Source organism: Lactuca virosa, chromosome 8, assembly GCF_052849685.1.
Source record: "Lactuca virosa cultivar CGN04683 chromosome 8, Lactuca_virosa_CGN04683_v6, whole genome shotgun sequence".
NCBI lineage: Eukaryota > Viridiplantae > Streptophyta > Magnoliopsida > Asterales > Asteraceae > Lactuca > Lactuca virosa.
The window spans coordinates 114,243,431-114,315,519 of record NC_136433.1 but is presented as its reverse complement, the minus strand read 5'-3'; the positions used below and the strand labels follow the sequence as shown (position 1 = coordinate 114,315,519).

The window sequence follows — 72,089 nt, the reverse complement described above, 5'->3', positions numbered from 1 at the left end:
TTCATCTCAACTTCAAACGACCTTAACGTTCTCATATGAAATCCATTTTTGACCAAATTTATATCCACGAAACTGTCTCAGAGTGAATAATCATCACAGGATACTCATTATGTGACATCATTTCTCTCGTTACTCATTATCACAATAAACTCAACATGTGATGTATTAATAACTCTACACCATTATACACAATCTCGACTCTATTATCAATACATACAAGAGATATACTCTCTTTACAATATATAGCTATTATTTCACACCTACTCAAAATATTTTACCACAAAATACTCATTATGTGTTTTATCATACTCAATATGTGGTTTATCATACTCATTCTTTCTACTCACATAATATTGTCACAAAAAGCTCATATTGTGACTCACCATACTCTATTATATTATTAGTTAAAACTCTCACTATTATTACTCGACTCTTACCTTCGTGACATTATTTAATAATAATTTAATACATGAGCACTACAACATTCTCTAGTTACATATAAACTTAAACTTGAATACACACCATGGCCTGATCCCAGCCATGTCGCGATCTTATCACCATAATTAATCATATAGCAATCTACTTTCAATTCACATCGTGGAAAACTCCATCGTGTCGTGATAGCTCAAAGTATGTTACCATATTTATTCATTCATCATAACCACGTTGTGATCTAATGCTACGCATGTCGTGGTAATCCAGTTACGTCGTGGTATCATTCTCTCCACATCGTGATTTTTAAAACTCCATTATAAGATCCTAATTTATGACCACGTCGTGGTCACTTTCCTTTCCAGTCGTGATTAGCAAAGTGCATTGCTATTTATCAATCTAACTGCATCGCGTATCTCTGATCACCGCTCCATATATCTTTAGTCACTGCTCTGCGTATCACTAGTCACTGTGCCACATATGTCGTTGTGGATCTCACAATTATGCTCCGTAATCTTTCTCCGTAATGCTCCACGACATTTTTTATAGGGAAATAATATACATATATATATTTATTTCATAATTCTCCAGTTGTCAATTAATTAACTAAATAATACTTATCATATTATATCAAATATCATTTCTACTCTTTGGTTTAAGATTATGAATCTACTATAAGAACCTTATTCAATTAAACCACATCTTTGATACCGACTTGTAACACCCGACTTTTTAACACAAGACACACCAAAAAATTTCACTTTTATTTAATAAAACACATTGGTGTGCGCTTACATTAACAATCTAGTATAAGTAGTTATCAATAGGATCAGTTCAAATAAAATTAAATACAATGATCCAAGTCGGGTATCACATATATGTACTTCTTTCCCTGCTTATATAAATTTACCTGCAAAACACACATCATAAAAAGGATAAGTTACAAAGAGCTTCGTGAGTAATCCTTATTTCAATTCACATAATACTTATAACTTAACTATTTTCTTTAATTATAGTAATAATGGACTTACAACTACTTAAGATGCCATAATATTTTCACAAGATACTCATATGTCAGTAGTCATTCTTTACATTTCTATATTTCTTCTCATTTTCTCTACTCCTCTCTCTCTCTCTCCTATACGCACAACCTATCTTTTGGTATCTTTATACTCATGCTCTATATCTCTCAATATCTCTATACCCTTACTTACTCTCTTCTCTTTTTCTGTCTCAGTAACTCATATTTATTCTCTATCTTTTTCTACAATTATATCTATTTATTTCTTCCTATGTCTCTACCACTCTCTCTACATCTTTAGATCCACTTCTCTCTTCCTTTCCCTCTCTTGCTCTCTACATCTCTAACTCTTTCTATATATATATATATATATATATATATATATATATATATATATATATATTTCTACATCCCTACATCTCTAACTCAATCTCTCTCTCCCTCTCCCTCTCTCTCTACATCTCTATCTATATCTCTCTTTCCCCCTCCCTCTCTATATTGATATCTCTACCTCTCTCTTTCCCTCTCCTTCTCCCTCTCTACATCTCCAAATCTATCTCTTTCTCTCTCTCTCTCTTTATCTCTCCTCCTCCTCTGCCTCTCTACATTTCTAAATTACAATTATTCTAACATATTAAATTGCATAACAATACTCTACTATCTATCTCGGAAGTTCTCACTCCTTAACTCATATAATAATATTCAACTACTTGTCTCAATTATAGTAAATTAACAATGCATCTTTTAATACTACATTTTATATTTCAAATATACTGTTTATGAATATTATACTTCACTGTATATCTCAATCATATCCTTCTATTTACTCAAATAATAATAAAATACAAAAGTTCTCAATTATCCTATTTAATAGCTCATATAACATCAGACAACTATAATTTCAATTATCAAAATTACTCTACTCATATAATATTAACGAATAATAATTCAGATATAATACTCAACTTTGAGTATGCACAATAATTATCATGTATCAAGATAACAATATTTAGAGAAAGATAAGGTTACTCACTTGGTTAGTTAGTAAAGACTAACTATTATTCTGGCCTCCACGTCAGTGTTGCCTTCTTATTAATCATTTGTCCAACCCATTGTTTGACAATATATCAAGTTCATTAGAACTTGTCTAATCTCGACACTATATGCGCACAAGTGATCAATTACCTGATCAGACTCGGTAACTACTTGTCGCCCAAACTAGTCACATTTGTCCATCCGAGTCCGAAGTGCGAGACAGCCGGATCCACCTGGCAGCCCTATCCGAAGCTACGCGCCGTGTAGCTGCTGAACACCCAGCGTTCGTCCGAAGCCAGCAGCCTATAAATAGCTGCGAGATTTATCGGATTTTTCACACCATTCTCCTTCTCTCTCTAAACTACTTTCTCTCTCTAAGGGGTTTACCCCCCCTAAACCCTAGGGAACCTCCCTAGCACCCGAAGGAATCCCCGAGGCTCCCGGAGTCTCGACAAAAAGGGTCTTTCGGTTCGTAAACGCTGCTCCAAGCGAAGCCCGATTTTCTTTAAAATCCGCTGTAAGTGAGCTACGCCTATGAAATTTTTAATATAGCTTTTAAATAATTATAGTAATGTTATTAGGTCCTTAAAATAATTATTTGGGCTATTATTATGAGTTATATAGAGTGTTGTTTAACGCTTATATAATAATAATAATAGCTAGACTATTAATTAGTCGCGGTTAACGTTAGACTAAACCCTAGTGGTATTGATACTAGGTTTTGTCGAGGGAAAATTATTTTGAGATAACGAAGCGCTATTCAAGTGCAGAGTCACCACCTTTCAGGTGAGTGCATAGTCCCTTTCATCTTACACATAGATATGAAATATTTATTATAAACTACGTGCTATGTGTGCATATTATCTGAATACTTGCTGTCTATGCTGATGAAAGATTTTTTATACATGTTTTAATGATTTAAACTGTATATATATTTTTATATCTACAAAAATGTTGGGGTAAAACATGGGTAGATGTAATAAGATGATGTGTGATAAAATGATGAGAGTCCTCGATGTTGTTGGTGATCTAGTCATCTAGCGGAGTATATAGTTGACGACCACAGACTCTTTTAGACAGTCCAGTGGAACGCTAGCATGCTCGCAACCTGTAGGTGTTTGTGAACGATGTGTTCACCGGTGTACTCCATCCCCCTCATGGTTGCCTTTATGAAATTTATTACTGAGGAACCCCCTTAGCAGTAGTGTCCATCCCGATAATGATTCTTAGGCTAGGTCCCTTATGATAGGTGTTTTAGGGACGTAAAGTGAGGATAACGGGAACGGGTAATCGGGTTATTATTGGTTGATGAAATTAAATAACTTATTTATTGTGGGTTGAAAACCTTATGTGCTCACCAGGCTCCCAAGCCTGACCCACTCAGTTTCATGTATTACAGGTAGTGGCGGTCGAGCATAGATGTGATGTTTTGGATGAGGGATTACGGATATAGGCCTGTAGATACGAAATAATGTAGTAAGACTTATGTTGTACTGTTTATGCTTTTGATCTGTATCGAACATGACATCCCGAGTCTTTTAATGAAATACATTTCTCTAGAAATTCTTTTGATAAATCTTTATCATATTTTGTTTTGGGACAAATTCCGCAACACTTTTATTTAAAATGTTACTCTGATTTTCAAACAAGCATAAACAAATCGGTCTTTTCTGGCCGTGAAAATGGGGATGTCACAGTTGGTATCAGAGCATTAGTTTAAGCGAACTATGATTTTGTAGGATTTCTAGACTTAAACTTAGAATGCTAAGCGATGATTGTGAGATGTGAGCACTAGCTTAGTTAGGAAAGTATGCCTAATATGCTTTATGTGCAAAATGATTGATGCCTTATATGATGTTACTTGTTCGGATCTATGGTCTGTTGCCGACCGGATCTGGAAACCTTATGTGTTCAGGATTCTAAACGTACGACTACGATATTAGAACTAGCATGTAAACGTTTCGGAGAGATAAGGATGATTTAAACGTCTATCCTGAATAAATATCTAAAATCACCTTATTCGGTGTATAGATCAAGATGGCAAGAACTCGCAGTGGAGCTGGGAATGCAAATGGGAATAGTAATCAACCCCCAGTGATTCAGCAAATACCTGTTGTAGTAGAAGTTGCACCCGAGCCAATCACCATGGTTGGAGTACAAGCCATGATTCGGGCTATGTTAGCGGAACAAAGGGAAGAAATGAGGCAGATGTTGAATAGGGACGAACCTACCATGCCCGTTGAGCAACCCGAGCTGAGTCCCGAGCAATCGGAGGAAGGGAACTATAGCCACCATGTGAGTCAAGTTGGGACCCAAGGAGAACGAAGGAATGACCCGGAGAAGGGAAACGACAAGGATGGGCGGATGTATAAGAATTTCTTGGGTGCGAAGCCACCAAGTCTTTCAGGAAGCCCAAAGCCTGTTGAGATTATGGACTGGATCTCCGAAATGGAGATGGTGTTCAAGAGCTGCAGCTGTAGCGAGAAGCAGAAGACCGTCTTCGCAGTAAGACAACTAAAAACTGGAGTCTTGAGCTGGTGGAAGCTATTGGCGGATACAATGCCGCGAGGAGAAGCCCTAAAGATGTAATGGGATAAGTTCTTGGAACAACTGAAGGCGCAGTACTGTCCGGAAATAGATCTTATTGATCTGAACAATGAGTTCCAAAACCTGAAGAAGGGGAGAATGAGCGTTGACGATTACGCTACTACATTCACGGAAAAGATGAAGTTGTTTCCATACCTAGTGCCAACCGAACTCTATAAAATTGAGAAGTTCGCAAATGGACTGCCAGCCGACTTTGGCCCGACAGTCAAGGCGGCAACCACTTTGAAATCAGCTGTTCGAGCAGTTAAGAATGTGGAGACCCAGTAAAAGGAAAGGGGTCTAGAGAGGGCCGAGGTTGGTGAGAAAAGGAAATTCGATGGATCTTCAAGGTCCAACAAGAAAAGTAAATTCTCGAAGTCCGGTTCGAAGGGAGGAGGAGCCGAAGCAAAGTGGTGTGACAAGTGCAAGAAGAAGCACTCCGGAAAATGCGACGGAGAAGTCACATGCTTTCAGTGTGGAAAGACCGCGCACTATGCCAATGAATGCACCCTCACCAAGAAAGTTTGTTATGGGTGTGGCGAGGAAGGGCACATTTCGAGGGACTGCCCGAAGAAGAAGGAGGCGGGAAGACCTGTAACACCCAAAAATTCAAACCAATTTAAACTTTTAAAAACATTTCAAAACATTAAAAATCATTACAACTTTGTTTTCAAAATGTATAATATCAGAGATTTCCCAGAAACATAGACAAAACATGAGGAGTTGTACGATCACGCCTTCGCCTTGCCGCGATCCCCTGATGTACCTGAAACAATAAGCTGAAACTGTAAGCCCGAGAGCTTAATGAGTTCCCCCAAAATACCGATACACATACAGTCCATATAAACATATCATACAAACTGAAAAACATGTAATGGGTCCCCAGCTTTACAGACTGGATTACCCCTGAGCCCACAGTACGAGTCTCCCTTTAGCCCGTAACTGAAATGCTCCCGAGCCCACAATACGAGTCTCCCTTTAGCCCGTAACTGGAATGCTCCCGAGCCCACAGTACGAGTCTCCCTTTAGCCCGTAACTGGAATGCTCCTAAGGTCTGTTGGCTACCGCACGGAGCAGTACAACCTCAACCCATCCCACATAACATATAACGTACCACGTAACCACTGAGCATGCAATAATCATATAACATCACAGGTAGTCCTACAGGTCTACCTAACTGGCATAACCACTAGCATGCAACACTAACTTATACTCAACATCTAACACTGCTAGGATAACATATCCAATGGGCCGGCCTTGGTGCCTTAGACCCCTTAGTATAGTGAGGATAACTCACCTTGCAACTGTCGTCTGAAGCTAGAAAGCTCAACTCCCAGATCACCAACACGAACTCCACCACCTATAGTTACCATAAAACCCTTTTTCATAAATCTCCAAATTACCAGAATACCCTCAGAAGTCAACTGGTCAACTCTTGGTCAAAGTCAAAGTCCACAGTCAAAGTCAAAGTACACAGTCAAAGTCAACAGTCCATGTTGACTCGACTCGTCGAGTGCAGTTCACCGACTCGTCGAGTCCTTCCTGAACTCGAGAAGTCGTGAAATCCTTGATTGGCTCGTCGAGTTCCCCTTTATCTCGTCGAGTTCATACGTGTCCAAGAATTGGGAGAAACCCTAGCCGACTCGCCGAGTCTTCGAACGACTCGCTGAGTCTTCGAACGAATTGTCGAGTTCAAGGCAATCTTCAACGGACTCGCCGAGTTTGTTCATCAACTCGACGAGTTCATGACCATCTTCATATGGCTCGCCGAGTTGACTATGCAACTCGCCGAGTCCTTGTAGACCTTCATCCATGCAGACACTTTTCAAGCCATGCCAAGGTTCCAGATTACAGATCCAAGCTTCTAAGGCATGTTTATCACGTAAAGTTGCAAACTTTACACGCATGCAAGGCCCTAAAGGCTCTAAATGACCAATCTAAGCTTCTAATGGAGCTTTAAACCATAAGAGAGTCTCATCCTTGCAAAACTTGGAAACTTTATGGACTTAGGACTCAAAAGAGGTTTAGATCTGAAGTTTCAACTTCAGATCTAGCTCCCATACCAAAATCCATTCATGAATAACTAAAGAAAGCCCTAGTTTCCACATATGAATGATTCTAGAAGAAAAAGAGGTTAAGGTTACAGCTGGTTACCTCCAAAACGTGCCCAAACTGAAGTAGACTCTGGATCCACACAGAAATCTTGATGCTAGCCTCTTGATCTACAAATTTCCTTCACAAAAGTCACTTCCCAAAGCTCAAAAACACTCTCCAAGCTCTCACTCACGGAAATTAGGGTTTCTGGGTCTCAAGAGGGTGATAGAGGACAGTGGGAGGCGCTAATGGTCCAATATATATGGTGCAAAACCCTGAAAATTAGGGTTTCCACTGCCAGCTCCTACTCGTTGAGTCTTCATGCCGACTCGACGAGTCACTCATTAATTGACGTGTCCTGGCCCGCTGCTACTCGACGAGTCAAGTGCCAACTCATCGAGTAGGCCTTAGACATGAAGTCTAAATGGGGAAAAAATTAATAATACCTGACGGTTGGGATGTTACAATTCTCCCCCACTTGACTTAGACTTCGTCCTCGAAGTCCGCTGTAGCGAATAACTCCGGTTAATGCTCCCGCATCTCTGCCTCCGACTCCCATGTCCACTCGGATCCCCTCCGATGCTCCCATTGTATATTTACCAACGGAACCTCCTTGTTGCGCAGGACTTTCACTTTCCTTTCCAAAACGGCAATCGGCCTCTCAATATAATTCAGGCGCTCATCAATCTGAATGTCATCCAGTGGCACCACCGCCTCCGGGTCCACACTGCACTTTCGCAACTGCGAAACGTGGAAAGTACTGTGGATCCGACTAAGCTCCTCCGACAGCTCTAGTCTGTAAGCCACCTTGCCAACCATGGCAATAATCCTGCACGACCCAATATATCGGGGACCCAATTTTCCCCTCTTCCTGAAGCGGATCACGCCTTTCCAGGGCGAGACCTTCAGGAGTACCATGTCACCGACCTGAAACTCTAACTCGGATCGGCGTTGGTTAGCGTAACTCTTCTGCCGACTCTGAGCGGTCTGCAGCCTCTGTCTAACCTGCTGAATCTTCTCGGTAGTCTGCAAGACCACCTCCGTCCGACCCATCACCCTGTGACCAACCTCACCCCAACAGACCGGGGTGCGACATTTCCGCTCATACAACAGCTCGAATGGCGGGGCGCCAATGCTGGAATGATAGGTGTTGTTGTAGGCGAACGCTGCAAGCGGTAGGTGGGAATCCTAGCTCCCACCGAAATCAATGACACATGCTCTCAACATGTCCTCGAGGGTCTGAATGGTCCGCTCGCTCTGACCATCAGTCTGCGGATGGAATGCTGTGCTGAAGTGCAACCATGTGCCCAACTCCTCGTGAAACTTCTGCCAGAAGCGGGAGGTAAACCTGACATCTCGATCAGAGATAATAGAAACGGGAACCCCATGGCAAGATACGATCTCGCGAACGTACACGTCAGATAATTTCTCGGCCGATGAGCTCTCCCGTATGGCCAAGAAATGGGCACTCTTGGTCAATCGATCCACGATGACCCATATAGCATCAAACCCCCTCGCCATCCTCGGCAACTTGGTAATAAAATCCATCGTGATTTGTTCCCATTTCCACATGGGAATGTCCAGGGGCTGCAGCTTGCCATGCGGCTTCTGATGCTCGGCCTTGACCATTCTACATGTCAAGCACCTCTCGACGTACCAAGCGATTTCTCGCTTCATGCACGGCCACCAATAACTCAAACTCAAATATCAGTACATCTTGGTGGCCCCCGGGTGAATAGAAAAATGAGACTTATGAGCCTCCTCCATGACCGTCTGCCTGACCCCACCAGACATCGGAACCCATACCCGACCGCATTGGGTCAATAATCCCCGACTATCCTGGACAAACCGGGCATTCTCACCCTTGATCCTCTCCAACTTCCAATTCTCCGGTCGCATGCCCTCAACCTGGGCATCCCTGATCAAACTCACAAGTGGTGAGTCTACTGTTATCCTCATACATACCGCTGGGGCAGAAGACCCAGCTGACTTGCGGCTCAGAGCATCCGCAACCACATTCGCTTTACCAGGGTGGTAAAGGATCTCGCAGTCGTAGTCCTTGACTACATCCAGCCACCTGCGCTGCCTCATGTTCAGGTTTGGCTGATCCATGATATGTATCAAGCTCTTGTGTTCCGTGTACATGGTGCAACGGACCCCGTAAAGGTAATGTCTCCATATCTTGAGGGCGAACAACACCGCCCCCAGCTCCAAGTCATGCGTAGGGTATCTTGTCTCATGCGGCTTCAATTGCCGCGACGCATAAGCTATCACTCGTCCTCTCTGCATGAGGACCGCCCCTAACCCTGTGATGGATGCATCACAGAACACCACGAAATCCTCAACTCCCTCCGGGAGTGTCAAGACTGGGGCCTCGCACAACCGCTGTCGTAGGGTCTCAAACGCACTCTGCTGCTCAGGGCCCCACCGGAAATCCACCCCCTTCTTCGTCAGACAAGTGAGGGGTACCGCAATCTTGGAGAAGTCCTGTGTGAATCTCCGGTAGTACCCTGCCAATCCCAAAAAGCTCCTGATGTCTGAGGAAGATTTCGGAACCTCCCACTGCATAACCGCCTCGATTTTGGCCGGATCGACCAAAATCCCCTCTTGGTTAACGAGATGTCCGAGGAACTGGACCTATCGTAGCCAAAACTCACACTTCAAGAACTTGGTGTACAGCCGTTCTCGTCTCAGAACTCCCAACAACAGATGCTCCTCATGCTGCTCTTGGGTCTTGGAATACACTAAGATATCATCTATAAACACTGTGACTAAGTGATCGAGCATTGGTCTGCAGACTCGATTTATCAGGTCCATGAACACTGCTGGCGCGTTGGTGAGCCCAAACGGCATCACCACGAACTCGTAATGTCCATAACGAGTTCGGAACGCGGTCTTCTCCACGTCCTCCTCTCTGACCCTGACCTGATGATACCCAGACCTCAAGTCTATCTTGGAAAACCAAGATGCACCCTGCAACTGATCGAAGAGATCGTCTATCCTCGGGAGTGGGTAACGGTTCTTAACCGTTAACTTATTCAACTCCCAGTAGTTAATGCACATCCGGTGTGAACCGTCCTTCTTTCAGACAAAAAGAATCGTGCTCCCCATGGAGAACTGCTTGGACGGATGAACTGCTTGCCTAACAGTTCCTGTAGCTGTGACGACAGCTCCTGCATCTCTGGCGGTGCCAATCGGTACGGCGCCTTAGCGATAGGGGCCGCACCTGGCACCAGGTCGATCCTGAACTCGACCTGTCTCTCCGGAGGTATCCTTGGCAACTCCTCCGGAAACACATCTGCAAATTCCATGACCACCGATACTTCGGAAACCGAAATCTGATCCCTGACCCGCGTATCTACCACATACGCTAGATAACTCGCACACCCGTGCTGAATGTACTGTCGAGCCCTGGCAGCTGAATAAAACCATGGTCCCACTTTAGTGCCCTCGCCATATACAATCAGTTCTCCCCCACTTGGGGTTCGAACTACCACTCGCTGGCCCTCGCAATCAATCATAGCACCGAACCGACTGAGCCAATCCATGCCTACAATCACGCACACCTCCCCCATGGGGATCGGAATCAAATCTATCGGAAAGGACACCCCAAAAATCTCCAAATCACACCCTCGATAAACTGAAGAAGTAGAAACCCCGTGTTCGTTGGCGATAGACACTCGCAACGGACACTCTAACTCGCCTACTGGCACACAGAACTCCCTACTAAATGACTGAGATACGAAGGACCGACTCGCCCCCGAGTCAAATAACACCAAAGCAGGCAAATAATTCACTAAAAACATACCTAATCACAGGTACAACAGATAAGTATACAACAGATATAGAAAACGAGATAAAGGATAGAAACATACCAACAACCATATCTGGTGCTGCCCTGGCCTCCTCTACGGTCAACTGGAAAGCATGACCCTGAGCCTTCGGAGGCTCTGCCCTAACTGGTCTCCCATCCATGATCCTCAAGGTAGTCGGTGCTGGAGCATGCGCCGACTTGGCGGCTAGCAACGGACAGTTGGCCTTAATGTGGCCAACCTGATCGCAGTGATAACATAACCTCATACCCTGAATCGGGACTGCCTGGCGGTAGTCCTTCGCGTAATGCCCCATCTTGCCACACCTGTGGCACCCAGTATCAGCTCGACACACACCAGAATGACCCTTGCCACACTTCCCACAAGTGCGACTCTGCTGACCCCCGGTCCTAGTATCAGCGGTCTTAGACCGCTTCAGCGCCGGCTGAGACTGTGCCCGGGCCTGTCGCTGCTCCCTCAACTGCAGCTCAATCTCTAACTCACGCCGTCTGGCGGCCTCCTGCAACTCTAGAAGAGTATCACATCGCTGGGTGGACACAAACTAACGGATATCCGTCTTGAGCATGCTCAGATAACGGGTCATCTGAGCTTGCTCTGAAGCAAACTCCGGGAAAACATCGCCCTCTCAGTGAACATACGGGTGATCTCCGTCACCGACTCCCCATCCTGTCTCAAACTCAGAAACTCCTGTACCAAACGTTCCCGCTCAACCCGCAGAATGTAACGGGCGCGGAACATGTCCCTGAACTGCTCCCAAGTAACAGCAGCTCTCTGATCATCAGTGTACGACCCAGTCGCAAGTCTCTACCAGTCCTTGGCCCCAGACCTAAGCAGGTTCAGAGCACACCTGACCTTCTGGTCAGCAGGACACGAGCAGGTGAAGAAACACCCCTCCACATCTGAAATCCATCTCATAGCCTTGATGGGATCCTGTGTCCCATCAAAAGTAGGTGGCTTCGTGTTATCGAAGTCCCTGTACTGGAAGCCCCTACCAACTCCTCCCCCTGCCGCTGATACAGCTGATGCAGCTGCTGCGACGGCTGTCTCCGCAAGGGCTGCATAGCGCTCATCAAAGTACTCTATCATGGCGGTCTTAATCGACCCAAACATCTCTGGTAACTGTGCCCGGAACGCAGCAACAACCTCATCATGCAGGATGTCTCGAATCCTGGTATCCAACTCCTCTGTACCCATCTGCACCACTGGCTCAGGTGTTGTTGGCCCCTCCTGGCCTTTGTCCCCTGATCCTGATCCCGAACCGGATCCAGCCACAAAGCATCTCGTCAACACCATTCTGAAACATACCACAATATATCAGGTAATCCATATAAATAACTGGGAGCCAACTCCCGACTAACCCTAGGGATTGTGACTCACTTGACATGCGTATGGGTCCTGTGCTTTCAGTAGTATGGGCCCCTACTACCTTCCACACCTACCCATATTTGTCTCAAGCATCACCACAATTCCTTAACTGAAATACACAACATGGCGAGCACTCAATCCTCACTCCTAGAGAAATGCCAAATATCTCCTAACTGGCCTCTCGGCCTCACACAACCCACCTATCCATGAAACTTCCACCAACCCTGCAGCACTAGTGTATGCTAGCCATACATAATGTTGGACCCTATATACTTTCGAATATCCAATCCTACCCTAAGCCCCCAATCAAACAAGAACAGAACATAAGGCCAAATCAAACATTCTCAGGCTATAAGATCTTGGTTATGTATAACCGTGATGCATACACTAAGCAACTACAGTAATTATGTCAATCTCATATAAAGAAAACCCTAGGCTAGCAGGCATCATGTAATCAGGCAATTCTATCATGCAATTCCTGAAGATCCCTAGCCTAGTACTAACATGATGTTCTAATATATCTCATAATCAAATAACTTGCATGGTATTTTGGGGTCTACTTACTGGCTCCGGCTGATCGTACATCCTGCATCCTCCTTTACTTATTTTGAAAACCTTTTTAAAGAAATTATTTTGAAAATCCTTTACTTGATTTGAGACTGGAGTTACACGCATGTTCCTCCAATTCACTCAAACCAAGGCTCTAATACCAACTTGTAACACCCAAAAATTCAAACCAATTTAAACTTTTAAAAACATTTCAAAACATTAAAAATCATTACAACTTTGTTTTCAAAATGTATAATATCAGAGTTTTCCCAGAAACATAGACAAAACATGAGGAGCTATACGATCACGCCTTCGTCTTGCCGCGATCCCCTGATGTACCTGAAACAATAAACTGACACTGTAAGCCCGAGAGCTTAATGAGTTCCCCCAAAATACTGATACACATAAAGTCCATATAAACATATCATAACAAACTGAAAAACATGTAATGGGTCCCCAGCTTTACAGATTGGATTAACCCTGAGCCCATAGTACGAGTCTCCCTTTAGCCCGTAACTGGAATGCTCCCGAGCCCACAATACGAGTCTCCCTTTAGCCCGTAACAGGAATGCTCCTGAGCCCACAGTACGAGTCTCCCTTTGTTGGGTTTTGAGCAAACTAACACTCCTAAGGTGTTCATGCAACCCTAGAAACCTTGGATCTATGTTTGTCTAAAATACATGCAAAATAATTTTCCAAGGTTCATAACCTATCTAGCATACATGGGGTACTTTTAAACATAAAAGATACTAGAAGAATTACATACCTTTGTTAGTGAGTTGATTCCTTGGGAGTTTGAGAGCCAAGCACCAATAATGTGAATGCCTCAAATGGAAATCACAAATCACCACAAACTTGGAAAACTTATGAGAGAGTATCCAATCACTCTAGAAATTCGGCCACTCTTATGCACACACACATAGTGTCTTTTCAAGCACCGTAAGCCTCTTTATATAGTGTAGATGATTAGGGTTATGAACCATGCAAACCCTAATAACCCATGTCTTTTCCTATTCCAAGGATCCATGGGTTAAAAGCTCCATGGATCATCCATGGACTCCCATTTAAGCTTAGCCCATTCCCTAATGAGTGTTAGCCCACACTATATAAGTACAATAGCCCATTATTTAATTAGTCACCTTATGATCACTAAATTAATTCATAATTAATTTAAGATCAATACTAATTAAATAATACAATTTCATATTAATATATTATAACTTATAATATATTAGTAGGCCGTAAATATACTCTTCTCATAATGTTATCCATATAAATAGTTCGGGTGAAGTGCAACCCAAATGGACCATGTCGGGTCGGGTCAAGTATATACCAAATAAGTTATGGACTTAGACACCTTATCCAACAGTCTCCCACTTGGATAAGTCTGATAACTGTATTTGCCAATATAGCTTCAGGAACCAACCGGCAATCGTAGCTCTCGAAAACTCTGTTGAACTATGAAGCGCCATTTTAGATAAGTGATCACATAATCCTCTGATCTCATGATATCAGCCGGACAAATACATGGAACAATGTCTTACTTATTTTCCAGCAGTTTGTTTCCCGATTTCCGATTTGTTTGACAAAGAACTTAATCGAACACATCAATTTAGTTCTGACCGAGCCCGATACATAGGTCAAAACAAAATCATCGAGGGGCCCAGATATCACTTCTATTTCTAGAAGGAACAGATAAACTTCGGCTCATATGCTTGTTCTACTACTTATTGAATTGCACACAAAGGCACGTTTTATAACATCAAGTTACTGATGCGTTTACGTGCAATCAATGCACAACCAACTCATAGGTAACAACTCATATCTCTAGGTTTGAAGACTTATATGATATTACCGTCTCACGATTACTCGAGATAAATTCCATGAAGTGATACAAGTGAGCGTGGGTTTATTCCAATACTCATAACTTATGAGTACTCATGAATGTTGTAGCAACCATTGCTATGGCTAAACACTTTTAGTCATCTACAATCCCAATTCATGATAGTTTTGATTCATACCTACTTCCGACATATGGCCGACTGTTGAGAGTTTGAATAAACTTATTATTCTGGAAGTCAAAACATGCAAAGCTGAAACAATAGTAAATAATTGACAATGATAGCAACACCTTACTCATGAATAAATCACAACTTTTATTCATCATCAAACGTCAATTACATTTTACAAGTTTCAGTAATAACTATCTAATCTGTAAAACTAATATCGTCCTTCAGCCCGATGCGTCTCGCATGCTGCAAATGCTTCACCCTCGTCAGTCCCTTCGTAAGGGGATCCGCAGGGTTCTCATCTGACGATACCCTCTTTCCCACGAGGAGTCTCTCTTCTATCTTGTGTCTTATGAAGTGATATTTTCTGTCAATGTGTCGGGATCTGCTATGATCTCTTGGTTCCTTGGCTAAGGCAACCGCACTATTGCTGTCACAGAAAATCTCCATAGGCTCCTTAATAGCTGGTACAACTCCAAGGTCTCCGATGAAGTTCCTCAGCCATATCGCCTCCTTTGCCGCTTCACTCGCTGCTATGTACTCTGATTCACAAGTCGAATCAGCTACAGTCTCCTGTTTGGAACTCTTCCAAGTGATTGCCCCTCCATTTAAGGTAAAGATCCAGCCCGACTGAGAGCGGAAGTTATATATATCAGTCTGAAAGCTAGCATCACTGTACCCTACTACTCTCAAGTCATCACTCCCACCAAGGGTAAGGATCCAATCCTTAGTCCTCCGCATATACTTGAGAATATTCTTTACCGCAGTCCAATGAGCCTTGCCAGGGTTCCCCTGATATCTGCTGACCATGCTCAAAGCGAAGGCCACATCAGGACGGGTATAAGTCATAACATACATGATTGAGCCAACAGCGGAAGCATAAGGTAATCGACTCATCTCAGCTATCTCATCTTCTGTACTCGGGCTCTAAGCCTTGCTCAGTTTGGCATTGCTTTGGATCGGTAATTCTCCTTTCTTGGAATTCTGCATGTTGAACCTTTTCAACACCTTATCCAAGTAGATACTCTGACTAAGTCCAATTAGTCTTTTACTCCTTTCTCTTAATATCCTCATCCCTAGGATATAGGCAGCTTCTCCAAGGTCCTTCATAGCAAAGCACTTCCCAAGCCAGGACTTAACCTCCTGCAAGGTTGGGATGTCATTTCCTATGAGTAGTATGTCATCCACACACAGTACCAAAAAGCTAACTATACTCCCACTAGCTCTGACATACACGCAGGACTCATCTTCACTTCTTGAGAAACCAAACTCTTTGACCTTCTCATCGAAACAAAGATTCCAACTTCGAGATGCTTGTTTCAATCCATAAATGGATTTCTCAAGCTTGCACACTCTATTGGGGTACTCTGCACTAACAAAACCTTCTGGCTGATTCATGTAAACATCCTCAGCCAACTTTCCGTTAAGGAAAGCGGTTTTGACATCCATTTGCCATATTTCATAATCATGAAATGCAGCAATGGCTAGCATAACCCTAATAGACTTAATCTTTGCTATTGGGGAAAAGGTTTCATCATAATCAATACCCTGAGTCTGAGAAAAACCCTTTGCGACCAGTCGAGCCTTATAAGTGTGCACTTTCCCATCCATGTCGGTCTTCTTCTTGAAGATCCATTTGCACCCGACTGTCTTACGGCCTGGTACATTGTCAACCAAGTTCCAAACTCGATTGTCATACATGGACTGTATCTCGCTGTCCATAGCCTCCTTCCATTTAGCAGACTCTGGGCCTGCCATGGCTTCCTTAACACTGTTAGGTTCATCCAGATTTACCAGTGTACTGTCACTGATAAATGTATCACCTTCCGTAGTAATATGAAATCCATAATAAAACTCAGGTGTGTTCCTAACCCTTGTAGAACGCCTCGGAAGTATAGACTCGTCAGCTGGATCAACAGGAATTTCCTCCTCAGGTTGATTGCTAGTGTCTGAGGTTCCTTCACCAATTGAGTCTTGAATTTCTTCAAGGTCAATTTTGCCTCCCACTGTCTCCTTGATTTATAAATTCTCTCTCTCGAAAGACCCCTCTCCTTGCCACAAAGACCACATTCTCATTGGGTCTGTAGAAGAGGTAACCAAAGGATTTTTGTGGGTAGCCGATGAAAATACACTTTTCACTTCGAGGTTCGAGCTTGTCATGAGTCTCGCACCTCATGAAAGCCTCGCAACCCCAAATCTTGATATGGTCCAAATTGGGAACTTTCCCAGTCCATATTTCATGAGGTGTTTTGGCAACCTTCTTTGTAGGGACTAGATTAAGGATGTGGGCGACAGTCTCTAAGGCATACCCCCAAAAAGAGATTGGTAGCGAAGCTCGACTCATCATAGAGCGAACCATGTCCAACAAAGTTCGATTACGCCTCTCAGCTACACCATTAAGTTGTGGTGTCCTGGGAGGTGTCAATTGTGAGACAATCCCACACTCCTTAAGATAGTAGAGGAACTCAGTACTAAGATACTCACCACCTCGATCGGATCGAAGCATCTTAATGTTCCTGCCCAATTGATTTTCTACTTCCTGTTTAAACTCTTTAAACCTTTCAAAAGTTTCTGCCTTATGTTTGATTAAGTAGACATAACCATATCTACTAAAATGATCAATAAAAGTCACATAATAGCGATTAGCATCCCTTGTGGCGGTTTTGAATGGTCCACATACATCAGTATGTATAAGGTCCAACAAACCCTCACCCCTTGCACAAGTACCAGTGAAGGGTGATTTTGTCATTTTTCCAAGTAGACAAGACTCACAACTATCATCCGACCTGAGGTCGAACGACTCCAAGACTCCATCCTTTTGGAGCTGGCCTATGCGTTTCTTGCTTACATGTCCAAGACGACAATGCCACAAAGATGCTTTATCCAAGCTACTAGAAGAATCAATACATAATACATTATTTACTAAATTATCTACAACCGATATAGCTTCATACACACCATCACAAGGTAATGCTTTAAAATAAAGAACATTATTAAAGAAAGCATTAATACTACCAACTTCATTATCAAAAGAAAAGGTAAAACCTTGTTTGTACAAAGCATGAAAGGAAATAATATTCCTCGCCATTTCAGACGAGTACACACATTTATTCAAATCTACTTTAACCCACTATCTATCAACAAAGTATAAACTCCAATCTTGGCAACAGGTGCAACCTTCTTGTTCCCCATGATTAAGTTTATCTTTCCGTGCTCCACATCCTCACTTCTTCTTAGGCCCTGCAAGTCACAACAGATGTGAATACCACAACCTGTGTCAAGAACCCAAGAATGAGAATATGATGAGTTATTAGACAATATAGTGTAAATACCTACATGGGATGGTTTCACTTTCCCATCCTTGACATCCTGCAAGTACTTTGGGCAGTTTCGCTTCTAGTGCCCCTTATTTTGACAGTAGAAGCATTCAGCATCCTTAGGGATGGCAGAAGGAGTGATAGAACCACCTTTGGTTCCAGATGAGGAGCCTTCAAGGGACTTTCCCTTGGTACCCTTCGAAGGGTGCTTCCTCTTCTTCCCTTTGCCTTGCCCGATAGCCAAAACAGGGGTAGTAGTAGGAGTAGGAGTAGGAACTGACTTACTCTTAAGACCACTTTCAGCAGTCTTCAGAAGTCCTTGAAGCTTACTGAGTGTGACTTCCTCCTTGTTCATGTGGTATGTCATACAAAATTGATCATAACACGAGGGCAAGGAGTGCAAAATGATATCAATTGCCAACTCCTCAGGGAAGTTCACATTCAGTTTCATTAGACGGTCCACATACCTTTTGCATTTTCTTCATGTGGCTCGTGATTGGTTCGCTATCCTTCATACGGGTAGTGATTGAGGAGATTATTTCATACCGCTCTTGACGAGCACTCTGATGGTACCTTTCCATCAAATCCTGATGCATCTCAAAAGGGTAATAGTCCTCATAGGACTTTTGGAGTTCAGCTGTCATGGTGGCCATCATGATGCATGCCACCTTGGTGGCATCTCTTTCATGTGCCTGATACTCAGCGACCTCCTCAGGAGTAGCAGTGGACTCATCAAGCTCCTTTAGCTCCTTATCGAGGACATATTCCTTGTCCTCGTAACGAGTGACCATCCTGATGTTTCGGATCCAATCCATGAAGTTGGAACAATCAAAGATGACCCTCCCACAAAGGTTCATGAGGGAATAGGAGCCAGTAGGGTTAGAGCCTGAAGCATTGTTGTTGGAAGACATCTAAAAAAAGAAGAAAACAAGTTTAGATTAGATATATCGAATCCTTAATAATACACCCAAATGTAATATTAATGCTAGGATCTAACACAATATATTATAACTTAGAAGAGGGATGCCGTAATCTAAGCTATAACATATTTGAAGGTAGGTGAATGACGATTCACCAATTTCCACCATGAAAACGAAATGAATTATTAGGTTTAATTGGTTTTGAAATTCCTAGATTCTTTTGAGATTCATTGAACTTTTCAATGACATGTTTCAATCTCGATTGTGCCCTTCAAGTTTTGTGACTGGGATGCTGAGGATCACAAAACAAGGTGTGAATAACCATGCAAATTCACTTGGTACCCTTAATATTATCACCTAATCAATGTGTCGGTTAACCACACACGCTCCACCGATCTATGATAAACATTAAGTCACCCTTCGTGATCCTTACTAGTCCAAGTTAGTGTGCCGGTTAACCACACACGCTCCACCAACGACTTGGTAAGGTACAAAGTGTGAATTTCATGGGTTAGCACCATATTCACATTTTCCTAAAGTAACTAAGATTTGGAATTTATTAAAGGTTTAGTTACTTTATAATATTCATCATACTTTTAATGAGAATTTAAAGTCATTGTCCTACCCGTTCGGCTAACGACCCTCCACCGATCAAGGAAGCGGTGGGTGAGAATGGACACCCATTAAGTTGCCATTTTATAGGCAACAACCTTATACCCCCTTATAGACCGGCTTTATGAATGAGGCCTACTAACGGTAAAACGACTTAATCTTATACATATATATAATAATTAACCATTAATGTCATAAATAGTATAAGGGTTGAATTTTAACTTTTAAAACTCTAAGGGTTTGGAATTAAAGTATATTAAAGTGTGTGTAACTTTACAAATTCCAAAACTTGAGGACAAGTTTTGAAACTATTCAAAACTTTTCATTTCATAACTTATGAATTAAAGGTTCATAAAATGAAGACTCTTCATTTTCATGTAACTTATGTGTTTTAAGTGTGCATAAATGAAAGTCACCTTTGGAAATCCATAACTTGAGGACAAATTATGGACTCCATTAAAACACATAAATGATCAAGAATTATCAATAAACAATTTAGCAAATAATTCCTATGATCTAACAATAATTCATAAGAACATGAACATCATATCAAAAATTCCAAGAACATACGAACACATATTATCATGCAATTTTGATATAAGCCATTGTAAATGGATTAGCATAAACATTACACCATCTAAAACATGTTTTATTACACCAAAACAGTTTAGGGTAATGTTTCTAGTCCATTTCCAGCAGCAAAACTCGAAAATCTGCATTCTGAGGCTCCTACTCGTCGAGTGCACGAACCTACTCGACGAGTAGGATGAATTTACTCATGGACTCGACGAGTCCCCCCATGGACTCGGCAAGTTCATGCTGCAGAATGCAGAAAACTTGAGTTTTTCAACAAGTTTGCATCAAGTATCAAACAAACAAGCCTAGGCTCTGATACCACTGTTGGGTTTTGAGCAAACTAACACTCCTAAGGTGTTCATGCAACCCTAGAAACCTTGGATCTATGTTTGTCTAAAATACATGCAAAATAATTTTCCAAGGTTCATAACCTATCTAGCATACATGGGGTACTTTTAAACATAAAAGATACTAGAAGAATTACATACCTTTGTTAGTGAGTTGATTCCTTGGGAGTTTGAGAGCCAAGCACCAATAATGTGAATGCCTCAAATGGAAATCACAAATCACCACAAACTTGGAAAACTTATGAGAGAGTATCCAATCACTCTAGAAATTCGGCCACTCTTATGCACACACACATAGTGTCTTTTCAAGCACCGTAAGCCTCTTTATATAGTGTAGATGATTAGGGTTATGAACCATGCAAACCCTAATAACCCATGTCTTTTCCTATTCCAAGGATCCATGGGTTAAAAGCTCCATGGATCATCCATGGACTCCCATTTAAGCTTAGCCCATTCCCTAATGAGTGTTAGCCCACACTATATAAGTACAATAGCCCATTATTTAATTAGTCACCTTATGATCACTAAATTAATTCATAATTAATTTAAGATCAATACTAATTAAATAATACAATTTCATATTAATATATTATAACTTATAATATATTAGTAGGCCGTAAATATACTCTTCTCATAATGTTATCCATATAAATAGTTCGGGTGAAGTGCAACCCAAATGGACCATGTCGGGTCGGGTCAAGTATATACCAAATAAGTTATGGACTTAGACACCTTATCCAACACCCTTTAGCCCGTAACTGGAATGCTCCTAAGGTCTGTTGGCTACCGCACGGAGCAGTACAACCTCAACCCATCCCACATAACATATAATGTACCACGTAACCACTGAGCATGCAATAATCATATAACATCACAGGTAGTCCTACAGGTCTACCTAACTGGCATAACCACTAGCATGCAACACTAACTTATACTCAACATCTAACACTGCTAGGATAACATATCCAATGGGCCGGCCTTGGTGCCTTAGACCCCTTAGTATAGTGAGGATAACTCACCTTGCAACTGTCGTCTGAAGCTAGAAAGCTCAACTCCCGGATCACCAACACGAACTCCACCACCTATAGTGAGGATAACTCACCTTCGAACGACTCGCCGAGTTCAAGGCAATCTTCAACGGACTCGCCAAGTTTGTTCATCAACTCGATGAGTTCATGACCATCTTCATATGACTCGCCGAGTTGACTATGCAACTCGTCGAGTCCTTGCAGACCTTCATCCATGCAGACACTTTTCAAGCCATGCCAAGGTTCCAGATTACAGATCCAAGCTTCTAAGGCATGTTTATCACGTAAAGTTGCAAACCTTACACGCATGCAAGGCCCTAAAGGCTCTAAATGACCAATATAAGCTTCTAATGGAGCTTTACACCATAGGAGAGTCTCATCCTTGCAAAAGTTGGAAACTTTATGGACATAGGACTCAAAAGTGGTTCAGATCTGAAGTTTCAACTTCAGATCTAGCTCCCATACCAAAATCCCTTCATGAATAACTAAAGAAAGCCCTAGTTTCCACATATGAATGATTCTAGAAGAAAAAGAGGTTAAGGTAACAGATGGTTACCTCCAAAACATGCCCAAACTGAAGTAGACTCTGGATCCACACAAAAATCTTGATGCTAGCCTCTTGATCTACAAATTTCCTTCACAAAAGTCACTTCCCAAAGCTCCAAAACACTCTCCAAGCTCTCACTCAAGGAAATTAGGGTTTCTGGGTCTCAAGAGGGTGATAGAGGACAGTGGGAGGCGCTAATGGTCCAATATATATGGTGCAAAACCCTGAAAATTAGGGTTTCCACTGCCAGCTCCTACTCGTCGAGTCTTCATGCCGACTCGACGAGTCACTCATTAATTGACGTGTCCTGGCCCGCTGCTACTCGACAAGTCAAGCACCAACTCGTCGAGTAGACCTTAGACATGAAGTCTAAATGGGAAAAAAAATTAATAATACCTGACGGTTGGGATGTTACAAGATCCAACATTCCACCGAAGCCGAAGGCAAGAGCCTTCCAGATGACGCTCGAGGCTGCAAAGGAGGCAGCAGACATCGCTTCAGGTACCTTTCTTGTAAATGGATTGTCTGCTAATATACTATTTGATTCGGGAGCAAACTATTCCTTTGTATCGCATAGATTTGGAGGAAATTAGCATTGCCTGTAGAAAAACTTGATAATGCCCTAATTGTGGAAGTTGTCGTGGCAAGTTCGTACCTGTTAGTGATCGTATTAAGAACATAGCCATCGACATAAACCGAAATGAATTCCACGAGGAGCTGTTACCCATAGAATTTAACGGTTTCGACATCGTTCTGGGAATGGATTGGCTTAGCGCCAACGATGCTGAAATTCAATGCCGAAAGAAGATAGTAAGGGTAAACCCACCCGGAAAAGAGTCATTTATGGTGTACGGGGACAAACGCCGAGTAAATTCTGGAATCATCTCCCTGATGAAAGCCAGAAAATGTTTGTCCAAGGGATGTGCATCATACTTGGCATTCGTAATCGATGCTAAGAAGGAAAAGAAAGAGGTGCAGAATATACCGGTTGTGTGTGATTATCCAGAAGTCTTTCCCGAAGATCTTCCCGGATTACCACCTGATAGACAAGTGGAATTTCGGATAGACTTGTTACCAGGTACAACACCGATAGAAAAGGCACCGTACCGATTAGCACCGACGGAGATGAAGGAGCTTATGACGCAACTTCAGGAGTTGTTGGACAACAGTTTCATTCGACCTAGTTCATCACCCTGGGGAGCTCTGGTGCTATTCACGAAGAAGAAAGATGGAAGCATGAGGATGTGCATAGATTATAGAGAGCTGAACAAGGCAACGGTGAAGAACAAATACCCATTGCCGAGGATTGATGACCTATTCGACCAGCTGCAAGGTTCGAGCTATTTCTCAAAGATCGATCTTAGGTCAGGATATCATCAGCTGAAGGTGAGAGAGCAGGATATCGAGAAGACTGCATTCATAACAAGATATGGACACTACGAGTTCTTGGTTATGTCGTTTGGACTAACCAACGCTCCAGCAGCATTCATGGATTTGATGAACCGGGTTTGTAAACTATTCCTCGATAAATCCGTGATAGTGTTCATCGACGACATTCTGATCTACTCGAAAAGCCAATAGGAGCATGGCAAGCATCTACGAGAAGTGTTGGAAGTCTTGAAGAAGGGGAAGTTGTATGCAAAGTTCTCCAAGTGCGATTTTTGGATCCGAGAAGTACAATTATTGGGTCATGTGGTTAACCAGGAGGGAATAATGGTTGACCCAACAAAGATCGAAGCTGTGATAAAGTGGGAACGACCAAAAAGTCCCACGAAGATTCGAAGCTTTCTAGGATTAGCCGGATACTACCGACAATTTATCCAAGGCTTTTCTTCGATAGCTGCTCCATTGACAACTTTGACCCACAAAGGAGCTACTTATACATGGAGTGAGAAGCATGAAGAAGCATTCGAGAAGCTAAAGAAGAAATTATGTGAAGCACCGATTCTTTCTCTACCCGATGGAGTTGAAGACTTCGCGGTCTATAGTGACGCATCTGGAGTCGGGTTGGGTTGTGTTCTGACCCAAAGAGAAAAGATGATAGCATATGCATCTCGACAATTGAAGGAGCACGAAAAGAACTACCTCACTCATGATTTGGAGTTGGCAGCGATAGTATTTGCCTTAAAGATATGGAGGCATTACCTCTGTGGCACGAAGTGCAAGCTTTTCACTTATCATAAGAGTCTCCAGTATCTCTTTAATCAGAAAGAATTGAACATGAGGCAACGACGCTGGCTATAATTACTCAAGGACTACGACTGTGAGATACTTTACCACCCCGGTAAAGCAAATGTTGTTGCTGATGCTCTCAGTCGGAAAGTCAATCTTGAAAGGAAAAGGCCAAGAGAGTTGAGAATTGAAGTTGTCTCGACAATTGTGGAAAGTATCAAGAAAGCTCAAGAAGAAGCTTCAGAAAATAATGACCGAAAGGAAGAACGTTTGGGAAAGACGTTGGTATTCGATACAAACCGTCAAGGACTGAAGGTATTCCAAGATCGGATTTGGGTACCTAAGACAGGAGGAGTAAGAGAACTTCTGATGGAAGAAGCGCACAAGACCATGTACTCAATTCATCCCGGCAGTACAAAAATGTATAGGGACCTAACACCCTACTACTGGTGGCCGACGATGAAGCTCGATGTTGCAAAGTATGTGGCCGAGTGTGTAACTTGTGCAAGAGTCAAGGCACAACATCAGAAACCATACGGGAGTTTAGAACCCTTACCTGTACCCATGGGTAAATGGGAAGACATCACCATGGATTTTGTAACTAAACTACCCAGGACGAAGAACGGTCACGACATGATTTGGGTGGTCGTAGATCGTTTCACAAAGAGTGCACACTTCATAGCTGCCAACGAAAGGTGGTTTATGGATAAGCTTGCAAATGCTTACGTGAAGGAAATTGTGAGACTTCACGGTGTTCCTCTAACGATTGTATCGGATCGTGATAGTCGTTTCACGTCAAGGTTTTGGAGAAGTCTACAAGAGGAATTGGGTACGAAGTTGTGTTTGAGTACAGCTTACCATCAGCAGACTAATGGTCAGAGCGAAAGAACGATTCAGACACTGGAAGTTATGCTGAGAGCATGTACCCTCAAGTTCCAAGGGAACTGGGACGAGCACTTACCTCTAGTAGAATTTTCCTACAACAACAGTTTCCACTCGAGCATCAAGATGGCACCTTATCAAGCTTTGTACGGACAGATGTGTCGTACGCCATCTTGTTGGCCTGAGGCTGGAGAAAAGCAGTTTATGGGCCCCGAGATAGTCCATGAGACTGTTGAGAAGCTGAAGGTGACCAGGGAAAGGATGTTAGCAGCTCAAGATCGTCAGAAGAGTTATGCGGATAAGAAGAGACGACCGATGACCTTCGAAGTTGGGGATTCGGTTTTGCTTAAAGTCTCACCGTGGAAGGGACTTATAAGATTCGGAAAACGAGGAAAGTTGAGTCCAAGATTTATTGGACTGTTCAAAGTTCTTTAGAAGATTGGGAACCAAGCTTACAAGCTAGAATTGCCCGAAGAACTCAATGGTATTCATAACACCTTCCATGTGTGTTATCTGAGGAAATTCACGGGAGAAGTTCCCGACATAATTCCGATCTCAGAGTTAAGAATGGATGAAAACAAGAGGCTAATCGAAGAGCCCGAGGCAATTGTTGACCGTAAGACTAAGAAGTTACGACGCAAGATGGTCGACCTAGTGCTAGTCCGATGGAAACATTCGAATGGGCCAAATCTCACTTGGGAAACAGAAAGTGACATGATGAGTCGATACCCACATCTGTTTGCTGATGCATGATTCCGGGACGGAATCATCCTAAGGGGGAGAATTGTAACGCCCGGGTTTCGGGGCTAAGCATTTTTAGACGATGTAATAGTCTAGGTCAACTATTATAACTCTTTTTAAAGTAATAAAGATGAAATATTTGAATTCCTATGTGAATTATGTGTATTTGTGTGCTTATAATTTAATTATAAATGTATAATTAATAAAGGATAAAAATAAGCGACAAAATTAAAGTGTGAGATAAACCCGATATCTTTACATAAAGTTGTAGTGGTCGAAACAAGGATTTCGGGGATATAAAGAACACCGAAATCCGAGTTATAACGAAGAAGTTATGACCCGTCGAAGTTTCGGGACGGAACCAACACGATACCGGGAAGCGTAAATAGTGAATTTATGATAGAGCGAGTTTTAGCCTCAGTGATCTAAACGAAATTCGTAGAATACGTTAAACCGAGAGCGTCCATAAAAAGAACGCCCAAATCTGACTTCGTATGAGGAAGTTATGATTTTTCGAAGTTTCGACTTAGCAGTGTACAGCCCGAAGTTCGAATATTAGATCGAGCGGTTTTAGCCGACACAACCTAAACGAGAATCGAAGATCTTGTTAATAGTAGCATAACGATAAAAAGACAGACGAAAACGGACGTCAGATGAAGAAGTTATGAGATTTTAACGGACCAATCCTGTCCCGGCCTGTTAATAATTTAACTTTTAAAATAAAGTCAAAATTAGCCGACGGAGTCTAAACGAAAGTTGTAGCGTACGTTCCCACCTACGCGTGGATATAAAGAACGTCGAAAACGGAGCTCGTATGCGAAAGTTATGATTTTTAGAAGTTAAGTGTGCAATTTGCGAAACTGTGATGACGTGGCACGATCCTAGCTTTCCCTTGCTCCCCACGACCTCGCACCAGATGAAGACACGTCACCTTCGCTCTACGCCCCGCGTCCGAGGCCGGGTACGCCTAGCGTACCTCGGTTCTTATCCATCCGAGTCCGAAGTGTGAGACAGCTGGATCCACCTGGCAGCCCTATCCGAAGCTACGCGCCGCGTAGCTGCTGAACGCCCAGCGTTCGTCCGAAGGCAGCAGCCTATAAATAGCTGCGAGATTTCTCGGATTTTTCACACCATTCTCCTTCTCTCTCTAAACTAGTTTCTCTCTCTAAGGGTTTTAACCCCCCTAAACCCTAGGGAACCTCCCTAGCACCCGAAGGAAGCCCCGAGGCTCCCGGAGTGCCGAGAAAAAGGGTCTTTCGGTTCGGAAACGCTGCTCCAAGCGAAGCCCGGTTTTCTTTAAAATCCGCTGTAAGTGAGCTACGCCTATGAAATTTTTAATATAGCTTTTAAATAATTATAGTAATGTTATTAGGTCCTTAAAATAATTATTTGGGCTATTATTATGAGTTATATAGAGTGTTGTTTAACGCTTATATAATAATAATAATAATAGCTAGACTATTAATTAGTCGCGGTTAACGTTAGAGTAAACCCTAGTGGTATTGATACTAGGTTTTGTCGAGGGAAAATTATTTTGAGATAACGAAGCGCTATTCAAGTGCAGAGTCACCACCTTTCAGGTGAGTGCATAGTCTCTTTCATCTTACACATAGATATGAAGTATTTATTATAAACTACGTGCTATGTGTGCATATTATCTGAATACTTGTTGTCTATGCTGATGAAATATTTTTTATACATGTTTTAAATGATTTAAACTGTATATGTATTTTATATCTACAAAAATATTGGGGTAAAACATGGGTAGATGTAATAAGACGATGTGTGATAAAATGATGAGAGGCCTCGATGTTGTTTGTGATCCAGTCATCTAGCAGAGTATAGATGATGACCACGGACTCTTCTAGACAGTCCAGTGGAACGCTAGCAGGCTCGCAACCTGTAGGTGTTTATGAACGATGTGTTTACCGGTGTACTCCATCCCCCTCATGGTTGCCTTTAGGACATTTATTGCTGAGGAACCCCCTTAGCAGTAGTGTCCATCCCGATAATGATCCTTAGGCTAGGTCCCTTATGATAGGTGTTTTAGGGACGTAAAGTGAGGATAACGAGAACGGGTAATCGGGTTATTGTTGGTTGATGAAATTAAATAACTTATTTATTGTGGGTTGAAAACCTTATGTGCTCACCAACCCACTCAGTTTCATGTATTACAGGTAGTGGCGGTCGAGCATAGATGTGATGTTTTGGATGAGGGATTACGGATATAGGCCTGTAGATACGAAATAATGTAGTAAGGCTTATGTTGTACTGTTTATGCTTTTGATCTGTATCGAACATGACATCCCGAGTCTTTTAATGAAATACATTTATTTGGAAATGCTTTTGATAAATCTTTATCATATTTTGTTTTGGGACAAATTCCGCAACACTTTTATTTAAAATGTTACTCTGATTTTCAAACAACAATAAACAAAATCGGTCTTTTCTGGCCGTGAAAATGGGGATGTCACAGTCAAGGCCGAGCATCAGAGGCCGCATGGCAAGCTGCAGCCTCTGGAGGTTCCCATGTGGAGATGGGATCAAATATCGATGAACTTCATCGTGGATCGATTGACCAAGAGTTCCCACTTTCTGGCAATTCGGGAGAGCTCGTCTGCCGATAAGTTGGCCGATATGTATATTCACGAGATCGTTGCTCTCTATGGGGTTCCATTCTCTATTGTTTCAGACTGTGATGTTCGGTTCACCTCCCGATTTTGGTAGAAGTTTCATGAGGAAATGGGCACGAGGCTGCATTTCAGCACAACTTATCATCCGCAGAGCGACGGCCAGAGTGAGCGGACCATTCAGACTCTCGAGGATATGTTGTGAGCATGCGTTATTGATTTTGGTGGGAGATGGGACTCCTACCTACCTCTTGTAGAGTTCTCCTACAATAACAGTTTCCATTCTAGCATTGGTGCTCTGCCTTTTGAGCTATTGTATGAGCGGAGATGTCGTACCCAGTCTATTGGGGGGAGGCTGGTCACAGGGTCATGGGGCGGACCGAGGTGGTCCTTCAGACTACATAGATGATCCAGCAGATCTGTCACAACTAGCATTTTTAGCTAGGAAATTCTATCATCATGAAAACACCAACTATTGTAAGACTTGTAATTTAAGTGGATATCATACTTTATGCTCAATCAAAATTATTCATTTGAATCAAAACTCCTGAGTGAAGTTCAAAACCTAATACAATACATCTTATATACTTAACTATAGGTTGGAAACTCTAAAAATTCCGGTCCAAGTTTATTACGAACTAGAATCCTCTTATTGGGCCTAATGGGCCAGTAGACATTCTATTTGATGATTTTGGACCAATGAAACCCAATTGGGCTCTAGTTGGGCCCATATTCATCAAACCATAGCAATTGGGCCATGTTGGGCCTAAAAATAACTCACTTATTCTTATGGACCTTTATGGGTCGTGAACTATTCTAATGAACCATGATGGGCCGTGAACCCATCTTCTCATGATAATTGGGCTGTAAACCCCACCCTTTCACCACCTTTGGGCCGTGAACCCTCAAGAAGGGCCCAATAGGCCGAAAAACTTCTAGTTGGACTATACAAACTCGATTGGAAATTAAGTTCAAGCCCAACATCTAATTTCTTCCTTCCTCTCCTAAACTCTCGGCCATGATAAAAAAAAAGAATTGCAAATGATAAATGTTTGCCACCTCCATATTACATGGAGGATATCCATGCATTTACATCCCATATATCCAAGACATGCATTGTTATCCAACATGTTTCAAGAAACTAGCCTCTCTCTTCTCTCTCCCCCCTCCCATCAGCCGAAACCCCCCTCATTATACCTCATCTATTTTTTATTTTAAACACAACATTCTCTCATATTTTCCTCTCAAACTCAAGGAAATCCTCTCATACTTCCCTTCCAAAAATCGTGAGTGTGTGTGTGTGGGTGTTCAAGAGTTCCACACCAAAGATCCCAACTTGGTAAGTTATTGTTTAACTCGATGGTTTAACTTCAAGTTTATACTAAAAATCTCTCCTTAAACCACCCTAATTTCATGATCATGCTCTTAAAACTCCTTAGAATTCGAAGATCCCCTCTCAAGGAAACATCTAGGGCCGAAATCTTCTTCAAACTCTTCATCAAACCGAGAACAACAACCCAAAGTGAGTTTATACCCCCTACTTTCGGTTTTCACTATGTTTTGGGGGAGAATACAAGTTTTTTTGTGTAGATCTATGTGTTTATGCATGTATATGTGTGTTTTGATGTTATATGTTGTGTTTATGTTATAAAAACATGCTAAATCTTTACCAAACTCGAAATTTCTACTATATTTGGTGATGTTTGTAAACTAAACCATCTTATGTGACATACTATGTGGTGGAAAGGATTAAAAATGCTAAAAATGTGTGAAAACTAACCAAAATCGTGTAAAGGGTCATTTTTGATAAAATAACCAAAAAGTGAGGTTCTTATGTAACTCAAGGTTTTGAGAGGACCAAAAGAGTCATTTTTAAATCAAAATGGATCTTTATGATATTCATGGTCTTACAGGGGCCAAAAGTGCAAATTTTCACAAATGGGATTCTATATGGGCCTTCATGGTTCTAATGGGCTAAATATGTCAATTTTCACAAAATGGGCCTTATTTGGGCTTCTCACGGCTTTGGGCCAAAATTTTAACTTTTTGGACTTTGTGGGCTTAAATGTCATTTTCAACAAAGTTGTCCCAAAAATGTAAAATTTTGATAAGAAGGACTAAAGATGTGAAATTATTTAAATTTGGGCCAAAAAGATGAAATTATCTATAATGGCCGAAAATGCACATTTTTATAAAAATCAAGCAAAAAATGATATTTTGACAAAAGTGAGTTAAAAATGTTATTATTACAAAAAGTGGGTCTTTTATGCCATTTTGGTAAATAATTGAATTAAAACAGGCAATAATATAACAAATGGTCCAATTTTGCTTTTCTCATGTTATTGGGCCTTAGTGGCCCATCTAAATGCTTGATAGGTCCCGAATACTCTTTACATGTTTATTGGGCCTCGTTGACCCATTTACATGCTCGACGGACCTTGGATACTCTTTGCGTGCTATTTGGGCCTGTAAATACCTTACATGTGAAATGGGCATTAGTTGTCATTTTACATATATTTTGGGCCCATGTTATATAATCTAATTCCTTATGAGCCTAGAAATGGTTTACATGTTTAGTGGGCCTTAGTCGTTCACTTACATGTTCATTTGGGCCTGGAATGTGTTTTATATATTTCTCTTGGCGTAAATTCGACTAAGGATCTAGTGAGACGTGTCGGTTGACACCTATTGAGTGTACGATCGTAGCCTGTAGTTATAACCATAGTCTCTTGGAGGGAGAGCGGAGGTTTGTGTATAGATCTATACGGGGATGACACCCCACACCTGAGCTGTTCGCTACAGCTAGACTAAACTAGTCTAGGGTGACAAAAACCTTATACTATTCCGTCGGCAATAGATGCTATCTAACTAAGATTTTCAGTCTTAAGCTAATCAGTATTGGTAAGACGGGTACGTAGACGCACAAGAGAGGTTATAATGGATCAACCCTCATCAAGAACTCTCACCAAATCACAAGTCTTCCTATTACGTTACGCCAGAATGCACAACCACGTCCATAAAACGCCAAGACATACAAAATTGTCATTATTTAGTATGGTTATAATGACTCACTTAGAGTAATTAACATTATGAAATTTACGGGAGACCATTCTCTTTACTCTTTGGATTACTCGGGAACATACTCGCGCCGGTACTCAACCTCGGGGGTTGATATACCAACATTCTCTTTTACATACAACATCGGGTTGTCTGGGGGCATTCTCTTACATTCTCTTTACATTCTCTTCATTCTCTTTTGGCATTCTAGTAAACAGTAACACACATGCATTAATACAAGATCGGACACAAACATACTAAACTATTTTAAGAAAATATAGGATTTTCTTGTGATTACAAAGTTATACAAATCATTTTCTCAAACATGCTTATGAACTCACCAACATTTTTATGTTGACCTTTTTAAATTAACTTGTATTCTCAGGAAACCGTTGAGTAGGTTGGGCTGAAAGAATCCATGGATATTTTGTTTCATCATACATTAACTAAATTTTGAGCATGTAATATTTAAAACGCAATATTCGATGTAAACAATGTATGTTGTTATATTACATGTGTGATGATGATAATGTTATGTTTCAATTATATACTATGTGATGATACTACAATGTTGAAAGTCACACCAAGCCCCCGAACGTTTCCGCCGTCTGGTTTGGGGGTGTGACAAGATCAAACATAAATTACAGTCTGCTTAGAGTCAGCAGAAGAGTTATGCCGACCGGAGCCGATCTGAGTTGGAGTTTCAGGTCGGTGACATGGTGTTGCTGAAGGTCTCACCTTGGAAAGCTGTGATTCGATTCAGGAAGAGGGGGAAGTTAGGTCCCCAGTTTATTGGGTCGTTCCGGGTTATTGCCAAGGTTGGCAAGGTTGCTTATAGATTGGATCTTCCGGAGGAGCTCGGTCAGATTCATAGCACTTTCCGCGTTTCACAGTTGCAGAAGTATGTATTGGACGAGGATGCAGTGGTATCATTGGATGATATTCAGGTTGATGAGCGCCTGAACTATGTCGAGAGGTCGGTAACTATTCTGGAGAGGAAGGTGAAGATTTTGCGTAACAAGAAAATACCTTTGGTTAAGGTACGATGGTAGCACCGGAGGGGCTCTGAGTGGACTTGGGAGTTGGAGGCTGAGATGCAGGAGCATTATCTGAATTTGTTCTCCACAGCAGGCTTTGAGGACGAAGCATAGTCCAAGTGGGGGAGAGTTGTAACATCCCGATTTCCATGTATGAGATTTATTATTCAAAAGACAAGTTTCCCTTCGAACTCGACGAGTTGATGGCCTCAACTCGACGTGTTGAAAGGCTTTTGGGTCGCGCCTCTTTTTGGACCAACTCGATGAGTTGTAGAGAAAAACTAGACGAGTTGGCGGCTGATTATGAAACCCTAAATTTTAGGGTTTTGCACCCTATTTAATTCCCTTAAGTCCCTAGGGTTGATCCTTTATCAGCCTCCAAACCCTTTTTGCGGCCCTAGTAAACCCTAATCACCCTTCCCTCTCATTTTGTGTTTTAGTGTGGTTCTTTTTGTTGGATTAGTGTCTAAGTCCATAACTATTTTGGTATGTACTTGACCCGATTGTGAGCATGGTCCTTTTGGGTTGCCTTCACACGGGTGACTAGACAGGATGACAGTTGAGGAGAGAGGTTGATTAGGGCATAAATATGATTTATTTATTATATTATATGAATAATATATTAATTTGGAATCATATTATTAATTAGTATTTAATCAGAAATTAATTAGGAATTAATTTTGGGATTAAAGGAATTAATTAAAAGTACAAGGGCTGTTTTGTAATTATTTGATAGTTGAGACTTTGGGCTATTGGATCACCTTTATTAAGGCTTGAACGAAAATCCTAGAAGGATCTAAGAGTTTTCGTCCAAGGGCTTAAGGAAAGGAGTCCATGGACTTGCTTAGGCCCTAAGCTAAGGGATTAGGGTTTCCACCTTGAAACCCTAGCTAGCCTCCAGTATAAATAGCACCCTAAGGCACTAGAATTCGTCCAACCCTTGGGAAACCCTAAAAGGGACGAATTTTAGGGCAAGATACCCTTCTCTCCCCTCTCCCATATTCATCCTTTCACCTAGTGTGTTTGTGAGCCATTAGAGGTACTACACTTGTGGTACTTGCTTACAAGAGCTAAGGAAATTCAAGGAACTAGTTGTTATTGCTATATAACAACAAAAGGTATGTATTCTATTCTCCTATGTGGATTTCGAAAATTAGAGGAGCATTCCAGGTTTCTTTTTGTGTTCATAAAGTTGTATGTCTAATAGTGAAAACATAGATCCAATTAGGGTTGCATGCACACATAGGATTGTTTGTATAAAACATATCACTTTTTGGGCAAAAGGAGAAGAAGTTGGAAGAAGGAAGCAAGGATCTTGCAAGCTAAACTCTCATCTTCAGTTTGTCACTCTTTTGGACCTTTGTAAGTGTTCAAGATCCGGTTTTTATCTATCTATGTAGCTAGATCTTGAGTTTTGTCCCTTTTTCTCCTTATTCTTGGATGTTGCAATGGATGGACTTCATAAAGGTTGCAACTTTATGAATCTCTAGGTCAAGGTGACCTTATAGTAGGTTAGATCTGGTCTTTAGACAAGCTTTGATGCCATGCATGGAGTTTAGGTCATATTTTCCCTTTTAGACCCATTTTGGGTTCAAGACATGCATTGGACATGCATGTCTATAAAGCACAAACCTTTGGGACGTTTTTTAGGCTAGAATCTCTTTTGGAAAAGTTGGGTTCCAGATCTCAAGGATTTTGTACTTAATGGTTAAGCCTTTATCCTTTTAGACACATTCAGAGTTTAGATTTGAGCATTAGAGTCCCTGAAATCAAAGAATCAGATGTATGTGTTGAGCTGGGGAAAACTCGGCGAGTTGTCCAACCAACTCGACGAGTTGGCTAGGGTTTTCCCGATCTTTCTGAGTACTGTGGAAACTTGACGAGTTCAGAGGTGCACTCGACGAGTTGGGTCAACATGGACAGTTGACCTTGACCATTGACTTTGACTTTGACCATGGTTGACCAAGTTGGACTTTTGAGGGAATTATGGGTATTTTGGGATTTTGATGGGATTGGTCATGATGGTTGTAGGATTTGAGTCGGGAGCTGAGATTCGGAGTCAGATCTTATCAGTTCTGCACTACTTGTGAGGTGAGTTTTCTTCACTGTACTTACGGGTCGAAGGCACCAAGGCCGACCCTTTGGATTGTTATCCTGATTACCGTGTGATTGAGTATTGTAGTGACCTGTTAGATCTGAATCCTGGTAGATAGGATGACGCTATGCTTATTGATCTGTATGATCTGTGCTTGTCTGTTGACTGATTATATGTTTATGAGTTATGTATATGTCGACATGTGTGTGGTTGGGTTGAGGCGGTCCTGCTTTGTGCTGAAGGCCAACAGACCCATGGCGGCCCAGATAGACCGAAGGCCCGCGAGGTGGACCAGTCAGTCTGAAGGCCCGAAGAACGGTTCAGACAGGCTGAAGGCCCGGTGTGGCGGTCCAGACATGCTGAAGGTTCTGTATGCATGCTGTTGTGTGATAGTTATGATTATGTATTGTGGTGGTATTTTGGGGAAGACTCATTAAAATTTGGGCTTACAATTTTGAATTATGTTTCAGGTACCTCAGATGATCGTGGGAAGGTGAAGGCTTGATTGTGCACCTCCTCGTGTTTTGTGTTATGATTTATGGAAAAACTCTGATGTGAAACTTATTTTAAAAACAAATTGTAATAAATGATGGTTTTGTGGTTATTTAAAAAGTTTAAAATTTTCAAGAATTTTCCGAATGTTACAAAATATTTTTTATGGGTGCACCTAGTATGAAAATCTGAGCGTTACAAGGATTGAAATCCTAAGATCCCACGAAAATGACATAATAAAACATTTTTCCGTATATCATGATTAAATAGCTAAAAAGATAACTGGCCATGTACTAGTTAATGTCATTGTTTAAAAGCTTTAAAAGGTATTAATAGGCATTAGTTATCATACAATAGACTTTCACGTTGTTTGCTCTAAATATTTAACATATTATTTGCTTTAACTATAAATAATAAATGAGTAAAATACTCATTTAAAAAAGAAGTGATTTGTACATATTATTTGCTTGAACTATAAAGGGGACGACTGACAAGAAACGTCTGGTCCATCTCAATGATTAAAAAAAGCAAACGAAATCAGTCGGATCCTTAGCAGCAAAGTAGTTCTTAAAGTACAGGAAGAACAAATCCAAACAATTGCCACATACATGCTTATCTTTTTGTAAACTGAAAACAAAAAAGGGAATACGACTGTAGTTTATAATTGAACTATTGAAGGGAAAAGTTGATTACAAATAAAAAGAAATACCAATAAATAGAAAAAACTATTTAAGGGTATACTAGCTAAAAGGCTAAATAAAATCCCAAATACAATAAATCCAAATACTTTATTATGCTAATAATAATAATAATAATAATAATAATAATAATAATAATAATCAAAGTAATAATAACAATAGTAATATAGATATTATGAAATATTTTTTAAAAAACTGAATTATTTACATAAAAGAAGTTTAGCCTAATAATAAGTTGGGTGGATTGGGTGTTGGAGGTCTAGTTTTCGAATTCCGCTGCCTTTGTTATTCTCCCTAGTCAGACGTTTTTAATTAAGCAAAAGATCTCAGTGCCTAGTAGCGCAAGGTCGTTCCAAACATATTGTGGACCCGAGACGATAGGGAAAAAAACTCTTAAAATACACAAATTTCATAAGGTTTTATAACAACTCATAATTGAAAGAAATTATATATATATATATATATATATATATATATATATATATATATATATAATCCATAAAAAATTTGGGTTTTTTAAAAGATGGGTTCTAGACGTTCGCCCCTAGCGCTAATCTTCTGGGACGGACCTGAGTCAGTGCCATGTCAACCGAATGGGCAAATAAGTAAGGGTGAGCAAAAAGCGAACATAAAACCAATGATGCAATTTTAAATTTAAAAAAAAACAAATTATAGGCTGTTCAATTTTAATCAGTATAATCGCACCAAAAAAACAAAATAACCATAATATTTATTTATTATATAAGTCTAAATTGAATTTATACTTTATATAACATTTATTTAATAAAAATGTAATTTTTTCAAAAACCCTTTTCACATAAGCAGGATACATAGGATTAGAGACACAACGCAAAAATCAAAATCCTTTATTTCACTTGATCTTTGTGGCTGCGTGCCATAGCCTCCGTCCGACGTCTACCGTCGTTCCTCTCCTCCCAGAAGCACCGTCGACCTACATTTAACTCCAACGACCTCCATGCTCCGATTTCGTCTCAAGGTATACCACTGCAATCACTGACCATTCTTCTACTGTTTTCGATATAATTCCTCTTTCGTTCTTTTCCAATGTATACACATGTTATGCTGATTTCTTTTCATGCACTTTCCCAACAAAAATTCGGTTGTTTGTGTAGTTTAATTTTGCATTACATAGTCTGTTTTAGTAGTTTGATTTTGTACCGAGTCTTACAGAGGCAGTTGGAGGGGAGCATAATCTTGAAAATCATTTCATTCTTGTTAATTATCAAGTATGTATACAGAGTGTTTAAGTTTTTTACTATTGCTCGATTGTTTATGACTTTGTGTATGTGAATTTTGAGTACCGAGTAGTATTGTTTGGCTGTTTGCAACAAAATTCTGCTTAACTTTCATATTTTAAATGAAAGTGAACAAAATTTTTTGTTTTATTTTATTTTTTTATTAAAAACCTCACCTGATCATTTTTTTGTTAAAAACCGAAACCACACCAAAATATCTGCAAAATGCACCGAATATAAACTGTAAATTTGGGTTTTTAAATATAAATAACCGGAACTTACGGTTTGCGGTTCGGTTTGGTCTAAAAACCACACCGTGCTCACTTCTACCTATCAGTGTTGAGTGTTGAGTGTTCACCTATGTATAGACATACATCTGATGAGTAACTAAGTAACTTGGTAAAAAAGGATAAAAATGCAAAAACTCAAACTTTGATGAACCCAAAAACTCCATAGGTAAAACAGAACATTTTATAAAAACTTAAAGGGCTTTTATGGCGTTAGCATATGGTTTTAATCCTTTTTGAATAATAATACTTGAAATAACGCTTTTCTGCGGCTTTATTATTATTATTTTTTTCGTTAGGGCTCTTGCGTTTTGAGCTCCAAAACCCCAAAAGAAAATTTTGGCTTCCTCCCTTCGGCGCATCGCTTCATACAAGCTTTTTCTTCCTCACAACATCAACCTTCCAACAATGACGAGCGACGCAGATATGAGTAGCTGGACGGATCTTCTACATTCATCTTCGAAGCTCGTCGAGCAAGCTGCTCCTTCTGCTCAGTTTCCTCCTCTCCAGGTTCGATTTTTGTGGCGCAAGTTATTTCTCATTTCTTACAGTGCATATTTTTTTTCCCTCTGCGTGCCTATTTTTGTTTTTGTATCTGCAGAGAAATTTGGATCAATTAGAAGCATTGTCAAAGAAGCTCAAGTCGAAAACGCTCAGAACCGAGGCTCCCTCTCAATCGATTGCAGCTACAAGGTAGATTCTGGTGATTGCGTTAAATTCGTGTGTACATTTTTCTATATTTATACTGCTACATACTTTGTTACTATGGGTTTTAATTTCTATATCCGTGGACGTAGATTAGAGTGTTTTTAACGAGGATAATTTGAATAGAAAGACTAACTCGAAAAGGAATACAAGTTTCACCCAAACTCAGACAAGAGTGCATCCGTAGCTGTTTTAGATTTGAAAGATCGTAATTTATCTGTGATTTCTCCATGCTATTCAATTGTTTGTGTCATTTAGATTTGAAAAATCATAATTTATATGCATCTTCTCTATGCAATAGAAAACTCTGAAGCTATAATATCGATCTTATGTTTATTGGTCCTGATTTCTAGGCTGATCCTGGATTTGTCTGTTCTTATTAGTGCACTGAAGTTTACTATTGCTACATGATGTTCAGAATACAAGCATCTTATAAGCAGTGCCTAAAATATGTAGCTTGTTAAATATTGTGCAGGCTACTTGCACGTGAGGGGATAAATGCTGAGCAACTGGCACGGGATCTTAAGTCATTTGAATTGAAGGTATCGGCTATTTCTTTGATTCATGTCAGGCTAAATTAGTCTGATTGATCATGTATGATACAATCATATGCTTAGTGTGTTTCACAAGGTAAGTAAGTACACAATAACAGTCACTCTGCAATAAGTGCATGTGGAATGTTGTGCATAAGATCTTCCTTTAATCGATGTTGTAACACTAAGAAGCATTGTGGTGGCCCCTTGTACATGATAAGCAATGAATCTTATCTTAGAAAGTAGACATGTCTAAATGTCTTATGATGTAGTTCAGTAGTCACTACTGCTCTATTTCAGCATTGTCTCTCCACTGTGTTCATGATGAATGATATCAAGTTAAAAATGTTCTAGACCTCAAGGGTGGTGAATTTTGTTTCTTGCTTAAAATTAACATTTAGTTCAAATTACACTTTCCCACATTCATTTCGGATTTTCCAGTCTGAGCATTGTATTAGATTTTCTATATTCTTTAGTTTTTAAATGCTTGATTGTGACTTTTGAGATTTTGAGATCTCCATCTGGTTGTGATATTCATATCAATCACTTATTTTTCCTGAGTTAGATCTTGTTACTTTCTTTGTAGACAACTTTTGAGGATGTTTTCCCTGCCGAGGCTACAAGCGTTGAGGAATACTTGCAGCAGGTACTTACTGCAACTTATTGCTATTGAATTACATATTTTTTCTTAAAGAATTGACCTATACAATCTTGGTCCTTTTTTGTATAACGTTATGAGGAATATTAGCTGTTGCATGAGTGTCTATGCTGATTATTTGTTGTTGCATATGAGTATCTGTTTGTGCACTTGTGTCTTCTTTTAACTGTTTTGCAAGAGGGCAATAGTCAACAGAGAATAAAATAATCCATGCCTTTATTTTCTCATGTGTGCATTTGTATGTTAAAGTTTTCTCAACATGATTATGTTGTGCTACTGTCTTAGAGTTTTTTCATGCTGATTTTTTCTTTCATGATTGTTAGTTATGTATAAATTATTATGTCAGAATGTTCTATGTGAATGTTGTTATGCTATCAGTATTCAGTAACCTTTTTTTTTTTGGCTCACGTGGTTATATATATATATTCATGATCTTTATGTTACATTTTCATAATCTCAGGTTCGTGAAATGGCAATGGTTTCTGCTGTTCAGGAAGCTCAGAAAGATAATCTCAGAAACTTTAGTGACTACATGATGACAGTGTTAGAGGTTAGTTGCTACACAAAGTCAAAGTTACACTTCACTTCTGTATTTTGATATCTAGTAAATTACCCTTTTACCCCTTGTTTAATACTAAATGGCTTCTTTTTCTATCTGTCAGGATGACTGGCAAAAGGAAAAAAGGGACTTTCTTCACAGCCTGAGCCGCATCTCCAGTTTACCAAGGACCAATGTAACTGATTCAAGCATTGGGGCTAACCGATCAGGGCCAATATTATCTCTAACTTCTAGTCCTCACATTTCATCTGGTCCTTCTAACATGGAGGTTTTGGCAATAGCTGATAAAAAGGCTGCTGCATATGCTGAGGTTGTGAGAAATCTCAATGATGCAAGACAGCGTAGTTTAGAATATAAAGTAAGTCCATCAACACAACTTATCATACTTTTATTACTTGATTTATTTATTAATATGTGTATTTTGTTCCATTTGTCAGCCAGCTACTGCTTTTAAGAATGCATATGACAATCTTGGCCTGGATTCTTCTGGTGGTAAATCAGTTACCATGAACAAGATCTGGCATCTAATTCAGGTACACATGCCTACTATGTAATCTTGTTCATATGAGTTGTAATTGCAATAATCTTTTTTACAGAGAATGTAATGCAATCATCATCTTATATAATTCACAGACTTTGACTGGTGAGAATTCAAGTGTCCAAAGAAATCTTTCAAAGAAAATGTCACTAATAATTGGTGCAAGGCGCCACCTGGAGTGGGGGCATGATAAATATATCATGGAAATGATACACAGTCATCCAGCACAGGTAATAAAAGATACTATTTATGTTTGTTTTCTTGCTGTCATCCACTATGCAGTTATGTTTTTATCACAAAGTGTGATCTTATGGTTTTCTGTTTATCTTACTGTAGGCTGCTCTTGGTGGAGTGGTTGGAAATTTGCCAAAGATCCATGCTTTTCTTAGGGTTTGTGATCACTTCTTACTTTAAATTACCATATTACCCTCTCATGTTTGCACCTTACAAACTTATTTCTTTCTTCTTCCAGATCCGGTTGAGAGACTACGGGGTTCTTGATTTTGATGCAGGCGATGCTCGTAGACAGCCTCCTGTTGATACCACATGGCAGCAGGTATTCAACTCTTGATTTCTATTCCAGTCATGTGTATCATCCTTTACTTAAATTTTTTTTTTTTTTTTTTTTTTTTTTGTAAATGTAACTACAACTTAGTTCTATTCTTTCTTAAACAGATCTATTTCTGCTTGAGAACTGGGTACTACGATGATGCACAAAAGGTTGCTTCAAGCTCCCGTGTTTCTCACCATTTTGCATCACAGGTATTGATCTCATGGTGTATCTTTGTTTTGAATGAAAATGAACTTTGCTGTCCTGAATATGGAAAATGACCATTTTACCCTTCTATCTAGAAGTGATTCTGAATGATAACTGACTGAATATTTGATAGATATAAGTGGAAGTTGTATATAACTATGATAAAAAGTTAGTAAAAAATGTTCACATTAAGTTTTACATTCACATTAATAGTTTTCAGTTTAGTGAAAAATAACCAAAATCATCCACAATGGAATATGCTCAAATTCAAAGGATTAGTGTTCTAATAATCGTATTTAGAGAGCTTACAACCAAATATGAATAATAGAAATTTACTTGTGTTACATGTTATTTTCGATCGAATTTATCATTTTGATATGAATGAGATCAAATGTGTAGTTGGAATCTTTCTGATATTATTACAGTAGATGAATAACTGTTTTTTCCTTTCGTTTTTCATCTTTATTTCATACTACATAATGTTGTCAACAATAATTTTAAATCCATAGAGCTTGTTTTCATTAATTATTTTTCAATAACAAGATAGATAATAATTTTAAAAGAAATGCAGAAAGAAGAGATTTTCGTTTTAGGTTATGAACGTAAAAAATGAGATCTTAAGAGGTAAAGAATAAAGACACCCTCCTCTTACTTAACCCATTAAGCCCATCGGTTTGTATCAAGTCAAAAGAAACACCACTATATACCCGTCCAGATTAAATTCTGTCCCTATTAAATTCATTAAGTCAAAAAGAAACAGCACCTTAAGTCCTTACTCATCTCATTCTTTTTTAACAAAACAGCTTACAGAATGGATCTCAAACGGAGGCATGGTATCAGTGGAAACCGCTTCCATTGCTGCAGAAGAATGTGAAAAAATGTTGCGTATGGGCGATCGAGCAGGCCGAGGAACATTTGACAAAAAAAAACTACTTCTCTACGCGCTCATATCCGGGTCCCGCAGACAAATCGATCGCCTACTGAGAGAACACCCCACACTTTTCAACACCATAGAAGATTTCCTCTGGTTCAAACTCTGTGCTGTTCGAGACTCCCCCACCAATTCAAACGAAGGCTTATCACCTTACACCTTACACGATCTACAAGCCTACTTAAACAAATTCGAACCATCTTACTACACAAAAAACGGGAAAGACCCGTTGGTGTATCCGTATGTCTTGCTTCTAAGCATACAGTTGCTTCCAGCTGTTTTATATCTGTCTAAAGATATCGGAGACGATGGGTACAACATCGATGCTACTCATATAGCAATTGTGTTAGCAGACCACGGTGTTCTCGCTGATGTCACTGGGACGACAGGTCATAAGTTAGGTGTGATGGATGGTTTTGCTGAGTCAGCGAGTATAATTAGACAATATGGTTCGTTGTATCTACGGCATAACAATCTTTCGATGGCGTTGGAGTATTACGCGCAGGCTGCTGCTGCTGTTGGTGGTGGGAAGATGTCTTGGTCTGGGAGAGGGAATGTGGATCAACAAAGGCAACGTAGTTTGATGATGCAGCAGTTGTTGATGGAGTTGCTGTTGCGTGATGGTGGGATACTTTTGTTGCTTGGGGCAAGAGGGGCGGGAGAAGAAGGTGAGTTAAGGAGGTTTTTGGTTGATGGGAAAGAGAGGTACCAGTTTTTGTTTGAAGCTGCTCGCAGGTGTCTGGAAGCTGGGCTTAATGACAAGGTAGACTTTCATTCTCTTCTCTTATATACTCTTTTTTTTCACAAGTTGCGTATTGTATGATATAGTAACCAAGTTTTACTAGTTTATTTATTTTTGCCAATCATTTATCTCGATTTCAGTCTATAGAAATTCAAAAGAGAATTGGGGCGTTTTCAGCAGCACTGGATACCATAAACAAAAGTCTGTCTGAAGCTATTTGTTCTTTATCACGTGGTAGACTCGATGGAGAGAGCCGAACAGCTGGACTTGTTCATTCTGGAAATGAGCTGCTGGAGACATTTAAATACTTTCCGAATGTCAGGTGAGAAATCATTTAAACAATTCCCATTTCAAAATTTCTAATTAATCAAAAATCCTCAATCCCAATTTATCCACTTACTACCATTTATATCGTTGTGCATGCAGTCTACAAGAAAGAGAACTTGTTTTAGAGCAAGAAACTGTGTTAAGACAACTTGAGAACATTTTGGCTATTCATAAATTGGCAAGGCAAGAACAACATCTAGATGCTTTAAGGGAGATTTCCAAGCTTCCATTTCTTCCATTTGATCCTAGGGCATCTGATACAGCAGCAACAGATACTTTCCAAAATTTGTCCCCTCATGTTCAAGCTTGTATTCCAGACCTTCTTAAGGTCTCCCTTCAGTCTATAGACAATGTCAGAGACTCGGATGGCTCACTTCGTGCCTTGAGGATCAAGGTATGTTGTTATACTGACATCTTGTAATGATATGGGCAAATACGTAAATTTGCAAAGTATGCTTTTCCATAAACATAAAATTTGCATTTTTTTTTAATGTTCACACAAAATACAAATATTGCAATTTTTGGGATGGAGGGAGTATTCTTTATTTTTCTCCACTTACGTTTTTAATTCATCCACTTAAAAAAAGGTGTTTTGACTTTTATACCCCTCATTTTAAGTGGATGGATCAAAAGCGTAAGTAGAATAGGAAGAAATTAAATGATATTACAATGCTGTAAATTGTAATACTTACAAAAAAAATGAAAGTAGGATATGCTATAGCACATTAATATATGAAAGCGCATTGCTATTTTTTACATTATGGATCAAGGTCAGTAATTATTTGGGTTGTGCAGATTGCAAATTTCCTTGCGAATAATTTGAATCGAAACTGGCCACGGGACTTATATGAGAGAGTAGCTAGAAGTTTGTGAAACATCAAGAGAGAGTTGTGTGTTTCATGCTGTTTTGGTGAGTAGTGACTTGTTTTAGAGAGTTTTATATGCAATTGTATGACTATAATGGTGCGTATGAGGATGTTATCTTAGCTCGGTTTTTATATTTGCAAATGCCAATTTCAAGAGCTATTTTAGGCATAATGGAATGGTATATATAATTTTCCATCATTTGCTTGTAAAGTGTATGTTGATTTTAATTATGTTTTATCTTTAGGGAGGCGAATGAAAAATTGTTGGAAAGGAGAGACGAAATGGGTCAAAAATCGTTCAAACTTTAATTTTACTACATAGATATTTGGCTTTCTTAAATAATCATAATTTACCAGAAAATATATACCAAATCTAATAGTATAAGGTTTTACATTCTTTGATCTGTTACCTTATTGGTCCATTTAATTAATTTTATTGTTAAATGTTTAAACATGATTTGGTTCAAAAAAACATTGAATGCATGCATTACGTTTTTGGAAGTGATTAAAGTTTGTTGTATTTGTCACTATGTGAAGTTTGAGTGAAACTCGTGTTATATGACCTAAGCAAAATTTGGGTGTCTTATCAAGTATCATCGGACATGTTTCAGAAAAGTCGGAATACATTTTGAAAAAGTGATGATACGTACGAAATTTAATCTGTTACATTTTTTAGAATAAGGCTACGATAGGCAGTCCGTTTTAATATAACAGGATTAATTTAGATAGTTTTTGCATCTCCTTCAATTCATTAGTTAGTCGACACTATCACACAACCGTGCATTCCTTTTATTTTTTTTATGTATGTATTTATATTTCTTATCTAAAAAAAATATAACATGTATTGATAAATTTAACAATAAATATATTTATTATCATTTAGTAATTATTAGTTTTAACAAACACTTACGTGTCGTTTGGTTCGCTGGAATCCGTTGGAATTAGAAGGAATTGGAATCTAATTCCATCATTTTCCTTTGTTTGGTTCAAGCTTTCAAAAGGAATTGGGTTCCTAAATGAGTCAAATTTTCCTTCCAAGGAGGGAAAATAAATTCCATCCAAAAACTTAAGGAATTAAAATTCCTTTCAAGTGAGAATATTGAATGTTACCATATTACCCATTAAACTTCTAACACTACATATGAAACCCCTATGTCGCCACCATTACCATCACCATCACCACCCCTCCACCACCACCCACCACCACCTCCACTGCCACCCACCATCACCATCACCACCACCGGTACCTCTGCTACCACTACCCTCCACCCACTAGCACCGTCACCTCCACCACTGCCATCGCTATCACCACCTCCACCACCACACATCACTGCTGTCACCAACCGCTACATACCACCTGTACCACCACCCACCACCGCCACAACCACCCACCACCACCACCATCACTACCTATACCACCACACTACCTTCCACCTCCACCACCACTCACCATCGCGACCATACCATCACTGCCACCATCACCGCCATCACCTCCGCCACCACCACCAACACCTTTGCCACCACCTTCATCACCACCACTGTTACTACCACCATTGCCACATCCACTACTACACCACCCACCACCTCCGCCACTACTCATGGCCACCACCATCACAATTACTACCACCACCACTGTCATCACCTCCACCACTACCCACCATCACCACTATTGCCACCGTCAACATCACTGCCACCATCACCATCACCATCATTTACTAATTTTATTTTATATCATATATTTTTACTTATAAGTTATAAAACAAAGTAAAAAATAAGCAAAAAAAGGGCATTTTTGTCATTTTATGTTATTTCAATTCCATTTTCTGCCAACTAAACATAATATGGAATTGGATTCAAATTTCATTCCCGTCAACCAAACAGAATATGGAATTGGATTGCAATTCCTGACAAATTCCAATTCCTTAACAAATTCCAATTCCTTCAAAAACATTCTGCGAACCAAACGCCACCTTACATTATTCACAAGATAAACTAAAACCATTGTTACTAAAAACTGCTATTGATTTTTTTAAACTTTAACACCCCGACTTTTAACAATGAGAATATGCAATCAAATGACATCATTTGCTATGATGTTGATGTCCAACATAATCCACTCCAATTTTCACTTTTCATTTAACAATATATTACAAACCGAATGAGTGTTACAATCCGAAACCATAGAGAAACACTAAATAAATACAAAACAACCTCAAACCCTAACCCTAAAATCAAGTTGCAGCCGCCACCCTTATCACCCCTCACTTCCAGTCGCCGCCTTGAACCACCGAAGTGACCCGTCGCTGCTCCTGCTACCGACGAAGCCAATGACCGTTGAAGGCCGACGTCGTGGCTGATGTTGTTGTCGTTCTCGGTCGCACATCCTTCCTTCCTCTGATTCGTTGTCCGTCACGCTGGCGGTATCGCCTTTTGGTTGCGTCGTCAAGCGCCACCACTGCCCTTTCGTCGTCCCTCCGCCCGCCGTCCTCCTACGACAGTGAGGTTGCAGCTGCGTTTATGGGTGTTTCAAATGTGTGTGTGAGCGTGTTTCTGTCGATGTCACGTGTGTGTGTGTTTGTTGGCCGGAAATCGAAGAGGCATCCACCATGGCAACCGACCATGGTGGTTGTCGCCGTTCTACCACCACCAACCGCCATCTCGGGTGGTTGTGTGCGTGTGTGGGTGTTGGATTAACATTACGTGTAAACCGAGAAGCTTTGGATGGTGTTTGGACCTAAAAATTAAAGACTCCCGCCATTAAAATGGTGGTTGTTGCCTCCTGCCGCCATGAACCGCCGCCGATCACCACTGCCCGAGGTGGCAGTGGGTGGTGCTCGATTTATTAAATATTTAATTACCTAAACATCTAACTTTTGTCCGAGTGGCACGAGTTTGGGGTTGGAAACCCTAATTAGGGTTTAGAAAACCCTAGTTTTGGAGTTTTGACGGGACCCACGTTAAAACTGTTAATTGAGCTTTAAATAATACTTAATAATGCCCTACAATTAACTTAATGCAATATTCGACTTAATGTATTAAGTCCTTAAGGGGTTAAGTGTGGAACACTAACCCTAGTTATAATTTTATGTGGAAAACCCTAGAATCGAGAAGCTTTATTTTGGACAATGATCGGGAGCGTATTTGGGCTATTGATTGGATTATTATTACACCCGAGAATGACTAAGTTAAACCTTAATTAGCCCTACCCTTAGGTGATTAAGTCCTTAATGGGTTAAGTGTTCTTACTTAACCCTAATCGTCATTTTATGTGAAACCTTAATCGTCGTTTCATGTGAGGTAATCACTGTTGCAAGTGACTATGACCTGTGATCGGGTATTGACTCGAGTAGGTGTTTGGAAGTGAGTTGAAGCTGGTAGAGTTCTTCGTTACTATGGTGGTTACCTACGTGCATATTGAGGTGAGTTTTGCCTCACTTTACCCGTTGGTCGAAGGAACCAATGCCGACCCACTAGTTTTGGTTATCTGTTAGTAGATGGATGCCATAAGGATTGTATGTAGTCATGTAGGATAGACTGATGACTCTTGATCTAAGCTCTCTTACCTGTTCCTTGTTTGGTTGTGGTTTTAGAGTAAGATCACCTGTCCGGGTGACTATCTCACCTCCGAGTATATACGGTCATGCATTCCTTGGATTATTGATATTTAGCATGTTGCTATGCTGTAGTGATCTGTTAGATCTGTATTCTGGTATCGAGTATGTTGCTATGTTATAGTGATATGTTAGATCTGTGTTATGGTATCGAGTATGTTGCTATGTTGTAGTGATCTGTTAGATTTGTGTTCTGGTATCGAGTATGCTGCTATGCTGTAGTGATCTGTTAGATCTATGTTCTGGTATCGAGTATGCTGCTATGCTGTAGTGATCTGTTAGATCTATGTTCTGGTATCAAGTATGCTGCTACGCTGTAGTGATCTATTATATCTGTGTTTTGGTATCGAGTATGCTGCTATGTTGTAGTGATCTGTTAGATCTATCTCCAGGTATTGAGTATGTTGCCTTGCTGTAATAATCTGTAGAATTTTATGTTATCTGTGCTTGCTGGTTATCATCTATGGAGTGCCCTTAGGGATTGTATGTGGTCATGTAGGATAGCATGAGAACTCTTGGTCTAGGCTCTCTTTCTTGTTCCTTGTTTGGTTGTAGCTCTAGAGTAGGATCATCTGTTCGGGTGGCTATCTCACCTCTGGTTACTTATGGTTACACATTCTATGGAGGTTAGCTGGTAGTAGGACTGTATACTGTGAGAGGACTAGTAGGCGGTAGTGACCTGTATGATTGCTATTGCGTGTATTATGTGCCTACTTGATCCTGATTGTTTATATGTCGACATGTGTGTGTGGTTTAGGTTGAGGCGCTCCTGCTTTATGCTGTAGGCCAAGATACCCGGTGCGAGCCGACTGTAAACCGTAGGTACGGAGGCTCGGGAAGAGCGGTAGGGTTGAGGCGGTAGGCCAACAAACTTTGGGTATTCCAGCCCGATGGCTGATTGGACTCATTGTATATTGGCATCCCAGTCTGGGGTATTCCATCCCGAGGATGACTGGACCCGGAGGTTGACTGGGCCTAGGGTATTCCAACCCGATGGTTGATTGGACCCGACATGTTTGATTGTATATGTTATCCATTTGTGTGGTGGTATTTTGAGGGAAACTCATTAAGCTTTATGCTTACCCAATTGTTTATGGTTTTAGGTATCATCGATGATTGCGAGAAGGCGAAGGCGGGACTGTACACACTCATCAACAACATTGAAGATTCCGTGTTTTGTACAATACTCTGATTTTAATAAATGTAAATTGGAATAAATGGTTTTCTTAAAGAATGGTTTAATAAATTGGGAAGTTTTACCTTAATAAAAATGAAAAATTTTGGTTGGGAAAATGGGACGTTACAATGTAAGTATATATTTTTGAATTAGGGTTCATATGAACCTTCATAAAATTCCAATAATTTGAAAGGATACAGTTTGTTACCTTGATTGTCTTTATTTGGTGATGAAATCGTCATGAAGTTAAATAGAAGTTTCTAGACAATTTAAAAGGTTTCTAAGCTCAAATGAGGTTTATAGGCAAGTTAGCTAGTTTTAAGACTTAAGATCTACATGCTACATGTTTTAATCCAAAAATATTCGAAAAACATCGACCCTAAGCCCCGACTATATATGGTCAACATAGCAACTCATACATCATAGGTTGATTTGAGAACATATAATATAATAAACTATTAATTAAACTACATACATAAAAGTAAATTGGGGTTTTTTGTTAAATTATTAATTTAACTAATTAAATAGCAAACGACACAAATAACGAGTTTAAAACAATTGATTTGAAGTACTTCTACTCAGATTACGAATCCCCCATTTTTCTATGGTTGATTTCCTAGTAGTGCAATGAATCTATGTTTGCAAGTACTGATTTATAATGCAATTAGTTGTCTTGGTCCAACTAACTAATGCTATTATTTATAAAAACAGTTAACACAATGATCATGTAATCAACTATATAAATAATCAATTATAGTTTTGAATTATGAGAGAGTTGATCTATCTAACTATGTTCATGATAATTAATTAGCTCATTGCAGGTTTAAATTCACGATTATATTACTTAACCCTAGGATTTCATCTATCTATAGTCCTAACAATTTATTGTTATAAATTAGTTAATATTCAAGCTCATATAATTAGATTGGTCCTCTAAATCATATAAACTTAGCAAAAAGTAATAAAAATCGGAACTTTAACACATAATGATTTACGATCAAACAAACATAATAAATACTAAACTAAATAAATTCAAACTAGAAAAATCGAACCATAGTATTAGGGGTTCATCAATCTAAGCAGAAATATAGGGTGATTAGCGCATAATCGAAAGTAGGAAACAACAAATAAACATGTTGGTGTTGTTTGACATTTTTTTTAAAAATTTAACTGATTGAATAAAAGTTGAATCCACGCTTTGATCTTCAAACATAAACTTTGAATGTGTCCTTCAGCTTCAAAATGCATTTTGGTCTTCTAAACTTCATATTTTATTTTTGGAACAGGTTGGGATTGATACCTCTCTCTATAAAGGTTGAAAAATCGCATATATATATATATATATATATATATATATATATATATAAAGAGAGAGAGAGAGAGAGAGAAAGAGAGAGAGAGAATATGGATACACGTCGCGACTCTGGTATTTGTTGCATCACAAGCTAGAAAGTTTCCGTGATGTACTCGAACTCTTCAGCCGGAGCATAACGTGTGTATGAGGTTGGCGTGACAAGCCTTTTAGTTTTTGACTTTTTAGCCTTATCAACTCCATTCGTGTCCTAATATTTTCCTTTTGTTGATCAACTATGATTTTTCGTATATTTATCAAATTCAAAGCATTATCATTTAAGCTCATAAACATGGTTTCAGGCATCACTAATCGGCCGCTAATCGGTGGAGCAGCCATTAGGGATTGATTAGTTAGGCGGAGATTAATCGGGGACCATTAACTCTTAAGAAAATTATTCAAAATTTTATGAATCTAACTTTAATCCTCCAAAATAAGCGATTAATCGACGATTAGGTCCGACTTTGACCTGCATTGACAAAACCCGATTTGGTCCGATTAAGTCCGATTAATTCCGACTTTGACCTGCATTGACCAAGCCCGATTATAGTGACGGATTAACAATAAATCTCATTGGTGGAGGTCCGATTAGCGATTAAATGGCCGATTAGGCCGATTTCTGCAACACTACTCATAAAGATTAAGATAATGGCGTAAACATTTGTATGAGTATGGCCACATCATTAACTGTATGTGGTTTTTGAAGGACTTTTCGTTTGAAGATGTTACTTCATAAACCAAGGATTTGAGGTGTGTTTACCGGGAGTACACATTAATATACCGTACTTTTGTATTTTGATGAGTTTTGCTTGGTTTTTATAATATGATATTATAATGTGAACCTTGATTGCAATGTAGATTATTTGTGCATTCATTAAATGATATTTTTTTTGAAATGCTTTTGTAAATATAAAGCTTAAATGCTTATTTTTGAGAAAAAGAGTTTTAGCATCATACTTGTTGTATACATGTTAGGATGGGAAGTGACTTGTGTGGACCCGATGACGACTATAATATTTGCGTGATAGTGACTAGATTTATAGATAATCTCCACTTAAACACGAGGGCTAGCTACCCCTTGTGTGACACTTGAGATAATGGCACCCTAGTTCCTAGTATGATGGGATTTCCGTCATGAAAAATATAGGTGGGATTTCCACCTAATGGTAAGATTTCTACCATTAATGTGAAGGGATTTCTCTCAAGTGTCCATTGCCATTTATGTGATGGACTATTGAAATTGGCAAGAGGGTGGGATAAATGAATGCATTACATAAATACATCATGAAATATTCTTGATTATCCCTTTTGTGAATTTGAAATGATTTATCAATATTTGCAACAAATACTTAGCTCTTGAGTGTGTGAAAACTTATAGGGCATATAAGACCCCTTTCAAACTTGTTTTTGGTTAATAAAATCCCAAAGTGTTTTGGAGATTTGATTCGAGTAAAATGGATTCTTACTTTAAATGAATCAACCTCGGATGAACTCACTAGGTAATTTCATGCCTAACTTTATTTTGATGTGTGCTCATATTGAAGACCCTAGCTTAAGTTTGGGATTAGCCGCCTAGACCTTAAGAAAGCCACAGAATGTGCGGTGAGCTTGAACCATGTTGTGATATTTTATTGTTAACAACCTCTCTATTTAAAAACTTACTAATGTGTTTTTGAGATATCGAGGCTATATTTTCTGCAATTATTTTCAAATTAAACACTTGAATATTATAATGTTTTTCTTTAACTATGTTTTCAAATAGACCTAGCGAGGGATGTTACAAAATCCCCTCTATAAGATGGCTTAATAACATTTCTATTACTTTAGAAAATTCGACTAACTTAAAGTCGAAAAATAAAGCAATTTCCAAATGATATTTAGCTCATTAATAAATAACCAATTGAAAATAATTGGTCCACCAAAAAGACTTGACCAATCAATTTTATAAGAGTAACTCGTACATTACACTGTTGATTGCTACAAAATTCGTTTTAATGGGATTATTATAATGACACACCACCTTTTATACATATACTTGGGAGATCCAAAAGATAGGGTAACACATATTATGGTTTTAATCGGGAATGATAAGATTAAATAGGGTAAATCCATAGATAATTATGTATAAATAAATCGACGTAAAATTAAAATCAAGATATCTAACTAAGTAGGTTGCTTATAAATGAAAAATTATCCTTATCTGAATTAAAAACTTTTGGAAATAAATGTTTAAGTATAAAGCAAGAATTACATTGACATTGAAAAATCAGTTAGAGGCTATATTGCTACCTATTCTTCCAGGAATAAATATGCATTTTCTTACTTTGAGGTACATGATACAATATGATTATATTTCTCTTTTGCATGAAATGTTATCATGAAATGATATGTGTATATGATTTAAATAGCACCTTATGAAATGTTTATGTTACCGATGGTCTTTATGATAGAATATCATCATGCATATGTCTCCTGTGGAGTATCGATCTATCCTTCGTTATCGCCTCATGATTCCTCTATTCCCAATTAATGAGATATGCCCAGTTTGCCGCAAGGCATGTTTGGATACCTTTGGGGAACATGCGGTTCATTGTAGAGAGCTCCCTGGTTTCAAGTACAGACATGATGTGGTTAGGGATGTTCTCTTTGATGCTTGTCGGCGTGCTGGTATTTCTGCGAAGAAAGAAGCGCCAGTGAACTTTTTGACGGACCCGCAGGATGGAAGATCCACACTTAGACCGGATGACATTTTGGTCTTTGGATGGGTAGGAGGGAAGCACGCGTGTGTGGATCTTACTGGGGTCTCTCCTCTCGTCGGTTTGAGGAGCGGGGGTTTCACAGCAGGGCATGCCGCTTTGAAAGCCGCTGCGTGCAAAGTGGCAAATCACGAGAATGCATGTATAGAAAATCAACATGTGTTTGTACCTTTTGCATTTGACACATTTGGTTTTCTCGCACCAGAGGCGATGGAGCTCCTCAACAGAGTCCAACGGGTCATGCACTCTAATGTCATATCTCCTAGATCCACAGATGTTGTTTTCAAAAGGATTAGTTTTGCGATCCAGAAAGGGCTATCGGCGCAGCTTGTTGCCCGTTTGCCTTCCATCGATATGTATTGAGCTATATTATGCTTTTTGAATATATTCTAATATAACAAATTAATCATGCATTGAACATGATATTTGTGAATGGTATGATGAAATGAAAAGAGTTCTTGTTGCGTGCACATCTATACATTGAATGTGAATTTCATTTGGTTGATAGTCTAGGCGTCCTTGAGAACTAAATGGTTGGCTCGCGAAATAGTTGTATCCGTCTCCTAGTTAGCTAACAACCTAATAAGATATCGTCTAGTTAGGGAACGACCTATTACAAGGGACAAGAAGCGGCAAGTGTTGAAAAGTGAAGGGTGTAAGTTGGGAAAATGGTAAAAGTAATGGCGGTGACATGATTTAACCGCAGAAAGCGTTGGTATGTAAAATAGGAAAAAGGGGAATTCTGCACGCAATTAGTCCTTTGAACCGTGGTTCTTTCTTGAGAGCCTCGAGTGGAGACGGGGGTTGGTTAATATCCTGTAGTTGTACTCCAAGATAAAAGTGATATAAAAATCTCAGAGGGGATTAGGATTCTGATGCAATACTGCTTCTTCAGCCCTGGGGCGTCAAAGCTGTGAAATCGGCAACTGTTATTGCGCCGATTGGCTTCTTCGATACATGTTCAGGATGGAGATTGATTCATCATCATCATCCGAACCCAACACGCCTCCGCTTTCTCCAAAAGATCATATACTCAAGGTAGTATTTTATCTTTAAATTCTTTAACCCTGAATTTGTACCGGAAATTGGGCATTTTCGATAGTGACAATCATGGATTGGAAATGTATCTGGAAATGGGAAATTTGTTGTGATTTTTCTTTCAGTACGCATTTAGATTAGTTTGGAATTTGGTTAATATAATTGATTCTCACTGTTTTGCTGACAATTTTCAGTTAAGGAACAGTAAATTTGAACGGCTACCCCCATAGTTGACTGATTCTGGAATAGAGGAGTATAGTGATCCTCATATTCAATGGGGGAAAGTTTACGTTTTCACTAGTAAAAAGTCATAATCAGTTCTTCTCATACTAAATTGAGATCTTTTATCATTTTCCAAAAACCAGACATTTTCTTCTAGTGTTTTAGGTCACTTAAAATTGCCATTTTAGGTCAGTTAAAAACACGATGTTGACATATTTTCTTTTTTTGGTATCAGAGGCTTGTCCTGATAGGAGTTCCTGAAGACAGACTCGATCATCAGGAGTCTGGCTTAGTTTCATATGTTAAAGAAAACAAACATCGAATACCAGATATCGTCTCTGCGGTTCTACCAACTGATGTTGAAATGGAAACTGCCATGGAAGTCCAGTCAGAACCTCCTGCTAGATCAAAGATTGAAGATTTACTACATGAAAGTATGATCTGGTTACAGTGGTTGATGTTTGATGGTGATCCTAGTGAAGTCCTACATCGCCTGGCAATCATGAATATTGGTCAACGTGGTGTTTGTGGGGCTGTTTGGGGTCACAATGATATAGCATATCGTTGTAGAACATGTGAACATGATCCCACTTGTGCAATTTGTGTCCCATGTTTCCAAAATGGTAACCACAAAGACCATGATTACTCCATCATATATACAGGTGGTGGATGCTGTGATTGTGGGGATGTGACTGCATGGAAACGTAGTGGCTTTTGTTCTAAACATAAAGGAGCTGAACAGATACAGCCACTTCAACAAGATGTTGCAAATACTTTATCTCCTGTTCTTGATTCCCTTCTCGTTTTCTGGAAGAACAAACTACTATTTGCAGAGAGCATTCATCAAGATCGTGATCGACCCACTCTTGATGATAATGTTACAGAACAGAAAAAGGTTGCAGATGAGCTGACATCAGCGGTGGTAGGGATGCTTTTGGAATTTTGCAAGTGTAGTGAAAGTTTACTCAGTTTTGTTTCTGGAAGGGTATGCTCTTTGGTTGGTTTGTTGGATGTTCTTGTAATGGCAGAGAGGTTTTTAAGCACTGAAGTTGTCCGGAAGCTTCAGGAGTTACTGTTGAAATTACTAAGTGATCCTTTCTTCAAGTATGAGTTTGCAAAGGCTTTTTTACGGTATTACCCCACAGTTGTGAATGAAGCTGTAAAAGAGTGTAAAGATTCTATTTTTAGAAAGTATCCACTACTGCCGACATTTTCTGTTCAAATCTTCACTGTTCCTACTCTGACACCACGCCTTGTTAAGGAAATGGATCTTTTGGCAATGCTGTTGGAATGTTTGACCAATATATTCAGTTCTTGTTCTAGAGAGGATCATCGACTACAGGTAAAATCAGCTTCTATTAGTGTTCCTATCAGGTTATTATGGTGTTTTAATATCATCTTTGATGTTGAAATTATCATCACTTTCTTTGTTTGACATTCATCTACTTACTTACTCTAAGGTAGTGTTTGGTATATAGTAATCAAGGAAAGAATGGAATGGAGCATTACAACGGAATGAAAAAATCATGTTTGTTTGTCTCATAGGAATGGAATGGATCATTCGTGATTCCTTTTTCTAGGATTATATCCATTCATATGGAGGAGTGTTTTTCTTTTTAATTTCTTGATGAAATGGAATGATATGTTATAAATTATTTTATTATATATATATATATATATATATATATATATTCAATCACAATAATGTTTATGTAAAATTTCTGAACTCGAATTCACTTATTTATCGTCATTTTCCAAAAACAAATAATATTTTTACTTTAATTCTATCTTAAGATTTCATGGTATCTAATTGAATTTGCATTTATATTTTTATAAAAAGTTATTTAAAGAGATGAATGAACTTTTTTTTGATTGTTTGAAATACAAATAATACAATTTTAAATGACATGAAATATGTTGATAGACAATTTATTTAGCGATATATTTTTATTTGATTAGTTTTTTTTAATTAATTTTTATAGAATATTGTTCTTTTTCCTTATTTATCAATATAATCTCGTTTAGTTCTCCGATTATATGTATCAAACAACATGCTTGAATGACTCATTCCATTCCTTTAAACCAACCAAACATGATGAGGGAATGTGATGACCTTATTCATTCCATCACCTTTGTGATTCCATTCCTTAATACCAAACAGAGTTTAAATTTCATTTTCCAATCATTGTCTTCTGTTGATGATTTCTTTTTCCAGGTTTCCAAATGGGGAAACTTATATGAAACAACGCATCGTGTGGTTGAAGACATTCGATTTGTCATGAGCCATTCAACAATTCCAAAATACATGACATGTGACAGGCGTGATATCTCAAGAACATGGATGAAACTTTTAGCTTTTGTCCAAGGCATGAGCCCTCAAAAAAGAGAAACAAATATTCACATAGAAGAAGAAAACGAAAACATGCATTTACCTTTCGTTTTAGGTCATTCAATTGCAAATATTCATGCTCTGTTAGTGGCTGGAGCATTTTCCAACAAAGAAACAGAAGATGAATCAGTCATTGATGAACAAGATAGTTTAAGACATGCAAAAGTGGGAAGACTTTCACAAGAAAGCTCTGTTTCTAGTGTGACTGGGAGTGGAAGGGGTAATGATAGTTTCACAGTGTTGACTTCAATTTCATGGTTGACTTTTGAGTGTTTAAGAGCGATTGAAAACTGGTTGAAAGTGGACAATACATCAGGAGATCTTAATTCGAGAGGAACCAATGCTTCTGGTAGTAATTTCTTTCAGTTAAAGAGAACACTTTCTAAGTTTAGAAAGGGAAAAACTATCTTCAAGTCACCTTCAAGTAAAACTATGGGTGGTGGTGTTCATCAACGTTTGACCGGGTCAAATGACACCATTTCTGCAGGTTTAAGCGATCATCAAATGGAAGGAGATTATACAAACGAATTGGAATCACTTAGTGTTCTAAGTTTATCAGATTGGCCAGAAATTGAATATGATGTTAGTTCACAGGAGATATCAGTACACATTCCATTACACCGATTGCTGTCATTGGTTTTACAAAGAGCATTAAAGAGGTGTTATGGTGAATCTGAATCTGAATCTGAATCTGGATTGCCAGCTGTATATGGTGATTTCTTTGGTCATGTTTTAGGTGGTTGCCACCCGTATGGATTCTCAGCTTTTGTAATGGAACATCCTTTGCGAATTAGGGTTTTCTGTAGTGAAGTTCATGCTGGAATGTGGAGAAAAAACGGGGATGCTGCAATATTATCTTATGAGTGGTATCGTTCTGTTCGATGGTATGTATGCAAAAATTTCCAAATTACATCTTTTTACCTACCCTTCTTCTAAGATTGATTTTCATTCTTCTTTTCTCTCTTTTCAGGTCTGAACAGGGTTTAGAACTTGATCTATTTCTTCTACAGTGTTGTGCTGCATTAGCCCCTGCAGATCTTTATATTGCTAGAATCATCGAACGTTTTGGTCTTTCAAGTTACCTTTCCTTAAATTTGGAAAGAGCTAGTGAGTACGTATCTTTCCTAAAACTTTCTCTATGTGTGGGAGAACATGTTATTGTTATGCATAGGTGTTGATGAACAATTGGAATAGATTCAATGCTGTCCTAAATCAACAGGATCAATATGGAAAGTAATTTTCTATTTTGAATGGAAAATTCACAAAAAAGCTAATCTAGAAGGAAAGCTCATATAAGTGATGAATTCTCACTAATTCTCACACTAAAGGCTATTACAATTTTTTTAGGGTTTCATAAGGAATGAACATGTATTTATATAATGTTCATGATAATTATGTTAAAGATTTTGGTGCCATGTCAGCAAAAGCTTCTTTATAAACTGACTAGGTAAAACCGACCGCAACACTTGAAAGACCTTTTTAAACCGACCGGCGCGGTTATCGAGAGTCTGTATTTTTTTCTAATGTCATCACCAAAGCTAATATCTAATCAGTGAGACTAACAATAGGTAATGTAACAATAATATCTATGATATTTTCAGGTATGAAGCGGTTTTGGTACAAGAAATGCTAAATCTTATTATACAGATAGTAAAAGAAAGGCGATTTTGTGGATTAACTACAGCTCAATGTCTACAACGTGAGTTAATCTATAAGCTATCAACCGGAAACGCTACTCATAGTCAACTGGTCAAATCCCTTCCGCGTGACCTTTCCAAAGTCGAACAATTTCAACAAATTTTAGACACTGTAGCCGAGTACTCATATCCATCTGGAATCAAACAGGTAATGGGATGAGTATTTTTTTTTTTATCAATGTGAAGTTAAATTCCTTTCCATATACTAAAATTACGATAATGCCATTTTATGTTAGGGTATGTACAAATTACGGTTGGAATACTGGAAAGAGTTGGATTTGTATCATCCTCGTTGGAACTCACGAGACTTGCAAGTTGCAGAAGAAAGATACTTGCGTTTTTGTAGTGTGTCTGCATTGATGAATCAGCTCCCAAAATGGACAAAAATCTATGCTCCTCTTAATGGGTTAGCTAAAGTTGCCACATGTAAAACAGTTCTTCAAATCATCCGATCTGTTCTTTTCTACGCGCTTTTTACAGATAAATTAATAGCATCGCGTGCGCCAGATGGCGTTCTTATAACAGCATTGCACTTGTTGTCACTAGCTTTGGACATTTCTCAAGCACAGATCGAGTCACAATCTGGTGGTTTTGATAATTCTATTCCCCTTTTAGTCTTTGCTGCTGAAGAAATATCTACAGGGTTGAATGATGGATATGATGATCAAAGCTTGTTGTCGCTTCTTGTGTCGCTAATGAGGATAAATAAAAAGGAAAATGCTTATAACTATGTGGAGTCTGGTGGGTTTGACCTTTCTTCTTTGATTAAGAATCTTCTTCAGAAGTTTGCTGAGCTGGATGCTGGATGTTTAACAAAACTGCAAATGTTGGCGCCTGAAGTTGTTAATCAGTTATCTTATTCTAGTGATGTGAGTAACAACAGTGCACCTGTTTCTGATAGTGAAAAAAGAAAGGCAAAAGCACGTGAGAGACAAGCTGCGATAATGGTCAGTTACAGTTTTCCAGCTTTTTTAGATTTAAGAAAACATTGTATTTATTAGCTTTATACAAATTTCACCCATATTTTTTTTGTTACAGTAACTTCATAAATTACAATATTAGACAAATTATAACAAAAATAAATTATTAATATATAATTACACTTGTATTTTGAAATAAATATATTCAACACACATTAAAGTAAATGTTACACATGCATTTTGAAAATAGTAGACATATGTTTAAAAAAATATTTCACATTTATGTGTTGGAATGGTTTCCCCACAAATGATCAATTAGTTAAAGCATTTTGTGGACTGAAATGAGCTTCAGTTATGTGTTTTGTTTAAATATGTATTTTGTTTTAAATTATTAGGAAGTACTACATTTTTAAATAAGTTTGAAACATAAAACTTAGTAACAAATATTTACATATATAATATTATCATACAACTAATAAACTAAAAATGCATAATTTAAAGTTGAAAGACCAATTTGTACGAAGGAAACTTTTAACTTCGAATTTTGATAACACCATTTTGGTGTAACAAATGGTTTTGGATTGGAGATGCCTTTAGAAAATAAGAGATTTCTACTACCCTTTTAAATTTTAAATTTTGTTATGTTACATACAGGAAAAGATGAAGGCACAGCAGTCAAAGTTCATGGAGAATATGACAGAAGACACTGGCTTAGATGACACAAATGATCCTGAAGAAAGTCTTCCTGATGTCGCAACTGATTCAGATGTACAAGTAGTCTGCTCTCTTTGTCATGATGCAAATTCCAAGACTCCTGTCTCTTTTCTAATTCTTCTCCAGGTTGGTAATCTACTGTTGTTTATATTATTACATTTGACTATTTGACTATTTGACCATGAACTGACCTCATATCTGATTTCCTGATACAAGAAATCCAGGCTTGTGAGTTTACTTGACAAAGGTCCCCCATCATGGGAAAAAGAAGCTCAAAGATCTGGAAAGGAACAAGTCAATGAGGACACATTAACAGTTAAATCATCTGAAACAGTAAATTCCCAGTTAATGGAAGTCATTCAGACTGCAATTAATGAATTTGCATCCACTGGTCAACCAAGAGAGGTTGATGCTTTTCTGGAGTTTATAAAAACCCGATTCCCTTCTCTGAACAATATAAATATTCCTCCTCAAACAGCACATGATAGTAGTCAAAGTCAACCAACCACAGCTTCAGCTTCGGGTGATGCATTTGAAGAAGATATGTACACATTCATTCTGGATGTTATGGAAAATAATGTGGGGGAATCAGATGTTTTGATTGATGAGGTGGATTTTTCGATTCCTGGAAGTAGTTCATACAGTAGTTATGATACAAATGAATCTCTTTTGCTTGGAAAGTACATTGCTTCTCTCTCTCATGAAGTTGTAAATAATCCATCATCATCATCATCATCTTCATCAGAAAATGTGGGGTCCCCTAGTGGTAAGGCACAGATAGGTGCTTCAGTTACTTCACGGTTGCCATATGATGGATTTGGGCCTTCGGATTGTAATGGCATTTATGTTACTTCTTGTGGCCATGCTGTCCATCAAGGTTGCCTTGATCGTTATCTACGCTCGCTGAAGGAAAGGTAAAATGACTATTTTACCCTTATCTCTCATTATCTTTTATAAAATTAACAAGGGTTAATTAATTGCAAGTTTCGTCCCTGAAAGAAAGTTTCCGGCCGGGCTATCGATGTGATTTGGTTTTGGTCCATGACCAACGTAAAATGACTATTTTGCCCTTATCAGAAATATACATTACTGTTTTAGGAAAACATCATTGTTCTATGTATATATATTTTGGGATCACCTAAGATGTGGGATGTATTGTCTGCAGATACACACGAAGGATTGATTTTGAAGGAGGACATATTGTGGATCCAGATCAGGTGCATCTTGTTCAAGTCCATTGTAGATTTTGATGCGAATAATTCATAATTTTTTTCTTATATTTTTGTTTTTTGATGTCCAGGGGGAGTTTTTATGTCCTGTTTGTCGGGGCCTTGCAAATTCTGTCCTACCTGATTTGCCTAGAGAAGGAACGATAATGAAGGAGAGTGTATCATCCAAAATTCCAAATCTGTCCCCCATGAATGCTTCTAACTATGAATCATCTGAACATCTTCTTCTTAAACAATCCCTATCTCTCTTACAAGCTTCTGCAGATGTTTCTAGAAGGAACGAATTCCTCAAATCTTTTCCAGTAAAACACAAAGGAGGAACAGGCGCGAATCTTGAATCCGTGGTTCATTTACTACACGAAATGTATTTTCCAGGAAATGATAAAATCTCAGGATCAAGTCGGTTGAGTGACTCCATGATCATGTGGGACACACTCAAATATTCCCTTGTGTCTACAGAAATTGCTGCAAGATCTGAAAAAACTTCACATGCCACCAATTATAGCATTAGTTCATTGTATGAGGAATTAAGATCTTCCAGTGGCTTCATTTTGTCATTGTTGCTGAAAATTGTCCACAGCATCCGTGCCCAAAATTCTCTTGATGTCCTTTTAAGATTAAGATGTATTCAACAGTTTGCAAAGTCTATACATGCTGATACTCTCAATGAACTACCTGGTCATACAAACAGAGTTGAAGGTATGTTATTATTTTTACTTTAATGAGTTTACATGTTTTTTGTGAAATTGATTTTGTTGATATTGTTTTCTTTTGTTTTCAGAAAATATGATGAGCATATTGGAAAATGCTGACATGGGCATACGATTCCCTGATGTACAGTTTTGGACCATGGCATCCAATCCTGTCCTTGCATCTGATCCTTTTTCAACTTTAATGTGGATCCTCTTCTGTCTTCCAGTCCCATTTATGTCCTCTGAGAAATCATTCTTGCCTCTTGTTCATATGTGCTATGTTGTCTCCATTACTCAGGTTCATATAACTTCTCTTCTTTTTGAGTAAATTGCAAACCTTCTTTATCCTTCTTATCAATATAGACAAATAAATATACTTTATATTTTACTCTTTCTAGTTTCTTTAATCTATTTCTCCTTTGGTTTAAGTCATCTGTTTTCTTTTGTTAATTCTGTTTTACAGGCTGTAATAACATATTTTGGGAAAAACGAATCTGCTATGGATGATTTCAGTTACCATGAATCTCTCATCACAGACATATACAAATTCATGGGTGAACATGTGTTGATACGTCAATATTTTGTTTCCAATTATATTGATAGTTCTCGTGATATTAAGGAGACAATTCGTAGCTTGAGCTTTCCATTCTTAAGAAGGTGTGCACTGTTATGGAAATTAATGAACTCTTCGAGTTTAGCACCGTTTAGTGGGGCCCACAGATCATCACAATCATTTGATGATAGAATGGATTTTGCTTATGGTTTTGCTGAAGAGTTTGTTGAAATTGAAGAGTTGGAGAAGATGTTCAAGATTCCAACATTAGAGAACATTGTTAATGATGAGGTGTCACGTTCTTTGGTTTTAAAATGGTTGAATCATTTTGCTAGAGAATTTGAAGTAGGGGTTTTGTACAAAACCCCTGTTGTCCCATTTAAGTTGATGGTTTTGCCTTACCTCTACCAAGATCTCTTACAAAGGTTCTTACTATTCTTTTAAAAAAATGTCTTAATTAAACTATGATTTTGATCTTTATTTGATTTATTAGGGCTTTTTTTTTTTTTTAATCTTCAGGTACATAAAACAGAAGTGTGTTGACTGTGGAGCAGTTCAAGATGAACCTGCATTATGCTTGTTGTGTGGTAAATTGTGCTCACCAAGCTGGAAGACATGCTGCAGGTTCATTTAATATTTAATTTTATTTAATGCCAAGTAAATTACATTTTTTGGTCCCCGAGTATTGCTGATTTTTGCAATTTTGGTCCCAAAAATATAGTCATTATACAAAACCTCAAATAAGGACCAAAATTACTAGAGAAATTTTTTTGGGACCAAAATTGAGAAAAAACAACTATACTCAGGGACCAAAAATGTACTTGGGTCCCAATTTTTTTAGTTTGAATATGAAATTATATTTGACAATTGACACATGTTGTTTCTGTTTAGGAATAACAAGTGCCAAACTCATGCAATGTCTTGTGGTGCTGGTACTGGCGTGTTTCTTTTAATCAGGGTAAGTCTCACTGATTGGATTAAATTTTTTATTATTTAAATAATATTATGTTCTGATATTAGATATTGATGAGTGTAGAAAACCACAATATTACTTCAAAGATCTGCACGTCAGGCACGTTGGCCATCTCCATACTTGGATGCATTTGGTGAAGAGGTAGTTTTTATTGTTCAAAATTTTTACTTTTTTGGAAGAAAACATTAGAAGAAATTAAAAACGGATAATATAATCTATATATAAAGTTTTTGTGTGAATAATAATGGTTGATTGCAGGATGTTGAAATGCATAGGGGAAAGCCATTGTATTTGAACGAGGAACGCTATGCAGCATTGAGTCATATGGTAGATTGATTACAAATTCATTTTGTTGAGACATAATTCATAATGATGATTTTAAGTTGTTAATAATCCCATCCATGTTGTTGATTTGATGATAGGTGGCTTCTCATGGACTTGATCGTAGTTCAAAAGTGTTGCATCAGACATCAATTGGAGCTTTTCTAATGCTATAGAGATATATAATATAGTCTTCATGTGACCTATACTTCTACTCTACTGGAGGTCTGTTCTCCACACTCTTGTTATAATTTTTTCTGCTTTTTGAAATTTAAATTAAAACCTCAAAACTATCAGAAATTCAGAATTAGCTTTTGCTTTATTGCTTCTAGTGTTGGCAATGAGTTTTTAGATCATCTTCATCTATATTTTTTTGATTATTTTATCCGCATTAATTGATTTACCCAAATGACTTGTGGGAGGGCAAATTAATTCATAAATATATAGTTTTCAACATTATTATAAAGTAATTTTAGGATATTATATGTTGTATAATCAGTTTATTATTTTTGGTCAGGGTCAGGGTCAGGGTCAGGGGAGTGGCAGATTGGGTAGGAAATTAAGATGAATTTTTCATGTTCATGGTACGACATCCTGTTTATGTGGATTTGAATATTTGATCCACCCGCCTCTTAATCTATTTGTACAGTTATTGTAAATATATATTATGCCCAAAATCATTTAATCAACTATGAAAACAACATAATATATTATTTATGTAGTGGTTGTATAAATATTTGCCAAATTTCGATATTATTTATCTCAATGTTTGTTTACTGCTTCGTTATTCCATTGAATCTCATCACATGACATGAGTAGTGTTGTAGTTTTATGACATTATAAATATCTGTTATATGATTCTTAGTTAATTGTTTTCAATGGGTACTTTATTAGGTTAGGTGTTTAGGAGGGGCTTGAGAGAAGGTTATTGATGGAGCCAAGTTGCAGACACACATACAGGGTTGATTGGTGCACTCAATTTGTATGCTGATGAAACATTTGACTAAAGAAAAGAGTCGTTGGGTGGGGGGTGGGTATATGTAAATGTATATGTGCAAGGGGGCTGTGTTGGTGGTGTATGTGTGTATGTTTGTGTCGCAGATGCAGGATTTGAATTGACATGCAACCAGAAATGTTTTATTTGTCAAGTTTTCTTTAAAATTTCAAAAAAGTGTAGTGTTTTTTTTAGATAAAATCTAAATACCATGTTCCATGTGTATTCTATTCATAGAAAAAATGAACAATGAGTTCCTTAATATAATCGACCACAATCGTAATCGTAGAATTTTGAATACTAATTAAAGTTGCGGTTATTTGATATGCTTCTTACCGAGTCTGATAAGTTGTTGGGTCTGACTCGGTATATTACATTTAGAATTCTCTGACTTGGTCTTTGACTTGTCTGATGTCGTAAGACCCAAGGTTTTAAAAACTAGTTTTTTAGTTGCACTGGTTTGATGACCGGTTACCGGTTCAACCGCCGGTTGATCTACTTCTATGTGTAGGTCTTTGAGTTGTGTAGACTCTAGGTAACCTGATCAAACGGTTTTTTTTACTAATTTTATTTGGAAATGGATTGTTTTTTTAATAGATTAAGTGAAATCCAACTATTCAAGTCTAATAAAACGGTTCAAACGGTTTTTTACCAGTTCTATCACACCGGTTCAACCCGGTTTTTTAAGATACTGTCCGGTTCGATCCGGTTTAGAAATTGACATAAACCGGTTGTTGTTGAACCGTTCTCGTTCCCGGTTCAAACCGGTTTCTAAAACATTGGTTCAATCATCAACTATCAAACAACCCCTTGACTAAATAAAATTCGATTCAATGATTAACTATCAAACAACCCCTTATTCGACATAGTAATACTCGTGCATGCACATTTTCAATGATTAATTCAATTCATGAATATGATTAGTCTCACACGTAATAGTTTTTCACGTAATGCTATGCTTTGTGTAGTTCGAGGGATTTGTATAATAATCCCTGATTGGAATATATATATTTTTATATGGTTAATAATAAAATCATCATTAAGAAACAACAAATTATGGTAAATGATATGATATCTACTGTAAACCAATGAAAACTTTACAAAATAAATCAAAAGATATTAGGATTCATGAGAGCAAAAATGGTCATGTATCTTTACATTGATTAGACATTATTCTACAAATTTTTATGATGTACATATACAATACTATTAACCATTATAAATACTTGTTAGCTATGAATTATAGGTTAATTTGTGTGTCCATTTGAACATGGTATACACATACATCTTATTTTGAAAAAAATGACATATTTTTCAGATGAAAACTTGTTAAACGCGACATCGTGGAAGAAACGTTCATATGTTCTTGATTTAAATGCGTCTGTAAGAATTTTTAACATCTTATCAGTTTTTAAATTGTTTAAGATGCTAATTCTATCTTCAGCCACATGTGAAATAGTTATGGGTTATACCTCATGTTAGTTTTTTTTATATGGATCTTTGCATTTTATTTATTTAAGTAATGATAGTTTTCTTTAATGTTGTAGCCACCAAGGATATCCTATGAGAAAGAGGATACACTTTTTAGTGAAAATACAATTCCTACAATTTCCACCATTTGTCATCATGGACTAAAAGCTAATGTCAACATGGTTGAGGTAACTTATATTTCAATTCATCATTGTTTCATCAACTCCACATGATCATTAATTTTAAGTTATTTAGAGATAACTGTAATTAAGTGCATAAAATTGTAAATACGGGCATATAGGGTTAAGAATGACACATTTGTAATAGACTCATAGACATAACAGCTTTTGAAAACAATATCTTCATCGTTTTTATAGTGCTCATACATATGCATGAGTAACTATGCATTTATAGCTATTTACATATTTAACTATTAAAATGACTTTAATTATTATATATGTGTATTATGTATCTATATGTTTGTACATATGTGTAAGCGTGTCTATTTGTATGTGTATTATAACATATGATTTTTTGTTATGATTGACTCATTTGATTATGTGATAAACAAGGAAGCACTTGCAAACATCCCATTATCATTCAAGAGGCAGGAGGAGACTTCAGAGAGTATATTAGTTATAGAGAAAGTAAGCATCATGCACTTGCATTAAGAAAAAAAACAAGCATCAATATATGGATTTTAAGTATTAGTAAGAGATAGCAAAATAACCTGGTTTTGTAACAAATAAAAGTGAGTTCATATGAAACTAGTATTTTTTTTAGATAAGGTCAAATGAGTTGTCGGGTTGATATAGATAGTGAGTTAATGGTTCAATTAAATGCTATCTAAACTTTTATAAGATACGACATTACTCCTTTTGTTTCTTACACTTTGATTCAATTTCCCAAATAGCTAATTGACAATTTTGCCCGGAAATAGCTAATTGACAATTTTGCCCACAAACAATAGGGGATATTAACGTTAGTCCAAAATCCAACACATGATCAACCACAACAAGGGATGCATAAAAGAGGCCTAAGAACATCATGGACCGTCCATCATGTTGATGGACACTTTGAACTTCCAAGTGAATGCGTCAAGTACCTTCTCGTAAGGGATAAAGTAACATTTCCCCCCTCCCTTCTCTCTTTTCTTGTAAAAAAATAATATTTTCATTAAGGTATTTTTTAAAATGTCAAATATCTGTGGTTTTTTTCCACATCTGGAGAAGAAGATGTGGAAAAAAGTCTGTAGTATGTAAAAAACGACTGTTGTTTTTTAAAATTTGTTGAGAATATATATATATATATATATATATATATATATATATATTATGCAGTGTCGTCAACGGCTATCAAGATTTGGTAAGAGGCTCTCGGACGCTGAGACCCAAAATTGTCCTATATCATTACATATTCGGCTGGAAGGATGGAGAGTGGAGACTAGAAAACGGCCGGACAAAACCCATGACAAGGTTTGATCTTCCTAAACAAAAGCGTAGATATCTTTTTTCATGTGCTCATTCAATTCTAAATAGAAGATTAAGTACTTAATAGACTAAACTGCACAAATGGTCCCTGTGGTTTGCTCAAAAATTGCCACTTTGGTCCAAAAAGGTTTGGACTAACACCATAGGTCCAAAGTTTTTATTTTGTTGCGAGTTTGGTCCAGTTTGCCTTGAACTTTTTATTAATGACGATTTTGCCCTTACTTTTTATTTTTTAGTTGTTTTTTATTTATTTAAAAACATTTTAGAATTTTCGTAATTAAAAATAAAACAAAAAAGAAATATTACCCCCTATCGCTACCCCACCCTCCCCCTACTCTTTCTCATCCCACTACCAGTTATGCTATCGCCACCACAACCACTGTCAGTCACCACCACCGCCACTGTCAGTCACCACCACCACTGCTACCACCACCGTTGGTCACTAACAACCGCCGCTGCCACCTCCGGTCACCACCAACACCATAATAACATAATTTTTCCATATCAGAATACCAAAACACTCATATAATTCCAAATCTATAATTTCAAATTAAAACTCAAGAACTACCACCACTATCTGATGAATCCAAACATATTTTTTCCAGATCTAAAAAACTCAAACATTACATTTTCCTTATCTGTAACCTCAAAATCAAGAACAATCTTTGTAAAACCATCTGTGGATGTCATCTTCTTCCTCCAAGAAACCCTTGTTTCAGCGTAGATGCACCTTCTTTTGCTATGGTGGTCGTCTGACGAGAAGAAGAGAAAAGAGGGTGATGGAGAACGACTCTAGGGCGGAGAAGACGTGCAAAACCTGATCGTCGTCGAAGGTGGCTTCAGCCTTCAGTAGGTCCGATCTGAAAACCTCAATAAACATCGTCGTCTTCACACCTCGACGGTGGCTTCGTCTGGAAACACGAGCCCCAAACGCCGCCTATGTTTCTCTCTCATTCTCCGTCGAGTCTCGTATATCTCAGATCCTTCTTCTTCTTCGACGAAAAACCTATGTCGCCGTCGCCCTTCTTCTCCGAAAACCCTAATGCAGATGAGATAAGGTGGCGGCGCTAGGGTTTCGAAAGTTGGCGATGGTTTCTGTCGAAAATGGGGGTTAATGTAACGCCGTTATTTTTCAAACATATTTTTCCTTTTAAAATCGCATACTTTTCATAACATATTGTATAGAAACCTCGTTTATTCAAATTACAAAGCACAATTCCATTAATAATCCAGGATCCTCAAAACATAACTCTTTCTCTAGTGTGTACAATCAAGCCGGTGCCGTCCCGCGATCCTGAGAAAACCTGAAACACATAACACATAACACGGTAAGCGCAAAGCTTAGTGAGTTCCCCAAAATACCACATACAACACATACGCCACTCGAGGCTACAGTACGACCCTTCGGTCGATGTGTCTCAGCGGGACCCTCCAGTCCCGTAGCTCGTTGGACCCTCTGGTCCGGTCATAGTTCGTTGGACCCTTCGGTCCGGTCTGTATCGTTGGACCCTTCGGTCCGGTCTATATCGTTGGACCCTCTGGTCTGGTCTATATCGTTGGACCCTCCGGTCCGTTCTATACAACACATAGCATACATATATCACAATGCACATAATCTCATACATACACATAGCACACAAGACCCTCCGGTCTACACATAGATACCACTCTAGGTAATGTATAGTGAGAAGACTCACCTCGGCTAGCAGGTGAGCAAATAACCTCGCGCTCGGATCTCGAACTAGCCTCCTCCTAACACAAAGGATGAATATCTCTTATTAATACTCTTTTCACGACTCAGATAATCGAAGGCGGTTCTTTCTCTTTCTAACTCTTTAAAGTGGGTAAAAGACCATTTTACCCCTCCAAGGTCTCTATCACATATGTTGACCAAAACCCCAAAGTCAACAGAAGTCAAACTCGAGTCAACAGTCCAAGTTTGACCCGACTCGTCGAGTGCACTCCTGTGACTCGTCGAGTCCCCTCGTATCCTCAGAAGTCTCAAAAGTCCAGCTCAACTCGTCGAGTTGACCCCCAACTCGCCGAGTTATCGCACAATCAATCCATCGGGACAAACCCTCGCAGACTCGTCGAGTCAGGACATGGACTCGGCGAGTCCCTTTGATCTGATTTCTCATTCAGACGATTTCAACCAGATCTATCACTTTAAACTATAGATCTATCATCCCAAGGCTCAATAATTACGTAAAGCTTCGATCTTTACGTTCATACATGATGTTATTGCTTCAAAATGCCAAAACATGCTCTTCATAAAGGTTTTTGCTCATCAACCCTCATTTGGACCACTAAAGCTGAGACATCTAGACTCTAAGGACCTTAGGAGGTCCAGATCTGAGGTTTCCAACCACAACCAGGTCTCATTCGACTCATAGATTCAAAAAGATGGAAGCAAAGCCCTAAAACTCCCAAAATGAGATCTAGTACAAGGAATGAACAAGATGATGACTTTGTACCTTTTCTTAGCAGCTGAAACACTCAATACCACAAATCCACTGCCTTCCTTTGTTCCCCATCATGAAGCTCTTCATTCTTCTTCATAGAAATGCACCAAGAACCACAATATGAGCTTCTCTCCCACTCTCTAGCTCCAATAGCAAATAGGGTTTGCTCTCAGGGGAAGGTAGCCGCAAATGAGGCTATAAATGCCTTTAAATAGGTCCCAAACCCGGGAAATTAGGGTTTCTCTGCCCAGCACCTACTCGGCGAGTCCCTCCTATGACTCGTCGAGTCCATTCATTAAATTCACGCGGCAATCTCGACTCGACTCGGAGAGTTGGTCCCTCAACTCGTCGAGTCCCTCCTTAAATCTCAAGATTAACATACACAATAATGTCTCTGAAAATTCGGATGTTACAGTTAAGGAGATGGTTTCTGATGGAGAAGATGAAACAGATTGGAGATGAACCTTGTGCTTGCAGATCTTCATCACAGACCTTGTGCTTCAGTTTCCAAAGTGACAGTAGATCTTGACATAGATGAGGCTTATGCTAAAATCTGTCTTCTCCCCTTGAGAAACCTTAACGACTTTGATTCTGATGATAATGGGATTTTAGGGTTTGATCAAAAAATCAAAATCAAGAAAACTCAATCAGTTGCTAACCATGATGGTGGATTATCAGTCCAGAGGGATTCAAATGGATTCGATTATATTTCTTAAATCTGATAATGGTGATGGGTGATTCATAAAGAGGACGATGCCCCATTTCTTTCTCTGATGAATCATGTAACGAGAGAGAGAGAGAGCTTTTTATTTAATTTTTATTTTTATTTTTTTAAATCTAAAAATTAGAAAAACAAATAAGAAAAAAAATCATATTAACAGGGGTAAATCAGTCATTTAAAAAAAATCAAAACATATTGGACCAAACAAGCAACAAAATAAAAACTTTGGACCTCTGGTGCTAGTCCAAACCTTTTTGGACTAAAGTGACAATTTTGAGCAAACCATAGGGACCATTTGTGCAGTTTAGTCTACTTAATATGAATAAAAACAATTTTATTGGTGAATTTTCACAATAAAATGAAAGGTTTATTTGCTAATTCTTTAAACATGTGACATTTTTTTTTCAGTAAGCTCTTCGTTAACATTTTGTACAAGATACTTTAACACTGATAATTTGTACATAAGTTTTCGATTTTGTATTGTTAAGATACATTTTAGACAACCTTTTTTTTTAGTAAAGTACATGTGAAACACAACATTACGCTAGATGAAACGAGCAACTTTCTATTATGTGTTGGTTATGTTCTTAAATACACAAATACTTTATTTCGTTAGTTTTAGCTTTTCATGAGAAACTAACGGATTATAATCAACTAAACTATCGTGATGTAGTTTTACCATCACAAATCATCAGGAAGGATGTTTCGATCATTGGTTGAAGTCGAGAAGTTCATCAAATATGAGATATACCCGCCTAAGCCACAACGACCAACAAAAAATGCACGAAAAGCACGATCATGAGAAGTTTGTAACACATGCATTATCATTTTTTTTTATCGAGAAACTACAAGTAAATTAACATTTGACTAGTTATACAAAGACTTTTAGATTTTTCTAAACATTTTAGTTAATTTTGACAGCAACACAAACTAAAATCAAGTTTTAAGTACAAGTATTGTTCTCATCATCTTTGACGTTTTGAATTGATTTATGAGTAATTAACATAGAATTTTGTATATGCCCTTAATAAATATTAAAATATCATATTTGCACATTCTAATATTTGAATATCAT

The 72,089-nt window shown here is 38.6% G+C and overlaps 2 protein-coding genes across 4 annotated transcripts; both read left to right on the top strand.

The window, feature by feature from the left end:
- The first annotated feature begins 37,905 nt into the window (after positions 1 to 37,905).
- Positions 37,906 to 44,445, top strand: LOC145131570 (nuclear pore complex protein NUP93A-like). Its single transcript, XM_079066244.1, has 15 exons — positions 37,906 to 38,128; positions 38,220 to 38,311; positions 38,799 to 38,865; positions 39,443 to 39,502; positions 39,975 to 40,064; positions 40,177 to 40,431; positions 40,511 to 40,606; positions 40,707 to 40,841; positions 40,948 to 41,001; positions 41,084 to 41,167; positions 41,287 to 41,373; positions 42,172 to 43,062; positions 43,182 to 43,363; positions 43,468 to 43,762; positions 44,164 to 44,445. The coding sequence occupies exons 1-15, from the start codon at positions 38,027 to 38,029 to the stop codon at positions 44,239 to 44,241; spliced, it is 2,568 nt and encodes an 855-aa protein (XP_078922370.1). The 5' UTR covers positions 37,906 to 38,026; the 3' UTR covers positions 44,242 to 44,445.
- A 9,420-nt stretch (positions 44,446 to 53,865) lies between these two features.
- On the top strand, positions 53,866 to 65,072 carry PRT6 (proteolysis 6). Of its 3 annotated transcripts, none has more exons than XR_013717634.1 (19): positions 53,866 to 54,167; positions 54,625 to 55,731; positions 56,605 to 57,662; positions 57,749 to 57,889; positions 58,380 to 58,623; positions 58,712 to 59,422; positions 60,050 to 60,235; positions 60,326 to 61,023; positions 61,275 to 61,326; positions 61,410 to 62,037; positions 62,120 to 62,328; positions 62,494 to 63,008; positions 63,103 to 63,207; positions 63,475 to 63,541; positions 63,620 to 63,697; positions 63,815 to 63,883; positions 63,979 to 64,102; positions 64,401 to 64,461; positions 64,772 to 65,072. XR_013717634.1 is itself a non-coding variant. In XM_079064514.1 (18 exons), exons 1-17 carry the CDS (start codon positions 54,087 to 54,089, stop codon positions 64,051 to 64,053), a joined length of 6,024 nt encoding a protein of 2,007 aa, XP_078920640.1. In that variant the 5' UTR covers positions 53,866 to 54,086; the 3' UTR covers positions 64,054 to 64,102; positions 64,772 to 65,072. The 3 variants fall into 3 exon arrangements, 1 of the variants encoding a protein (XP_078920640.1); XR_013717633.1 differs by having other exon boundaries at positions 64,395 to 64,461; XM_079064514.1 differs by lacking the exon at positions 64,401 to 64,461.
- The last annotated feature ends 7,017 nt before the right edge of the window (positions 65,073 to 72,089 follow it).

Bases quoted from the DNA above. Each gene is read 5' to 3' on its own strand.
- LOC145131570 (XM_079066244.1), top strand. From the start codon at position 38,027: ATGACGAGCGACGCAGATATGAGTAGCTGGACGGATCTTCTACATTCA. The intron at 41,168-41,286 runs GTATTCAACTCT...TTTCTTAAACAG, and splicing joins TTGATACCACATGGCAGCAG to ATCTATTTCTGCTTGAGAAC. The intron at 43,364-43,467 runs GTGAGAAATCAT...TTGTGCATGCAG, and splicing joins AAATACTTTCCGAATGTCAG to TCTACAAGAAAGAGAACTTG.
- PRT6 (XM_079064514.1), top strand. From the start codon at position 54,087: ATGTTCAGGATGGAGATTGATTCATCATCATCATCCGAACCCAACACG. The intron at 60,236-60,325 runs GTTGGTAATCTA...TCCTGATACAAG, and splicing joins CTTTTCTAATTCTTCTCCAG to AAATCCAGGCTTGTGAGTTT. The intron at 63,208-63,474 runs GTTCATTTAATA...GTTTCTGTTTAG, and splicing joins AGCTGGAAGACATGCTGCAG to GAATAACAAGTGCCAAACTC.